Raw genomic sequence first — 72,089 nt, forward strand, 5'->3', positions numbered from 1 at the left:
AAGCAGAGTTATTAAACACGGTTTTCCGAAACTCCTTCACCAAAGAAGACGAAGTAAATATTCCTGAATTCCAATCAACAACACCTGCCAAGATGAGAAACATAGAAGTAGATATCCTCGGTGTAACAAAGCAGCTTAAATCACCTAATAAAGTCCTCCGGTCCAGATTGTATACCAGTCAGATTTCTCTCTGAGTATGCTGATAAATATTTAGCAGTTATATACCACCACTCGCTCACAGAAAGATCCGTACCTTAAGACTGGCAAATTGCTCAAGTCACACCAATACCCAAAAAGGGAAGTAGGAGTAATCCGCTGAATTACAGGCCTTATCACTAACGTCGCTTTGCAGTAGGGTTTTGGAACATACTGTATTCGAACATGATGAAGTACCTCGAAGAGAACTATTTATTGACACACAGTCAGCACGGATTCAGAAAATATCGTTCTTGTGAAACACAACTAGCTCTTTATACTCGTGAAGTAATGAGTGCTATCGACAGAGGATGTCAAATTGATTGCATATTTTTAGATTTTCAGAAGGCTTTCGACACCGTTCCTCACAAGCGTCTTGTAACCAAACTGCGTGATTACGGAATATCGCCTCAGTTGTGTGACTGGATTCGTGATTTCCTGTCAGAAAGGTCACAGTTCGTAGTAATAGACGGAAAGTCATCGATTAAAACAGAAGTAATATCCGGCGTTTCCCAAGGAAGTGTTATAGGCCCTCTATTGTTCCTGATCTATGTTAACGACACAGGGGACAATCTGAGCAGCCGTGTTAGATTGTTTGCAGATCATGCTGTCATTTACCGTCTTGTAAAGTCATCAGATAATCAAAACGACTTGCAAAATGATTTAGTTAAGATATCTGTATGGTGCGAAAAGTGGCAATTGCCCCTGAATAAAGAAAAATGCGAAGTTATTCACATGAGTACTAAAAAAAATCAGCTAAATTTCGATTACGCGATAAGTCACACAAATCTGAAGGCTGTAAATTCAACTAAATACTTTGGGATTACAATTACAAATAAACCAAATTGGAACGATCACATAGATACTATGTTGGGTAGAGCAAACCAAAGACTGTGATTCATTGGAAGAACACTTCGAAGGTGCAACAGGTCTACCAAAGAGACTGCTTACACCACGCTTGTCCGCCCTATTCTGGAGTATTGTTGTGCGGTGTGGGATCCGTATGAAGTGGGACTGACGGATGACGTCGAAAAAGTACAAAGAAGGGCAGCTCGTTTTGTATTATCGCGAAATAGGGGAGATAGTGTCACAGACATGATACGTGAACTGGAGTGGTAACCATTAAAACAAAAGCGTTTTCGTTGCGACGGGATCTTCTCATGAAATTTCAATCACCCGTTTTCTCTTACGATTGCGAAAACATTCTGTTGCCACCCACCTACATAGGGAGAAATGACCATGACGATCAAATAAGAGAAATCGGGGGTCACACAGAAAAATTTAAGTGCTCGTTTTTCCCGCGTGCCGTTCGAGAGTGGAACGGTAGAGAGAGAGCTTGAAGGTGGTTCATTGAACCCTTTGCCAGGCACTTTATTGTGAATAGCAGAGTAATCATGTAGATGTAGAACTGACCTCTCGCTGAAAAATTTAAGTGCTCGTTTTTCCCGCATGGTGTTCGAGTGTGGAACGGTAGAGAGACAGCTTGAAGGTGGTTCATTTAACCCTCTGCCAGGCACTTTACTGTGAATAGCAGAGTGATCACGTAGATGTAGATGTAGAACTGACCTCTCGCTTAATGTCCCACAAACGTTCGATGGGATTCATGTCGGGCGACCTGTGTGGCCAAGCCATTCGCTCCAGTTGTCCTGAACGTTCTTCACGAATCACGAACAATGGCCTGGCGACATGGCGCATTCTCATTGTTTTCTGCAATGGTCTCCAAGTAGCCGAACATAACCATGTCCAATTAGTGATCGGTTCAGTTGGACCAGAGGACCCATTCTATTGCACGTCAACACAGCCCACACCACCATGGAGCCATCACCAGCTTGCACAGGGCCTCTTTTACAACTTGGGCCCATGGCTTTGTGCGGTCAGCGCTACACTCGAATCGTATCATCAGTTCTTACCAACTGAAATTGGGACTCATCTCACCAGTCCTCCGTTTTCAGGTCGTCTAGGATCCAACCGATATCGTCGAGAGCCCAGAAGAGGCACTGCAGGCGATTTTGTGCTGTTAGCAAAGGCACTCAAGTCAGTCGTCTGCTGCCATAGCCAAATTTCGCCGCACTGTACTAACGGATATGTTAGTCCTACTTCCCATATTGATTTCTACGGTTATTTTACGCAGTGCTGCTTGTCTGTTAGCACTACCAAATCTACGCAAATGCCGCTGCCCTAGCTAGTTAAGCGAAGGCCATCGGACGCTGCTCTGTCCATGGTGAGGCGTAATACCCAAAAAGTTAGTATTGTCGGCTCACGCTACACACTGTGAATCACGGAATATTCAATTCCCTAAAGTTTTCCGAAAAGGAAAGCCCCATGCATCTAGCTCCAACTACCATTTCGCAATCAAAGTCCGCTAATTCCCGTTTTGCAGCCATAATCACGTCGGAGGCGTTTTGACATGAATTCTCTGAGCACAATAGATAGTTTTGACAATGCACTGCCCTTTTGTACCTTGTGTACGCGACACTACCGCCATCTGTATATGCACGTATCGCTATCCCATGACTTAAGTCGCTTCAGTGTAAACAAATGATTTTTAGGAGTGTTTTACTTAAATCTAACTATAACACAGTTCAGACACAAATACAATAAGATATACACGAGGTGATAAATGTGTTGGACAGTTGCTCGTAAATAGCTGCGATACCTCTATGACAGCTAACCCATCATTCTTGAAACGTCCCCTTTGAAAAAATATGAGTGACTGTGCTGGAAAAACTCTTACATTATTAGATACAGCAACATCTGAGCAAAACTGAACGTACTCAAACAGTTTTCTCTTTATTTATTCTGATCATCACTAAACTGACACACAATATTTTTTAGCGCAACGCAATCTGACTTTCAATAATCCCTACAAAAGAATGGCCCTGACTAACAATAACCTACAACTTTCATGAATCACTTACCTCACAAAAATCTTCGTTACTCGAGCTACTGCAATACAGCGAGCGCCAATACTGCCAGCTAAATAAAAGATTCTAACTACTGAAGGCACTAACTGCGGATTGGCATACTTAGCAAATGAAAGATTTTGATAGAGAACGAACAATGTATTTACCTTAATAGTGTTCAAAAGTCATAATATATATGTATAATTTGTGACTTCCAGTTTGGCAAATTTCGTTTTTCTGACGAACACGCATTCAGATCGTCCGATCATATTAACATCTCAGAACTCTGGCTTCTCTCTCCCCACATCCACCACTGCTGGCGACTCACCTCCAACTGCACAACGCTACGCGCTGATCACATCCAACAGCCCAACACTACACTAGCGAATATTCCAACAATGAGTCCAACCAGCCACAGACTGCATACAGCGCAGTCAGCGATTTTCATACAAAGCACTGCGTGGCGTTACCAACATAAAAACCTAAACAGCCTACTTACATTCTCTCTGGGAACACCAGTATCAATAATACTATGAGACCTTAGACATCTCAAGTGCAACTCTGAGTGGACTTTTACTCACGCATAGGTAGCGTGACTGAAGGCTGTTCCCCTCTGAGTTGTCCCACAACTCTGATAAACTCTTTTTAGAAAGACTGAGAAAGCCACACATAGATTACAAATCAATGAAAGCTCTGATCTCGACAACGTCTGCTTAGCATTCTTTTCCCTAGAAAAGTTATCACAAACACAATTTTTGTAAGTATTAGTACAAGTTACAATAACAGGTATTATATATTGATCCAAAAATTCTGTCTTTGTTATAACACCTTCATTCCTGGGTCCAGGTAAATGCGTAATAATGTTACAAGGCCTTGTTCTAACACTGGTAGGATATTAAGTTTTCTTCCATTTACATCTACATCTACATTTATACTCCGCAAGCCACTCAACGGTGTGTGGCGGAGGGCACTTTACGTGCCACTGTCATTACCTCCCTTTACTGTTCCACTCGCGTATGGTTCGCGGGAAGAACGACTACCGGAAAGCCTCCGTGCGCAGCTCGAATCTCTCTAATTTTACATTCGTGATCTCCTCGGGAGGTATAGGTAGGGGGAAGCAATATATTCGATACCTCATCTAGAAACGCACCCTCTCGAGACCTGGACAGCAAGCAACACCGCGATGCAGACCGCCTCTCTTGCAGAGTCTGCCACTTGAGTTTGCTAAACATCTCCGTAACGCTATCACGCTTACCAGATAACCCTGTGACGAAAATTTCCGCTCTTCTTTGGATCTTCTCTATCTCCTCTGTCAGCCCGACCTGGTACGGATCGTACAATGATGAGCAATACTCAAGTATAGGCCGAACGAGTGTTTTGTAATCCACCTCCCTTGTTGATGGACTCCATTTTCTAAGCACTCTCCCAATGAATGTCAACGAGGCACCCGCCTAACCAACAATTAATTTTATATTATCATTCCACTTCAAGTCGTTCCGTACGCATACGCCCAGATATTTTACAGAAGTAACTGCTACCAGTTTTTGTTCCGCTATCATATAATCATACAATAAGGGATCCTTCTTTCTATGTATTCGCAATACATTACATTTGTCTATGTTAAGGCTCAGTTGCCACTCCCTGAACCAAGTGCCTATCCGCTGCAGATCTTTCTGTTTTTCTTTGCGTCCTCTTGAATTAATTCGGCCTGCGATACATATTCGTAATTCGCTGCCGCATCTTGGTTCAAATGGTTCAAATGGCTCTGAGCACTATGGGACATCTGAGGTCATCAGTTCCCTAGAACTTAGAACTACTTAAACCTAACCAACCTAAGGACATCACACACATCCATGCCCGAGGCAGGATTCGAACCTGCGACCATAGTGGCAGCGCGGTTCATTTTGTTCCTCAAGCTAATAATACAGAGTGTATTTACTTTTCGTACGTAAGTATACTAGGTAAAAAGCAAATAAGCTTTAATTGCTTTGAGTACGTCTAATACTATTGACATGAATATTGGGTTTAATCTAGGAAAGCAATAGAGTAACATAGAATCACTGTGTTTCAGATTGTAACAGTAGAGCTCGTGTGTCCTCCAAGCAATGACAATGTTTCATGTACAGTGCAACCAACCCTGCCTAACTGAAAGCCAATGACGTCTGAAGCTAACGGACGGAGAGTTAACGGAAAGCTACTGGAAATGGCCCCAACTCAGTCCTGCATATTCAGCTGAAATAGAGCGGGAAAAACATGTGGATAACGAGTGTCAACCGCGAGAGCAATGATGCTGTCCAACATTATGTCGTTTCATCCCCAATATCACAAAACGTCAATAGCCTTCCACCGGCGGCGCCGTTATATTCTGTACGATACCTAACTTTTTTTAACTGCCCATCACTTCCCGCCAGCTTTCGGAATACTGGCGCCAGCTATCCCTCGCGACAGTAATCTTGCCGCCTGCCCTCCCCTCTCCTTTTTGTGGCTACTTCTTTGCCCATAAACAATTTAGTCAGCACGTGTCTGGCTGGTGCACTGAATAAATCACGCGACCGCTGTTTTCTGATTGCTTTCGGTCGCGTTTATTCTTCATTAAGCTGTTTTCTTTATGATGTAAGTTCAGTTCTTTTTTTGTTTGTCACATTTTAATGTCAGTGAACAGAATGATGATTTCGAATGCATTGTTAGGTGCAACCTGGTAAAACATGGAAATATTTCAGAATTTTGCAAGAATTAGAAGAACAAGAGAATGAAATAAAAGCTCAAAATCAGTCAACTCGGAATTTTGATGAAAGCTATTAGGTTTTGAGTGAGGAGGGAATAAGAAATGCTGACCATGATTCTGAAACTGAAGTTGAAGGTAGTGATGGAGACGATGAAGATGAAGCAAGGGCTGAAGTTTTTTCTGTTGCGAAGGATAAAGTTCCTAATTGGTGCAAACCAAGTTTATTGAAATCTTCAAAACTCAAGAAAAAAATATAGTAAAAGTTATACCTAGTCCAAGAAGAAAAGTGGGAGATAGTGTAACTCCAATTGATGTATTTTCGAAACTTTTCGGTGTAAACATGACTAATTAAATTCTAGGACACACCAATTCAAATATGGAAAAATTACAAAATGTTCAAGTGTGTGTGAGTTCTTAAGGGACCAAACTGCTGAGGTCATCGGTCCCTAGACTTACACACTACTTACACTAACTGATGCTAAGGACAGACACACACACCCATGCCCGAGGGAGGACTTGAACCTCCGGCGGGAGGGACCGCGCAATTCGTGACATGGCGTCTCAAACCACGCGGTCACTCCGCATGGCGAAAAATAACACACAGCGTATGGGCACCACGAAACTGCAGTGACCTAACCAGAGCAGAACTATCAGCCATCATCGACACCACTATTCAAGATCGACTTGAAAGATGGGCGAATGTTAAATGTGGAAAAATTCTGGGCAAAGGTTGAGACGGGAACGACATTTCTGAGAAAGGCGATGAGTTCTCGCAGATCTGCTAATTTTGAGAGCCTTCGATCGCATGACGGCACAACAAGGCAGGCAAGAATGACTTAGTATCATAAGATACGTTTTCTTAAAGCATTAGTGAAACTGTTACTATTGATGAAATGTTGCATCCATTTTATGGACGCCTGTCTTGAATGCCAAATATGGTATGAAAATTTAAGCAGTGACAGATGGAGAGCCATTTTACTATAGAAATTTGGATGTATAGGGCGGTAAACAACTTCTAGGCGCATATTCTGTTTCAAACTGGCCAGAAGCGTTTTGTTGAGGACACAGTCAATACAAACAGAAATTTAACTACCGATAATTACAATCTGTTTGCCGCTGGCCTCCTACCTTGTAACTAACAGAATTACACTTTTAGGAACGGTGAGAAGAAACGAAGGCGTCATTCCTCCAGAACTTTTGCCTGATAAGGCGAGAGCTGAAGGCTCTTCAATATTTCGTTACGAGTCACCAAACCAGTTATTTTTATGTCTAAGATGCTCGATATACAGTTATACTCTCGGAAAGTGGAAATCCAGATATTATTCTAGGTTATGACAGGACCAAAGGTGAAGAGGACATGCTGGACAAGTTGTGTGGTACACATAGTGTAACCAGAACAACAAGAAGCTTTATAGATACAGCTTGCAGCGAATACCCGGATGATAAACGTACTGCTGAAAAGAAATGAGAGAACAATTGCAAGTAGAATTTTTTTTTTTAATGTAGGCCCTTGAACAACTGAAGGAACACATGTATTCCCGGAGTAAAATTACCTGTCACCCAAGAGACCTCAGAGCATTTCTACAGCTCCAGTATTCACGACACAGCTTCAGCTTCAACAAGTCTTCAAGCAAAAAGAAAATGGGTGGTACACGCATCCGCTGTGGGAGGACGAACAACGCCTCTGAAACAAGTGCAGTTTGTGCCATCACTTTGTAGGTAAAACTCTCTCTTCAAAAAAATGTTTGCAATAATTGTAACAACAATTTATAACTGTAAACAATTACATTCAGCTGTAATACAAAAAACTACAAATTTTTCTCATTTCAAATTTTTTTGTTCCTTTTTTGTGTATCATAAAATAATTTAACCTTGCGGCAGATGCGCCGAAGATAATTACGCCAGCGGGCGCGTGCGGTACTCATTGCCACCTAACATCAAACACCATTTAACTGACAATTTTTTCAGTTTTCTCGTAGAATTTATTGAAGTCGTTTTGAGGTACAAGTAAGATCCTTATGACCACAGATTTCACTACTATTGCGGGCTTTTATTAATGCAAGGCTTACAAAAATGTATAACGATAACAGCCGGCCGCTGTGGCCGAGTGGTTCTAGGCGCTTCAGTCCGGAACTGCGCTGCTGCTACGGTCGCAGGTTCGAATCCTGCCTCGGGCATGGATGTGTGTGATGTCCTTAGGTTAGTTAGGTTTAAGTAGTTCTAAGTCTAGGGGACTGATGACCTCAGATGTTAAGTCCCATAGTGCTTAGAGCCATTTGAACCATTTTATAACGATAAGAGACGGAAACACTTATTGTCATAATAAAGAACAAGACAGTCAATTAAGAAAAAAACATCGTGAACATACATCAAGAATAACACATTTTGTTCCTCTGGAGAAGTTCTGCAGTCATTACAAGTCACAATGTTGTGGCTGTGTTGCTTGCAAACAAATCTTTTGCAACTGTTGCAACTCACAGTAGTTTTGTCAATTTTGCTTACCACGGCAAGGACAGCTCCTTCCACACCTAACAACATCTTCGTTATTTACGGGGACTGATCGATAGGGTGACAGAAACACTTGGCTGTCCCTTGGAAAAATAAAGAGTTGAACTGGCCTCCATTAAACGCCAGCTTTGTGAGGTACGTTGTTCTTCTGAACCTTTTATCTGGATTATATGCGAAGAAAAACACTTGGGAATTAATTCCGTAAATATCCAGGTACAGGGAAAACAAGGTCAAGGACCACCTTCTTGCTGTCCTCTGAGTGGAGTAGAATGTACACATGTAATCAACAGTATCTACGTCACCTTTGGTTGCATTGTAGTCCAGATTTACAACAGACTTACCTGTAGAAGGGTCTATTTCATCAGTTTCATGCATTGACGACAGAAAAAGCACAGCCTTGTTTCTTTTCGTTTGGCACGAAGCAAGACAGAAGTCATCTTGTGGTCGGCCGGTGCGGCCGAGCGGTTCTAGACAATTCAGTCTGGAACCGTTCGACCGCTACGGTCGCAGGTTCGAATCCTACCTCAGGCATGGATGTGTGTGATGTCCTTAGGTTAGTTAGGTTTAAGTAGTTCTAAGTTCTAGGGGACTGATGACCTCAGATGTTAAGTCCCACAGTGCTCAGGGCCATTGGAACCATTTGAAGTCATCTTGTAATCCCGAAAGACAATTTCCAGTTTCTCGCTACCTTTTAGGCAAAAACTCCGGAGAAATTTCCTTCTTGTTTTTTCCAGTTTCCCTAGAAAGATTAGCCCATTTTCTAGAAGATACTCTCCTGAAGCACGACTACTACAGTAGTTGTCCACAGTTACATTCCTGTGAGCACCCTTGATTGGTTCAGCTAATCTCTTCACAACGTCCGTAGACTGGTTAGATGAAAGATATGGTCCAGGATTCTGTCTGACGCAGTATATTTCAGAGTTAGAAGTGTAAATTTTTTGCTATCACACAATGTGGACAACTTGAAACGGTACTTGGCAGGCTTGTTGGGTATGTACTGCACAAAACCGCAACGTCCACAAAAACGAACAAGCATTTTATCTATGGTTGTGATCTAACCTAGACTGTAGTTCTTTCTGCAGTTGTTCAAAAATGCAGAGTGGAGGTCGCGGATGGCAGCAGTTCTGTCTATTGCAAGTAGCCCTTTTCTTGTTGAAGAATCATCAAACCTCAGTGATCGGAGAAAGAACAGAAAGCTCTTGTAGCTAAATGCTGCCCTGAGTACCATCATTCCTGAGCCATTTGATGCCCACAGCTCTAATACGATTGTGCGTCCCCCTTTTTGTACAGCAATGAAAAACAATGCTCGTGAGAGAGCCATTATTTCAGAAGCAGAAGTATCATTTCAGTCTCTGTCCCCACGTAATTCACAGATAATGTCTTGTTATTTATATACCTACTGGTGTTCGCAGCAATACAGTCAGTTATCTCAGGATGTTAAAATTACCGAACCGTCAGTTTAGTAAGTCAAGGGCTGCAAAATACTAACACGAATTCCTTACAGACGAATGGAAAAACTGATAGAAGCCAACCTCGGAGAAGATCAGTTTGGATTACGTAGAAATGTAGGAACACGTGAGACAATACTGACCCTACGACGTATCTTAGAAGTTACATTAAGGAAAGGCAAACCTACGTTCCTAGCATTTGTATACTTAGAGAACGCTTTTGACAATGTTGACTGGAATACTCCGTTTCAAATTCTGAATGTGGCAGGGGTAAAATACAGGGAGCGAAAGGCTATTTACAATTTGTACAGAAACCAGATGGCAGTTATAAGAGCCGAGGTGCCTGAAAGAGAAGCAGTGGTTGGGAAGGGAGTGAGACAGGGTTGTAGCCTATCCCCGATGTTATTCAATCTGTATATTGAGCAAGTAGTAAAGGAAACAAAAGAAAAATTCGAAGTAGGTATTAAAATCCATGGAGAAGAAATAAAAACTTTGAGGTTCGCCGATGACATTGTAATTCTGTTAGCCGGCCAGGGTGGCAGAGCGGTTCTTGGCACTTCAGTCTGGAACCGCGCGGCCACTAAGGAAGCAGGCTCGAATCCTGCCTCGGGCATGGATGTGTGTGATGTTCTTAGGTTAGTTAGGTTTAAATAGTTCTAAGTCTAGGGGACTGATGACCTCAAATGCTAAGTCCCATAGTGCGTAGAGCCACTTACGTCACAGGGGGCGTGCCGCTCGCAGTGCCGCCTCAGTGTAGTTGTCCACTTCACAGATCAGTCCCGGCTATTATGGAGCGTCTTATTATGCGGCAATAATGAAACTTGCCGCCTGACAATGTCATCGAAGCAAATCGAGCACCATTGTTGTATGCTTGGCGCGGCAACTTAATTACGAATAGAAAACGGAACTGGCGGTACTGTAAGCCGTCACGCGCCGTCTGCAGAGTTACGGTAATACAATCACAAACCCAAATACTCTTTCTATTCCGAACATAAAATTGTTAAAATATTGTATTTAATACATATTATCGAAAATAAGATCAATAACTGAAGCAAAACAACATGTTGTACGTTTTGCAACGTTCGATCTGTTATGTGGGGGAGAGAAAAACCGACTTCGCCACAGACTTATAGTGGTCGATACCAGAGCGACAAACACTTCGTCTTCAGTAGAGTCACTGGAGGCATGTTGGGAACAATTGAATAAATCCAGTTTATTTAGTCCGTTGTAGTTCTACGTATCGGTTGAATTATTTATTCATTGTTTTGAGGAAAACCAGTCTATGGGAGCTACCGAATGGAAACAACAGATTCAGTCGGTTGCGGTTTTACGTATTGGTTTGACAGCTCTTTTTTCGATCTTTTGAGTGAAAAAGGTCTGTGGAGAAACAGTCGACGCACTCCGCATGCATTCACTTCTGAGTGGAAACGAACGATCGTTTTGGTGTCGTTAAATCATTATTGTTCTATGCACTCTGTTAACGCCTGTCGTCACGATTATTGACCTTGACACATATGCTTTTTATTGTGAGCCAGTAAGTAGCTTTTAGTTCTGTTTTTGCTCCACGTTTATGAAAAGGCGTTTTCTTAACACTGAACTTTCTAAGTCCAGACCGAAATGCCGAAACAATGACATGAGGATGGAAGAACTGACATGACTGTATAAAAAGTGACCCATAAGATAAATTTATTGTGATATACAGTATCTGCAAGGATGATTCGTATTATGAAACTATATTAATTAAAGAAACTGAAAGAAAATTGGCGAGTGATGACAAATATAACTCACAAAAACAATTCCAACAAGTGACAGTGTTTGCTTAAAAAGGAAGTGCTTAAGCTACCAAACAAAGAAAACTGTTGTGTGCCTTCTACTCACGTCACCTCAGTATTTACTGAAGTAGAATTTTCGTTGGTTGGAGCAAACCAACGGAAACCAGAGCCTCAATAAATTTAAATAGAAATAGTTGTTAGATTATTTAAACATTAATTTATAATGTCGCTTCAGTTACTAAACTTTAAAAATGGTTTCTGCTCTCGTCACCTCAGCATTTACGATGTAGAATTATGACTGATTGGTGCAAACCAGCTGTAAGAGACAGAGCTTCAATAAATTTAAATAAAATTAGTTCTACGATTATTTATACATTAATTTACAATGTAGCTCCAGTTACTAAACTTTAAAAACAGCCAAATATTTATATTTAATGCGAGAGCTACGAAAATTTCGTTGCTGAGTAAATAAATACGTAAATTTTGAAATACTTCGTGTTTAGCAATACCGTACACTTTTCATTCCTCTCTCCTTGAAGTAAGATCCGTCGTTTGTATCTCTAGAACTTGGCAACCGTAGTCACCGTTTACGTGTAACTGAAAAGGCTGAAAAAGTATGTAACTGAAATCACTCAAACACAGCGTGAATGTAAACTTTAACAGAATGAATGAAACATTAACAGAGTGAATGTAAACATTAACAATAACCGTCAGCGACTTGTGTCGATCAGTTATTGTAATCATTCATATGACTGTCGAAACCGTCAGAGACTTGTCTGTTGGCTGTCTGCCATTAACTTAAAGTGACCAGACTTCCCAGTTTGGCTGGGACAGTTCCGATTTTCGGAATCCGGCCCCCCTTGTCCCCACTGGGTTCTGCTGGGATGCTTGAATGTTCTGGTGTTTAGAAATCAAATCAAATTTCCAGTCTTGTGAGGTCTCGCCTCATAACTTTCTGTTTCTCTAGCATTGTAAAAGTAAGTATAGTTTATTTCAATATCGCATCCCTAATTTAACATACCGTGTTATGTTCTTACATAATCAGGCATCAAATTTTCGTGGTGCAATACTGAAGATTGAAGAACTGCATGTTGCAGTTAAAGAGATTCAAGAAACTCTTCATGATTTAAGAATGAATATGAGAGAGAAACCAAAAACCAGATACGTGCTACACGTTATGAGAAGTACTTTAAACAAACTTGAATCTTAGGGGGATATAAAACGTTAATAAATTCACTGAAAGAGTGTGTGAATATTATGACAGCAGCGTACACTATATTGAACAGTCGACTGGCCACTTAATGCCTTTTCAGACTACAAATGCGTTCCTTCGGACTTACGTACTTACATGGTATGAGGTAAAAAATGCTGCAAATCTCTTACAGATGTGTTACCAAACAGCAGAATTAATGACGTGTTCCAAGAGTGTCTTAATATGCAGCAGTTTGTCACGCTTCAGAGGATACAGAATGAGGAATAGAAAAACTGTTACTGATATGCGTTGGATACAAATGTTCCAGCACTTCACACTCAAACATATCTTCCCAGTACAAATGCAACAGTCGAGCGTGTTTTTCTTTGATGAATAAGATATGGACGTCGGAGAAAACTCAAATGAAAGTTGATTCTTTGAAAGCAATACTGATAATGAGAGTTAATTTCAAATACGGCTGTTAGGAATACTACGATGGTTGCCCAGAAAGTACTGCACCGAATTTTTTTTCTCGTCTGAAAACAATGCTACGACTCCGAAACGTTACGTATGTATTATTTGAAGTGTCCTGAGTGAGCGCGCCAAGTTTCCGTAACTTCCGATAGATAGCGTAGCTGCAGGATAGTATCAAAATGGCGTCTGTAGTTGATGTATGTTACAAGCAACGTGCCGTCGTTGAATTTCTCACTGCAGAGAAAGAAACTGTGGGCAATATTCACAAACGCTTGGAAAAGTCTATGGAGCTTCTGCTGTCGACAGAAGTACAGTTAGTCGCTGGGCACGGAGGGTGAGGTCATCAGAAGGCAGTTCAGCAGAGCTCCACGATTTGCAGCGGTCAGGGAGACCATCCACGGCTGTCACACCTGACATCTTGCAGCGAGGTGGTGATGTCATTCGTGAGGGCAGACTTCCACTTGTCTGGACCATTAAAGGATGTCACTCATGGAAGAGATTTTGAGGACGATGAGGAGGTGGTTCCGCCACCAGGACAAGGATTGGTATCGACAGGGCATACACGCCCTTGTTTCGCTCTGGAGGGAGGCCATAACACGGGATGGAGATTATATGGAAAAGACGGTGTGTAGATAAAACACCATTCTTTCGTGTGTGTAATTCTGATAATGTTCAATATAGAAATGTTGGAGAAAAAACATGCGGTGCATTACTGTCTGGGCAACCCTTTATGCTTCCTTAAACGGAAAGGGTAGGAAACATCTGGTGGATCAAATTCACTCATCCCAGAAGCAAGGGGGCAAGAACAGCCAAATGTTAAAAGTTGTGCATAGTTGTCTAAGCGATTACTTTGTCCTGTTTACTAACTTTTAAGATCTAAGTGTGTTATAATTATACAGTAACTATGTATATGCCTGCATTTTAAATTATCAATCAGTGCCTACTTTTAATTTCGTTGCAAGCTTTAACAGTGTGTCACAATTACAGATCATAATTGCAGTCCAAGTAGTAAGCAGTTATAAAATATGGTCACCTTAATTAAGTGAAAACACTCAAACACAGAGAGTGAGTGAAAACATTCGTACAGCTGACATGAGAGTAGTTTCCTTCGATTGTGTTATTCGTCTGGGGGAAAAAAAAAGTTAATGAGCGAGAAAACAATGGACTAGTGAATCGATTGTTAAAACCAACTTGTTACCCCATCAGTAACTGGAAATTGGTGGAAATGGTTTTTTGGTTTGTACGGAGAGTTAACCAAAGTGGTCCATATACATACAGAGCATTGAATGGAGACCCAAAACGTGATGACAACTGTCCACCCGAGACTAATGCGCAGCAGACGCGGTAAGGACAAGGACGAATGTGGAAACTAGCCGCGTATTTACTATAGTGGGACTATTAATTAATACGCAAGATTCGCAATGTTATACAGATTACATCCAAGTGAATCTGCACAAGATGTGTAACGCGGCCTTATAATGGCCCTTATACAGTTGATCAGAGTTACCCACCAGAAATGATAATGGGAAAGGATTCTGGTAAGTTTGATTGTTTAACAGATAAATGCCATGCTAAAGAATGACATTTACTTTTATTTCCTTTAAATAGGATACAAAGTTGGTAATGAATTTGTACAAGGAACTAACATATACAGGGTGAGCACAAAGTCTTGCCCTGATTATAAAAATTTATAACAGAATAACCGTTTGACATAATAAGATACATTTGATGCCGTTACATAGATTAGTGTTACTAGTTGTTTTTAATACCACTTACGTTAGTAAACCTCAACCTGTGCTCCCTTGGTGGCTCGGAGAATGTCGAGGTGGTATTCCAATTCCCGCCAGGTGTTTCGTAACATGTGTTCTGTCACACTACCCACAGCAGCTTGTATCCTAGCCGTCAGTTCGCCGATGTCCGCAACTGGTGTGACGAAGACTCTGTCTTTGATATAGCCACAGAAAAGAAAGTCAGGGGAGTAATGTCTGGAGAGGGGAGTAATGTCCGCATCTGTGGATTGGAAGGAACGGCGCAACAACCTTGCCACCCCGCTCTCCATATATTAGGTCCCTTGACTTTTTTTCTGGGGCTATATCAAGGACAGAGTTTTCGTCACACCAGTTGCTGACGTCGACGAAGTGAAGGCTAGAATACAAGCTGCTGTGGGTACTGTGACAGAACACATGTTACGAAACACCTGGCGGGAATTGGAATACCGCCTCGACATTCTCCGAGCCACCAAGGGAGCACAGGTTGAGGTTTACTAACGTAAGTGGTATTAAAAACAACTAGTAACACTAATCTATGTAACGGCATCAAATGTATCTTATTATGTCAAACGGTTATTGTGTTATAAATTTTTATAATCAGGACAAGACTTTGTGCTCACTCTGTATATTAACATAAACCAAACATGTACACTACTGGCCATTAAAATTGCTACACCACGACGATGACGTGCTAAAGACGCGAAATTTAACCGACAGGAAGAAGATGCTGTGATATGCTAATGATTAGCTTTTCAGAGCATTCACTCAAGGTTGGCGCCGGTGGCGACACCTACAACGTGCTGACATGAGGAAAGTTTCCAACCAATTTCTCATATACAAACAGCAGCTGACCGGCGTTGCCTGGTGAAACGTTGTTGTGATGCCTCGTGTAAGGAGGAGAAATGCGTACCATCACGTTTCCGATTTTGCTAAAGGTCGGATTGTAGCCTATCGCGATTGCGGTTTATCGTATCGCGACATTGCTGCTCGCGTTGGTCGAGATCCCATGACTGTTAGCAGAATATGGAATCGGTGGGTTCAGGAGGGTAATACGGAACGCCGTGCTGGATCCCAATGGCCTCGTATCACTAGCAGTCGAGATGACAGGCTTCTTATCCGCATGGCTGTAACGGATCGTGCAGCCACGTCTCGATCCATGAGTCAACAGATGGGGACGTTTGCAAGACAACAACCATCTGCACGAACAGTTCGACGACGTTTGCAGCAGCATGGACTATCAGCCCGGAGACCATGGCTGCGGTTACCTTTGACGCTGCATCACAGACAGGAGCGCCTGCGATGGTGTACTCAACGACGAACCTGGGTGGACGAATGGCAAAACGTCATTTTTTCGGATGAATCAGCTTCTGTCTACAGCATCATGATGGTCGCATCCGTGTTTGGCGACATCGCGGAGAACGCACATTGGAAGCGTGTATTCGTCATCGCCATACTGGCGTATCACCCAGCGTGATGGTATGGGGTGCCATTGGTTACACGTCTCGGTCACCTCTCGTTCTCATTGACGGCACTTTGAACAGTGGACGATACATTTCAGATGTTTTCGACCCGTGGCTCTACCCTTCTTTCGATCCCTGCGAAACCCAAGTTTGCAGTAGGATAATGCAAGACCGCATGTTGCAGGTCCCTTACGGGGCTTTCTGGATACAGAAAATGTTCGACTACTGCCCTGGCCAGCACGTTCTCCAGATCTCTCACCAATTGAAAACGTCTGGTCAATGGTGGCCGAGCAACTGGCTCGTCACAATACGCCAGTCACTACTGTTGATGAACTGTGGCATCGTGTTGAGGCTGCATGGGCAGCTGTACCTGTACACGCCATCCAAGCTCTGTTTGACTAAATGCCCAGGCGTATCAAGGCCGTTATTATGGCCAGAGGTGGTTGTTCTGGGTACTGATTTCTCAGTTTCTATTCACCGAAATTGCGTGAAAATGTAATCACATGTCAGTTCTAGTATATTTGTCCAATGAATACCCGTTTATCATCTGCATTTCTTCTTGGTGTAGCAATTTTAATAACCAGCAGTGTAAGTAGTCCTCACTTGATACAGATTTTGGAAAGGACCTAGTACAAACGACACTACATGAAGTATGGTGTGCTTCTGTACTGTGAAAGGGCGGAACGAAGAGAACCGGTGAATGTATAATATCGATAAACAGGTGGGGAATCGGATGCAGTATCACGATATCACCTAAGGAAGCTAGGTGGTCCTATAAATGCCACCACTGAGAAACATCAATTAGAGTTTGGGCTGCCGGAGCTGCGTGTATTACTGATAGTACGGAACAAGGCGGCCTGCTGATGTCGGCTGCTACTCGTCGTCGGCCGCTGCCTGCAGATCGATCGAAGGCTGTCTAGGACGACGGATTAGTGAGACTGGCAATGGAACTACTCTGGAGCAAGGGCGACGAAGTACGCAAGCGAGTATTGCGGCGACCAATAGGCGACTCCGTAAATTCTCTTATGACCAGCGCCCAAAGGACGACCGCTCCGCTTGAGCAAAAACTGCCAATCACGGACGTAAACAAAGCGTTCACCAATCATGGCCTTACAAACGAAATTCGTCTAGACTCTCATTGTTGTACTCCGTCAACCTAGACGCCATTACCACTCCTTCCCTCCAAATCGAGGCGGTGGCAGCTGGCATAACCGTTGAGCAGCCTCTCACAGCCTCCACCAGGACTTTGCGTGTTTTCAGGCGACAGGTGTGTTCTGCCGTAACCACAAGCGCTAGAACTAAGACGAGCAGAAAGCCAGAGAAGGTGGTGAGGAAACGTCGGCCAATGGTGGGCGGAACTGGACCGCGCCGCGCCAAAAGCGACACCTGGAAGGAGTGAATATAAACGCAACTCCTTGCCAGGCCGGCGGCCACTGTGTGGGGAGACGCTGACTAGAGCGGAGCGCTTGGTGCTGGTCCTGTTGCTGCCGTCGCTGTTGTGGCTCAGATGCCGCCCAGAAGAGATGGGAGGCCGAGCCGCCGCCTTGCTGCCGCCGTAATGGAGCGTGTCTTTAGTGAGGCGCTCGGCTTCGGTGGCGGCAAACCACGTCGAGATGTGCAGTGCTTCTGCTGCCAGCAGATTGGCCACGTGGCTAAATACTGCCGGCGAAACCAAGTGGTGTGCATGAAGTGCGCGGAGCCGCACGACACCCGCGACTGCACAAAGCCGCGAGACGTAGCGCCGAAGTGCGCAAACTACGGAGGAAAGCACGTCGCGAGCTTTCGTGGCTGCAGTTACATTGCTAACTGGGGTCACGGAGGCAACAAGAAGAGGAAGAGGAAGAGACGAAGAAACTGTTCCGACCGCGGGCCAGCGGCTGCGGCAGGAACAGACCAGCAGCACCAGGGGGCCCCTCCGCCCCCCGAAAGACGCCTCCATGATGACGCTGTGCCGCACAACAAGCTTCGTGCGGCCACAGAAGACGCGATAGCGGACCTCAAAGCCGCATTCGCGGCAGAGAGGACCGCCCTACGAGACCAGTTGGCAGCGGCTCATCGGGAAATCCAGCGGCTGCGGGCTGAAGTGGTTTCTGCCACCAAAGCCTTGCGACTCACCTCACCTGCCCCATCCCCATCGGGGCGGGAGCCCATAGAAAAAAAATGGACGCAATGGAAACGGACCCAGAACCAGCACCGCCGCCTCCCAAGAAGAAGTTGGCGGTGCGGATCTCCAAGGATTTGGAAGGGTTGCTTGCATTGGCCGCCTCCAAAAAGGTTGAGGCTGCCACCAAGGAAAACGCAGCCCTGGTCTCCAACGAAGAAAAGAAGAAGGCTGTTTCACAACAGACGTCCAAACCTTACCACGAGACGCCGGGAACGATCTCGCCGCCCTCCTCAAGGGGGGGACCTCGTTCGCCGAGCCACAACGCAGTCGGGTGGCGAGAGAAGCCAAGAAGACGCCGATATCCGATCCTATCCCAATCTCAGATCAATCCACACCCTAAATCATCCCAGAAATATCTTTCCAAAACCATCCTACCAACAACCAAAGAGACACTATTCATGATTCCTTCCCAAACCCATCATTCCGAAACCCTATATTATTCGACAGAAGGTATGGGCTCAAGCAGTCCCGGTCCTTTGAAACAAAACGAGGGATACGGATATCCCATCCGACACACCACTCCGCCTCGCCGCCCAGATCGGCCCAGTCTGCAACGGACATTTGTGCTACGCTATCAGGTTGTCGTGATCCGTAGCAAGTGTTCACTAGGCTTTTGTGCATAGCAAGAACTTTACTGTTTTCATATCACCTGTCGCTAGCGAGTAGCGGTTTGATAAAAAAATGTTCTTCAAGTAAATAATAATCATAATGATTATGAAACATTCAACATTCCACAGAACTCCTTCACTTTATGTTTTTTTCCTCCTTTTTTCCTTTCTAGAAATACTTACCCCCAAGCTATGCATAGCAAAATACCAATACCTCTTCCTCTTTCTGAGCTCAACATCTCACTCATTATGGAGGGATGCTGACTCAGTTTTTCAGGATAACAAATGGGAAGTTGCGGTACAGAAAATGGCCCAGAATCACCAGTGTGTGTGTGTGTGTGTGTGTGTGTGTGTGTGTGTGTCTGCGAGTGTGTGGTGAGTCAAGTTCAAATTGGTCTGACCACTGTGCAACTTAACTTCTGAGGTCATCAGTCGCCTAGAACTTAGAACTGGTTAAACCTAATTAACCTAAGGACATCACACACATCCATGCCCGAGGCAGGATCCGAACCTGCGACCGTGGCGGTCGCTCGGTTCCAGACTGTAGCGCCTAGAACCACACGGCCACTCCGGCCGACCGTTGAGTCAAGTGTTATGAAACAACGTGTGTATAGTGATAGTGAGATATGAGTGAACGGTGTGGCATTACATTATTTAATAAGTTATTTGTAAAAAAAACTAGTGTGTACCTGTACCAGAAGTAAATCTAATGATTATGTCTAACTAGAAGTCTGTAAATATATGTGTATATGAATTAGCTTATTTTAAATTGGTCTAAATTTGTAAATACTTTAACACGTCCTGTAACCTTGTAAAAAGAGATCTACGGATGAATGAAGCTGCTGCTACTACTACTACTACTACTACTGTGTTTCGGATGAATGAAGCTGCTACTACTACTACTACTACTACTGTGTTTGCTGTAATCAAAGTTAACTGTTGTCAGTTGCTTTATAGAAATAAAACTACCAATGTCATTTGTTTGAATCGTTGTATAGCATTCCGAGAAGGCTGCATCCCTTAGGCACCCTATTAGCGACGAGTGGGCAAGGTCTCACAAGGTGCCAATGGAATATGGTAAGGTTTCGTGCGGCGCCATTCTGTCGGCTACCCCGTGGAGCTCGGCCCCATTTCGCCGAAGCATCCCAAACGATACTACAGCCGTGATGCTGAGCTGGCGAGTTCTTGCCCAAAAGAAGATGCTTTCGCGAAGAACTGCCCCCAACCATTGTAAAAACAGCGGTCGTACGTCGTTCTGGCCCTTGAGACCCGACGTCAAAAGAAAAAGCTGCCAATGGGTCAGTACTCCGTCCTAAATCCCCAGTGTATCGCACATGGCTGACATAGTGTTTCGTGTAACTGGGATTGTAAAACAGTTAAGATCCTTAGACGCCAGAAAGGCATCTGGCCCAGATGGTATCCCTGTAAGATTTTATGTTGACTATGCTACAAATATAGCACCATTCTTATCCGTCATCTATCAGAGATAATTGTACTGGCGGAAAGTTCCACGGGACTGGAAGAAGGCCCAGGTCATAGTAATCTATGAAAAGGGTAGAAAATCGGATGCACATAATTATCGGCCAATTTCACTGACATAATTTCACTGACATCAATTTGTTGTAGAATCATGGAACATATTTTGTGTTCAGACATAATGACCTATCTAGATTCTGAGGAGCTCATCTGCAGAAACCAGCACGGTTTTAGGAAACAGCGGTCATGCAAGATACAGCTGGCCCTCTTTGTGCATGATATACAACAGGCTCTAGATACCGGCTCCCAGGTTGATGCCATATTTCTCGACTTTCGAAAAGCGCTCGACTCAGTTCCGCACTGTCGCTTGCTCCAAAAAGTGCGCGCTTACGGTCTATCCAATGACAGATGCGGTTGGATAGAATTTTTTCTAACAGACAGAGAGCAATATGTCGTCCTGAACGGGGTGACTTCAACAGCAACAAGCGCAACTTCAGGTGTGCCCCAGGGCAGCGTAATAGGTCCTCTGCTTTTTACGATTTACATAAACGATCTGGTTGATGGTATTGACAGCGGCCTTAGACTGTTTGCCGATGATGCTGTTGTCTACAGGAAAGTAGTATCACACGAAAGTTGTGAACAAATCAATGAGGATTTGCAGAAAATAAATGCGTGGTGTAATGACTGGCAGTTACCTCTCAATATTAGTAAGTGTAACCTACTGCGTATAACAAGGCGAAGACTCCCATTAATGTACGAGTACAAAATAAATGATCAGTCTTTGGAAACGATAACATGAGTGAAGTATTTGGGTGTGACTATTCGAAATGATCTCAAATGGAATGATCAGATTACACAAGCAACGGGTAAGGCGAACTCTAGATTGCGGTTTATTGGTTGAATCCTGAAGCGGAGTATTGTTCGTCCGAATGGGACCCTTACCAGTTGGGTCTGATTCAAGAGATTGAGAAGGTCCAAAGAAGAGCGGCAAGATTCGTGACTGGTACATTTAGCCGTCGCGAGAGCGTTACAAATCTCATAGAAAATATGAAGTGGGATACAGTTGCAGATAGACGACGCGCTAAACGGAAGGGGCTGCTCACTAAATTCCGAAATCCAATCTTCGCTGAGGATGTAGAACATATATTATTACCACCAACTTTCAAATCGCGTAATGATCATCATTCAAAGATAATGGAAATAAGAGCTCGTACTGAGGCGTTCAGACAAGTCGTTTTATCCGCGCGCTATCCGCGAGTGGAACAGAGATGGGGGGGGGGGGGGGATATGACTTTGGCGCGAATTGTGTCCTCCGCCACACGCCGTTTGGTGGCTAGCGGAGTATATATGTAGATGTTGATGTAGACAGGATGTCCTTCCCCACCTCCTGCTATTGCGAGTGGTTGGCCTCCTCACAGCCCAAAAGTTCTCGCTCGTTTCCTAATAATGAAACTGCATCCTACTCTCTATCATGTACTTTCGGTACATAGCATCTCATTACATACTTTGCATGACACAGGAGCAAAAAGACATTAATTTGCATGTGTGCGAACTTAAATTTTATAAACGCAAGATAGGCTTCCCCCCCCCCCCCCCCCATGAACCATGGACCTTGCCGTTGGTGGGGAGGCTTGCGTGCCCCAGCGATACAGATGGCCGTACTGTAGGTGCAACCACAACGGAGGGGTATCTGTTGAGAGGCCAGACAAACATGTGGTTCCTGAAGAGGGGCAGCAGCCTTTTAAGTAGTTGCAGGGGTAACAGTCTGGATGATTGACTGATCTGGCCTTGTAACATTAACCAAAACGGCCTTGCTGTGCTGGTGCTGCGAACGGCTGAAAGCAAGGGGAAACTACAGCCGTAATTTTTCCCGAGGACATGCAGTTTTACTGCATGATTAAATGATGATGGCGTGCTCTTGGGTAAAATATTCCGGAGGTAAAATAGTCCCCCATTCGGATCTCCGGGCGGGGACTACTCAAGAGGACGTCGTTATCAGGAGAAAGAAAACTGGCGTTCTACGGATCGGAGCGTGGAATGTCAGATCCCTTAATCGGGCAGGTAGGTTAGAAAATTTAAAAAGGGAAATGGATAGGTTAAAGTTAGATATAGTGGGAATTAGTGAAGTTCGGTGGCAGGAGGAACAAGACTTTTGGTCAGGTGATTACAGGGTTATAAATACAAAATCATATAGGGGTAATGCAGGAGTAGGTTTAATAATGAATAAAAAAATAGGAGTGCGGGTTAGCTACTACAAACAGCATAGTGAACGCATTATTGTGGCCAAGATGGACACAAAGCCCATGCCTACTACAGTAGTACAAGTTTATATGCCAACTAGCTCTGCAGATGATGAAGAAATTGATGAAATGTATGACGAGATAAAAGAAATTATTCAGGTAGTTAAGGGAGACGAAAATTTAACAGTCATGGGTGACTGGAATTCGTCAGTAGGAAAAGGGAGAGAAGGATACATAGTAGGTGAATATGAATTGGGGGGAAGAAATGAAAGAGGAAGCCGCCTTGTAGAATTTTGCACAGAGCATAACTTAATCATAGCTAACACTTGGTTCAAGAATCATGAAAGAAGGTTGTATACCTGGAAGAATCCTGGAGATACTAAAAGGTATCAGATAGATTACATAATGGTAAGACAGAGATTTAGGAACCAGGTTTTAAATTGTAAGACATTTCCAGGGGCAGATGTGGATTCTGACCTCAATCTATTGGTTATGAACTGCAGATTGAAACTGAAGAAACTGCAAAAAGGCGGGAATTTAAGGAGATGGGACCTGGATAAACTGAAGGAACCAGAGGTTGTACAGAGTTTCAGGGAGAGCATAAGGGAACAATTGACAGGAATGGGGGAAAGAAATACAGTAGAAGAAGAATGGGTAGCTTTGAGGGATGCAGTAGTGAAGGCAGCAGAGGATCAAGTAGGTAAAAAGACGAGGGCTAGTAGAGATCCTTGGGTAACACAAGAAATATTCAATTTAATTGATGAAAGGAGAAAATATGAAAATGCAATAAATGAAGCAGGCAAAAAGGAATACAAACGTCTCAAAAATGAGATCGACAGGAAGTGCAAAATGGATAAGCAGGGATGGCTAGAGGACAAATGTAAGGATGTAGAGGCTTATCTCACTAGGGGTAAGATAGATACTGCCTACAGGAAAATTAAAGAGACCTTTGGAGACAAGAGAACCACTTCTATGAACATCAAGAGCTCAGATGGAAACCCAGTTCTAAGCAAAGAAGGGAAAGCAGAAAGGTGGAAGGAGTATATAGAGGATCTATACAAGGGCGATGTACTTGAGGACAATGGACTTATGGAAATGGAAATGGAAGAGCATGTCGATGAAGATGAAATGGGAGATACGATACTGCGTGAAGAGTTTGACAGAGCACTGAAACACCTGAGTCGAAACAAGGCCCCCGGAGTAGACAACATTCCATTGGAACTACTGACGGCCTTGGGAGAGCCAGTCCTGACAAAACTCTACTATCTGGTGAGCAAGATGTATGAAACAGGCGAAATACCCTCAGACTTCAAGAAGAATATAATAATTCCAATCCCAAAGAAAGCAGGTGTTGACAGATGTGAAAATTACCGAACAATCAGTTTAATAAGCCACAGCTGCAAAATACTAACACGAATTCTTTGCAGACGAATGGAAAAACTGATAGAAGCGGACCTCGGGGAAGATCAGTTTGGATTCCGTAGAAATGTTGGAACACGTGAGGCAATACTAACCTTACGACTTATCTTAGAAGAAAGATTAAGAAAAGGCAAACCTACGTTTCTAGCATTTGTAGACTTAGAGAAAGCTTTTGACAACGTTAACTGGAATACTCTCTTTCAAATTCTGAAGGTGGCAGGGGTAAAATACAGGGAGCGAAAGGCTATTTACAATTTGTACAGAAACCAGATGGCAGTTATAAGAGTCGAGGGGCATGAAAGGGGAGCAGTGGTTGGGAAAGGAGTGAGACAGGGTTGTAGCCTCTCCCCGATGTTATTCAATCTGTATATTGAGCAAGCAGTAAAGGAAACAAAAGAAAAATTCGGAGTAGGTATTAAAATCCATGGAGAAGAAATAAAAACTTTGAGGTTCGCCGATGACATTGTAATTCTGTCAGAGACAGCAAAGGACTTGGAAGAGCAGTTGAATGGAATGGACAGTGTCTTGAAAGGAGGATATAAGATGAACATCAACAAAAGCAAAACGAGGATAATGGAATGTAGTCAAATTAAATCGGATGATGCTGAGGGGATTAGATTAGGAAATGAGACACTTTAAGTAGTAAAGGAGTTTTGCTATTTAGGGAGTAAAATAATTGATGATGGTCGAAGTAGAGAGGATATAAAATGTAGACTGGCAATGGCAAGGAAATCGTTTCTGAAGAAGAGAAATTTGTTAACATCGAGTATAGATTTAAGTGTCAGGAAGTCTTTTGTGAAAGTATTTGTATGGAGTGTAGCCATGTATGGAAGTGAAACATGGACGATAACCAGTTTGGACAAGAAGAGAATAGAAGCTTTCGAAATGTGGTGCTACAGAAGAATGCTGAAGATAAGGTGGGTAGATCACATAACTAATGAGGAGGTATTGAATAGGATTGGGGAGAAGAGAAGTTTGTGGCACAACTTGACTAGAAGAAGGGATCGGTTGGTAGGACATGTTTTGAGGCATCAAGGGATCACAAATTTAGCATTGGAGGGCAGCGTGGAGGGTAAAAATCGTAGAGGGAGACCAAGAGATCAATACACTAAGCAGATTCAGAAGGATGTAGGTTGCAGTAGGTACTGGGAGATGAAGAAGCTTGCACAGGATAGAGTAGCATGGAGAGCTGCATCAAACCAGTCTCAGGACTGAAGACCACAACAACAACAAGATAGGCTTGTTTGATGTCCTTTAATAAGTGTATGATGAGGCCAGAGGATCTGCCGTCTTGCAAGTGGAGATCATACCAGCAGCTACAATGAGACACAAGTATCGAAGGCTGCTGGTTTAAGACAAAGGACAGATTCTTATGGTCTGGAACCTAGGAATGAGAATCTTGGAAATGGAGAAGCTGGTAAACTTTAAAAGTGGTTCCCACTTCTGATACAACTGGATCACTTGGCCTTCTGACAAGGACATTGGTAGCTGAATGCTAAATGTGCACAAACATTGTAAATAACATTATTTATTCGGCCCTGAGCGCCAAGCTGTCTAAATTTCCATGACATTTTAATTGATTAGTAGCCCTACTCTCTCATGCAAAAGACAAAACTGAGCAACAGAATTTTAATTATTGAACTCCAGAACAAACGGTCAGGTGTCAAACTTTGGTAACATATTAAGTAATTTTCTGTCACAGCGTTCAGGACGCTAAACGTTATAGGTCATGGGGATATGTTTTGTGGTGCCCTTAGAGAAGGTTACCGAACTAAGTAGATCTGTTATTGATATTTATTTCACAAATGGAGTGTACCCCTGAGACCACATTTACATGGAACACACATAACAATACTAAACCTATGGTCCCATAAGAGTTAAGAATAGTAACGTACCGATCATTTGTCAGCAAAAGGACGAGTGGGATAAGGGAGCTCTACATGGATGCGCAGCTACTCACACACAAATACTCGAAAGCAAAATTCACCACTTCCCATTAATACCATGCCGTCCGGCGACACGACAGTGGTGTCGTGAGCATAGTATAACGCAGTGGCTGGCGACAGCACTTTAGTATCTTTTACATTCTGTTGGTGTTTTGTTTAGGTAACAGTAAGTTACACACGTCAACAATGTTTTTGTTTTTATAAGTACTTGTGCCCTTTCATCATGGCGGACGAAAGAGACAATGGCCGGCCGATGTGGCCGTGCGGTTCTAGGCGCTTCAGTCTGGAACCGCGTGACCGCAACGGTCGCAGGTTCGAATCCTGCCTCCGGCATGGATGTGTGTGATGTCCTTAGGTTAGTTAGGTTTAAGTAGTTCTAAGTTCTAGGGGGCTGATGACCTTAGAAGTTAAGTCCCATAGTGCTCAGAGCTATTTGAATCATTTTTTTTAAAGAGACAATAACATTATTTACCATGCACGCGCGGACGTCTTGTATGACGTTCCGGACGACTTGGCAGATTGGGAAGAAGACACTGGATATCAAAAAAATGAAAGTGAAGCAGTATCGTGGGAAGGTATTGAAATACGTCCAAGAAGAATTCGGCGAACCCTACAGGTGCTAACTGATTCGGATGAATCAGACGAAGAAGATAGACTATGATTTACTGAGGACCAATACTAAATTTGAAGGATCTCCGGGTCTAAACTTGTTTCCCAAAGATACGCAGAGCGTAGAGGATATCGTAGAATTATATGTTGGGAACGATCTATTTCAATATATTAGCAACGAAACCAACATGTACTACAGTCAAAATTGCAACAGAAGGAAACTGGATTAAAAAAAAAAAATTGTCAACGTTACGGGACCCGAACTCAGAAAGTGGTTTGGGCTTGTTATTCTTATGGGAATTGTAAAAAAAAAAAAAAAAAAAAAAAAAAAAAAAAAAAAAAAAAAAAAAAAAAAAAGAGCATGGCTCGATGATTATTGGTCAACGAATCCGATATTTCGCAAAACGATGTCCCACAACCGATTGAGACAAATATTATCATTTTTACATTTTCTCGACAGCAATAATAAACCGGATAATACCGACCGGCTTGTCGAAGTGCAATTCGTGATTTATTATTTTTCCAAAAAGTTTAAAGAAACGTTTAATCTAAGTCAAAACATCTCAATTGATGAAGGAATGACACCGTGGCGTGGATGATTAAATTTTAAAGTTTAAAATCCGTCGAAAATTGCGAAATACAACATACTCATTCAGTTGCTGTGTGATTCGATTACGAGATACCTTTCCTCATCCGGAATATATTCCGGCGCTGGAAAGCCGTTAGCAAAAACAGTGATGGAACTACTGACACCTTTTCATGGAAGTGGCGTCACCTCTGCATGGATAATCATTATAAAAGTGTGGACCTTGCAGAGAAGTTACTTGAAAGAATTCGAGTTTGTGGAACGGAACGACAGAATAGAGGATTTCCGGAAAATTAAAGCGCGCAAAAGTCAGTGTGTTCGAAGCTTGCCATCAACGGAAAGGTGGCAAGCGGCCGGCGACAAGCCAAGTAATCCGAATTAGCGCTGCTGGCGCCAGGCGAATAAATTTGTACGAGACGTGCGTAACTGATCATTCAAAGCCAGACTCAGAGCGAAACGAACCATGGTAATCGACTGGGCATACGTTGCACTAAGTGCCTCGTGGCCGATCAGACACCGAATTCTGTTCCAGCTGAATTTTTGTAAAGACGATACTAAAATCGTCATTCGCGAAAACACAGCACAGCTCGTAACGACGGAGTTTCAACGTTATAGAGAAACCTAAATCGAAATCAAAACTAACTCTCCTCCAAAAATCATCACTCATATGCTCACGGAGCAGCGACTGCTTGCTGTGACTGGTCTCGTCCACCTCCCGGTAACTTCTCTCCAAAAGCTGAACTTTTTCGCCTTAGCATATAGAGCGCGACCAGACTTTATGGGGGGAATATTGACCAATCTGCGGACTGCTTCATTTAGAAAGAGCAAGCGTTCTCTCCGGTTATAAGACAGGAGAGGAAACGCCCGCTTCTCTAGGCCTGAAATTTTTCCGTTCCGTTGAATGGATGAAATTTTGAAGGGGGACCAACGCTTGGATACGAAACGGCCAACCACGCGGTTCCACGTCTGGGGACACAGTGTTGGGCCGATTTGACGCCACCGGAGCTGGCTTCGAAAACATCGTTCAGCTGCCTTCCCAGACTGCTAATGCAAAGCTAAGCAAAGAGCCTCCATCTGAATCTGTCTACGTCGTTTGTTATTAATTCCACATACACTGAAAATGAACAAGCGGCCATGTTTGAGACAGGTGGTAAAAGGTTGTAATTAAGGTGAGAACAAAGGCACATAAATTCGGATTCCTCCCTGACAAGGAAATGTGTGCATAGAAAATACTGGCAAATGCAATCAGAGAAAAGATTGTCTGGTGAACTTGATAAAGCTAAATCACGGAGATTATGTGAGAGGCGAATTGACTGATGCCTTTCAAGATGTGGCGTGCTGCTGTCGTGAGCATCTCTAGGGAATGATGAACGACAGTAAACACACTAGCAGGTGACAATCTGTCGTACATCCATGCCTCATCACAGAACGTGCAGGTCGAAAGCTTGAGGCGGTGATCTCTGAAAGACCTGACGGCAGAGGACAGTTCTAGTGCAGGCACACATGTTTCGCAGCAGATCGTCCATCGCACATTATTGAACATGGGGATATGCAGCAGACAATCCCTACATTTTTCCCATGTCGATCCAATGACATCTTCAATAACGACTGTCCTGGCCGCGAGATCATCGAGACTGGCTCTCGGGTCATTGGAAACGTCTCGCCTGATTGGATGTTATTGTTACACCAGATCTATGGTCGTGTCCAGTTAAGCCGTCATACAAGCGAACGGCTAGCCGAAACATGCATCATACATTCAGAGCACATTGTTGAAGATGAGGGTTCACAGCAGACGTCCCCAACGTGTTCCCATGTTAATCCAACGACATGATCAGTTACGACTGCGGTGGATACGGGATCTTCGACACTGGGCCTCGGATCAAGGGGAACAAGTCACCTACTTGGATAAATGGCGTTTCTCAGTACACCAGGTTGGTCGACGTGTCTAGACACGCTCTCATCCAATCGAACGACTGCTTGAAACACGCACTGTGCCATGGATGCAGCCTGATGGGATCATTAACATGCTGGTAGCTTCCATGGGGTAGATAGTAATTCAAGGCACCATGTCAGCTGTGGACTATGCCAACATTACTGTGGATCACTTGCATCCCGTCATGCTTCATGTCTTCCCCAACGGCTATGGAGTCTTTCAGTGGCCAGAGGAGCTTGGGGGTGAGCTTACGTTGACGTGTCGACCACCAAATTCATTTGAGCTGAGCCTGACGGCAGACACCTAGGACACTATCGACCGCAGCACCTCACTCACAAATATTGGCCAGAAATTTACGTGCATTCCGTGGTCTCAGATTACACACTGGCACCACGTACGTAAAGCTATGTAGGACTTGTCGAATCAGTGTCAACAAAACGCTATAAAGCACGTCGTCATAAGGATTTGGCGCATCAGTGTATGGTGAGATTTAAAGCACTTGCCGTCTGACGTTTAAGATCCAAAATTGCACAGTTTTTTTGCGAAAAATAGTGTCTGTAGGCAGCTGTCCACAGCGCTGTGCTCTCCATAGGGATAGAAAAACGCTTTAAAATATCTATTCCCTACAAAGAAACAAAAAAGTAGGATATCTTAAATTTTCATATGGGTGCATAATGTCTCCAAGTACGTCAGAAAGCTGTTCTTATGTTTGTTTAGGACCAGAGTTTACGATGACGATAGAAGCTGAAGTAATAATTAAATTTTGTGCCAAGGCCAGGACTTGAACACTGTTCTCCCGCTTACCAGGCAGATATACGACCCACTGCATCACCCTCCCTCTGTGGTGAACGCAGATGCATGGGTTACCCTACTCCCATGCCTTCCAAAACACAAACTTGAATCCACACCACTCTGCATCTTGTTAGTGTTAGTACTGGCGTAATCCAGGCAGCTGTGTTGGCCACAATGTCAGGGTGGCGTAGTGGGTAGCACATCTGCCTAGTAAGTAGGGGACGAGGTTCGAGTCCTGGTTTTGGAACAAATTTTAATTCATAACTTCAGCTTCTATCGAAGATAAAGTTGAGACTAAAATGTCTTCACGAAAATGTAATTCCATCACATTAATAGACCAGAGTTTTGTGGTTTCCTCAGACTAGGCGAAATTTTCGCATCGGGGAAAGATTCATACTTGAGAACTAGCAGGGAGGGTGTTTTGCACTGTGGCAATCCCAACTCAGTACGAGCCGGCAATGCCGGTATCTATAGTTCCTAGTCGTTTACTGCCAACTGGAGCAGCAAAGGTCGGCCGCGCACTGTCAAATGATAACTGAGTTCAATGTAGCCCTGCAGCACTGTTCAAAATATACAGGGTATTAAGGGTTACGTACAGATATTTTCATTGACAACTGAGGATAGTCTACTGAACATTACATCAGTATTTACTTCATTTGAAGGCTAACGATTTCAGCTATTAGGAGTAGTATGTTTTTAGGTTGGTTAGTACATCAAAATACACGTGGCAAGAGCAAGACATTAATAATTATTTTCCCCTGGATAGCAGGTCTAGGGTTGATGTGTGCAGGCGTGGACACAAAATTGTTAATCTACACTGACAGGCGTAGTCATGTTAGTGGTGCAGTTACGACCATGTGGGAAACATCAGGGAGTGAATTGTGTAACATGTTTGTGGGAAAACTGTTAGACACAGAGAAAAAAACAGCTAACACATTGGGATGGGTACATATTAAGATACCAATGATCCTAGTGTCTGGACTTATAACCCTAAAAACCTGTATATTACTAAACGGCTAAAATGATCACCCGGGTCCTAGTTCCAGTTTCAAGTTGCCTGTCTAACATTTTCCAGGGTCAACAAAAGTTTGATTTTCAATATTTCATGCAATTATTGACCAAATACAAAAATTTAGGATGCTCTTTCAATTAGCTCTTTAAGAGGTATAATCTTGCGTTAAAGGTTTAACACAATAACCCAAGTCTTAAAGTTAGAAACTGTGTATATGTCTGAGCCGTGGCGACTGGCGGTAGGTTGTTCTACTTGCATCACTGATATCGATATTCGGCTGTCTTGCTATCTTTGTCTGCTTCCCCTCGGAGTTTTTACGGGTGAACATGTGACGTGAGAGTCTCCGATCGGTGTTCAACGAGCCGACTTGTGTTGAAAACAAGCCGACGTCCCTAACCTTGGTGCACGGGCCTCGCCGTGCTCGCAGCCCATGTCTTTTGTCGCGCCGGATGTATGGTGCCGATCATTGGGCGCTTTGACGTGAAAAATTGTGGTGGGTTCTTCGTCTCACGCTGAACAGCTTCCCAGATCGTAATTTGCAAGCTCCAAGTTACGTATGACCACTACTCTATGTTTAACGAAGAAGATTATTGAAGCTTATTGTGGCATGGGTAGCTGCCGGTGATGGTTCTGAACTTGGTTCCACAGTGGCTATTTAAAGGAGACTGATGTTAGGACGTATTGAACGCTTTGGGACTGGTTGCGGTTGTGTACGCTCCCGGCAGCCGTAGAGTTGATGGTTTAATAATTTGTCACCGAAGGATTTGGTATGTTTATTCAATCTTGACAGTGCCTTAAGGCTACTGGAAGTGATCTCAAAGTTTCCTGCTAATTTGGTGGGAGACGGGTAATGTTACAGTGTTGCTCCATTAGAATTTGGGGGCATGAATGCAATATATTCCAGCGTGGTTGTGATTTGACCTTGTTTTCATTGCAGTCTATTTGTGTTGGCCATTTGTTAAGTCTGCTCGTACCTGACGTCGGTGCGGTTATGGATTCTTGTCAGGACTGCTCATTGTGAGGCCGGTCGGACTATATATAAATATATACCGTCTGCTAGTGAGCCTCTGCTCAAGCTGTGGGGAGTGAACGCTCGTATTGCCTGCCGGCCGTAGCGTTATTGCTTCCGAATACTGCTGTGGGCCTTAACGCTGTTCTCTAAAGTTAAGTGCAATTTGGGATTCTTTATGAGTGATTATGTCCGTTAGTTAAGTCAGGCCACTTTGTTAATATTAGCGTTTCTGTAAGTGATTTTACAGGTAATTACAAGCCATTCTTGACATCTTGGGTTGTCGGGTGTTCTCCCGGATATCAGCGTCGTACTTGCACGATATTTCGGTCACGTAGCTCGTAACCTTCATCAGGTGCGGCCTGAGACTGCTCCTCGAGTGGACCTGGTCCAGTATTTATGCCTACGGCCTTCCCCATCCACCAACGGCTGCAGGCGCTTCCTCTGTGGTCCGCGCCCATTCCCTGCGACCTGCTGGAGCGTTGCTGCTCCGTTTTCCGTCCGCTGCGGTTCTAGGTGTTCCCTCTGCGGTCCGCGCCCACCAAACCCGCTCCTGGGGGTTTCATCTACGGTCTGGGGTACCAAGCGTTCCCCCCTGCGGTCCGCGCCCGCTCACCACGACCTGTTGGAGCGTTGCCGCTCCGTTTTCTCACGCACACACACGCGTAGTCACTGAGATGTGCAGCCGCGAGAAGGACGTACCTGCGCTTGCTAGCGACGCGAAGGGTGTGGCAGATCGCCGTCCGGCCGCGCTTGCGCCGTCGGCGGCCCCATCTGCCCCCCCACTTACGACGACCGATGCTATGGCTATGGATTTGATGGACACACAGCTCCGGAAACCTTGAAGGCAGCGCTGTCTGCTCCGCTCCCCGATTCTGAAGATGAGAGCTCGACCGCCCCTCAGCCACGCGGACGAAGCGGGAAACAGAAGAGGAGGGCAACGGCCGCGACGTCCGCTGTTCGCAGCTCGCCGATCGAGAAGAGGGCCAAGCAAGATTTCGCCCCTGACGCCGATGGTTTTGTCCCGGCCCGGCGAACTGCAAGACGCGTGCAGTCTTCGACGACGCTTCCAACTGCCGTCGCCAACTCATTCGACGCGCTCGCTGACGCGCCAGACCAGCTGCCTCGCGATCCTGCGCCGAAGAAAGACTGCCATCTTCCGCCGGTGGTCCTCCAGTTTCGGCCGCCCTATGGGGAACTGCAGAAGTTGTTGCGCAGCTGGACAACGGCCGTGTACACCGTGAAGCCTGCCGGGCGTGACCCGTACAGGGTCACACTCCGCACTGCTGACGATTATCGCCGGGTCACTCAGGAGGCGTCTGAGCGTGGTATCCCATTCTATACCCACACTTCCGCACCTGACAAGGTCTTGAAGATTGTAATCCGCGACCTCCCGTTCAACATGGAAGCCGATCACCTGCATCGTGAACTCGCTGACCTGGGCTTCTTCTACATCCGGGCAGTTGTGAAGATGAAGTCGCCTAAATCACGCGATGATATGCCGCTCTTCCTGGTCGTCTGCTCCGACACCGTGGAGAACCGCAAGCTCTACCAATTGACGCGGGTCGCCGACGTTCCGGTTCAGACCGAAGATCTTCGCTCCCGGAGAGGCCCTGTGCAGTGCTTTCGCTGCCAGGGGATAAATCACGTCGCGCGCCACTGCTCGATGCCTGACAGATGTGTTGTATGCGCCGGCGCCCACGCAGGACGTGCGTGCCCCCGTCCGCTCATCGAGAAGCCGACATGTGCACTCTGTGGCGGTGCTCACGTGGCCAGTTATCGTGGATGTGAGGTGTGGAAGCGTGCCATCGCCCGCCAACGTGGACACACACCAGCGCCACGTCCGAAGAAGCCGGCGACGAGACGGCCCGGCGTCTCTTTCGCGGCGGCAACGTCAGGGGCGCCCTCCGCCGTCCCGGCTGCGTCGGCTGCTCCTGCCCCTGCCGCATCCGAGGCCGTGCCGACACCTGAGGCTCCTGCGCCTCCACCACAGCTGCTAGTGGCTCTCCCGGGACGTCGGCCGGACCGCGCCCTGCCAACCGCCGGCGCAGGGCTCACCGCCCCATGGGTGCCTAGCGCTGAGCGCCGTCAGTCGAGCAGCCCCAGGCGGACTCTCACAGCGACGTAGCCACGCCTCCCCCTTCCAGCGACGGGGCCGCGCCGGCTGCCTCCGCCGCTGACCTGGTCAACCTCGTCGCGCAGCTCACTGCCCTGGTGACCAGTGCTACGAAGTTGATTGAAGTCCTGTCGCAGGAACTCACCGCTGCAGTGCCGATGGCCTCTCCCGCCCCGCCCGCTGTCAACACTCAGTGGCTGCACCATGGGCAGCGTTAGAGGGCTCACAGTCGCCGCGTGGAATGCCAACGGCGTCCGCACTCGAGCTGGCGAACTTCGCCAATTTCTTCGAGATGAAGCCGTCGACGTCTGCCTTATCAACGCAACCCACCTGAAGCCTGGGGTCGACGTCAGGGCGGAAAACGACTCCAGATATCGCACCGATCGACTGACGGCGGATGGTGGGACAGCCGTTTACGTCCGCAATGGCATTCGTCATCACGTGATACAACTTCCACCACTGGCAACGCTGGAGGCCACTGGTGTCGTCGTTCACACTTCGGCGGGCAACATCACGTTCGTCGCTGCCTATCGACCACTGTCTCGTCCACTGGACCCTGCTGACATCGACGCTCTGCTCTCCTTGAGGGGGCAGGTGTTCGTCGCCGGGGACTTCAATAGTAAACATGTCTCCTGGAACTCCAGGATCACCAATGCCGCTGGCCGCTGCCTGCTCTGGGTAGCGGAACGTCACTGTGCGTTTGTGGTGGGGCCGTACGACCCGACAATCTTCCCTGCCCGTGGCCTCCTGGATATAATCGACATCGCGGTCGTCAAGGGCATCCCTCATAAGATCACCGCCACGACGAGGACTGCACTGTCTTCTGATCATGTCCCAGTGGTTTCTGATATAGACCTGGACGCCCTCCAACAGCCCAGGAGAGGCATCTCACTTGCTGGCATCGACTGGGACAGGTTTCAAGCAGCCGTGACGGACTCACTCGCCGCCGCAACGCTCCCTGCGGAAGCTGGAGCGGACGCAGCACTTCTGCACTTCGCGGCAACCACGATCGACGCTGCCACTATAGCAACGCCGCCCCGACCTCGCACTCCGCCTGACTACACCCGACAGCTGCCGCCGGACATCCTTGCGGCCATCACTGAGAAGAACCGGGTCTACCGGGAGTGGCAGAGGACAAGAACTGCCGACACCAAGCGCCTCCTCAACAGGATGCGTCGGGACATCCGGGCTGCCATTGACAACCATCGCAATCGCGACTGGAATAACAAGGTCGCCACCCTCTGTCTTGACGACGGCACGGCCTGGCAGACGACGAAGCGTTTCCTACGCCACACGCAACGTATCCCTCCACTGCTGGTCCATGGTCAGGCTGTCTGCGAACCAGCTGCGAAGGCTGATGCCCTCGCAGACGTCTTTGAGGCTGCGTTTACGCCGATCGAAGACCCGACCGACGCTGTCCACGACGACCTGGTTGCTGACCGGCTCCCACGCTACTTGGAGGCACGCGACGACGATGACTTCATTGAAGAGACGACGGCGGATGAGGTGTCGTCCATCCCGCGTGCCCTGAACCCCAGGAAAGCTGCGGGTCCAGACGAAGTTTCCAACACCCTACTACAGAAGTTGCCGCCGGTGACTGTCACTCATCTCGCCGACGTCTTTAATGTAATCCTATGGTCCTGCAGTTTTCCTCAGTCCTGGAAGCATGCAGAGATCGTGGCGATTCCGAAGATGGGGAAGGATCTGCGCCAGCCCGCGAACTACAGACCTATTAGTTTACTGCCGACCGTCTCCAAGGTCTTTGAAAGGCTGCAGCGCCATGTTGACGAGGAAGGCCTCCTGCCCGAAGAGCAGTTCGGCTTTCGCAGGGGCCACTCGGCAATTCACCAACTCCTTCGGCTAGTGGAAGATGCGTTCGTCGCCCTCGAGCAGCGCAAGTTCTTCGGCGCGGTGTTCCTGGACGTGTCGCGTGCTTTCGACAGTGTGTGGCACCGCGGCCTCTTATTCAAACTTTTTGAACTTGGGGTCCCGACGTCGTACGTCCGTCTCACCCGTTCCTATCTTGCCGATAGGACCTTCCATGTTCGGGCCGCGCACGGCTTGTCCTCCGTCCGCCGCATCAACGCTGGTGTGCCGCAGGGCTCGGTCTTGGGGCCACTCCTGTACTCGCTGTACACTTCTGATGCGCCGAAGACCGACCGTGTGCGGCTCGCCCTGTACGCGGACGACACGGCTCTATATACGAGGAGCCTCAATGCCGCCGTCCTGCGCCGCCGTCTGCAGCTCGCCGTTGACACCCTGGCAGCCTGGGCCGTCAAGTGGAGTCTACAATTCAGTGGTGTCAAGACGCAGTTCCTGACCGTCACCAGGCGACTCGTTCCTGCAGGTCTGCAACCGCTCACCGTCGGTGGCAGCCCTGTCCCGTGGCGTCCAACGGCGCATTACCTCAGCGTCACCATCGACCGCCGACTCACGTAGGGTCCGCACATCCGCGATGTGAAGAACAAAGTGCGGAACAGGCTCCGCATACTCTACCCGGTGCTGAACCCCGGCTCCCAACTACCACCGCAGCTGGGCATCACTCTCTACAAGGCGCTGCTCCGCCCTGTACTCCCACACGCCGCCGTCGTCTGGGGGAATGCCGCCGACACGAACCTGAAGAAGCTGGAGGCACTGCAGAATCACATCCTTCGGCTGACCTTACACCTGCCTTACGATTTCCCCACCGCTCATCTTCACGACGTCGCGGTAGTACCTCTGCTCCGTGACCTCTTCCAGGCGACCGCCCGCACCTTTTACGAACGTGCAGGCCGGTCACACAACGCCCAAATCCGGACGCTGGGCCGCAAACTGCCGCGCAGCGTCACCACTCGCTGGCCACACCTGCTCGCTGCATAGCTACCACTGCAGGACTGTGCTGAGGAGACTCCCAAGAAGACAATCTACATGTGAAGACCCATTACATCGGCATGCATTCTAGGCAAAGCAATAACTGCTGCGAACTCCATCACACATCGGAGGCCAAGTTATCTCCGTGCAGATCCACGCGAGGCTCCGTTTTTCGTCTGCTGCGGCTCTGGATGCTCCCTCTGCGGTCCGCGCCCACCAGTCCCACTTCTGGGTGTTCCATCTTCGGTCTGGTGCGCCTGGCAGTCCGTCAGGGGCTCGTTTTCCATCTCCATGTCTCTGGTTCTTCTGTTTGTGTAGTGTTGCAGCTGGCCCCATTGCTCCTTTAACAATTCCAGAGCCGGATCCCAGGCTCTGCTTAGCTGGTACCCTGTGTCACGGATCATAAGATCGTCAGCCATTTTAATTTCTATCGATTCTCTCATAACACTGTCCCAAAATCTGGGTGTTTGTGCTAGAATCTTGGTATCCTCATACTTCATGGCATGATCTGGTTCTAGACAGTGTTCAGCAATGGCTGACGTAATCACCTGTCTTACTCTAGTGTGCCTCTGATGTTATTTGCACTTGATCACAGTTCTTGTCGTCTCGCCAATGTAGGACATGCCACCTTGACAAGGTATATTGTAAATCCCTGGTTTTCGTAACCCCAGGTCGTCTTTGACACTCCCCAGCAGTCCCTCGATCTTGTTGAATGGACAGAAAGCACACTTGATATTGTGTTTACCGAGGATCCTACTGATTCTGGCAGAAATAGAGCCAGCATAGGGCAGATATGCCACCTTATTGGCTTCATCTTGGTCTTCTTCAGGAACCTGTGGTATAGTGGCTGGTTGGAGTGCCCTCTCAATTTGTCTGTCCGTGTATCCATTCTTGGAGAAAACTGTTTTGAGACGTTCTATCTCTATAGGTAGATTCTCTTGGTCTGACAGGGCACGTGCTCTGTGGACCAAAGTCTTCAGAACCCCATTCTTCTGTGCAAGGTGGTGACAGCTGCTGACCTGCAGATATAAATCAGTGTGTGTTGGTTTTCAGTACACACTGTGGCCAATTGATCCATCTGCTTTCCTCTGGACTAGTACATCCAGAAATGGCAGCTGGCCATTCTTCTCCAGTTCCATGGTGAACTTGATATTAGGGTGGCATGAGTTAAGATGTTCAAGAAACTCATTGAGCCTGTCCATCCCACGTGGCCAGATCACGAAGGTGTCATCCACATACCTAAAGAAGCATTTGGGTTTAAATGTGGCTGTCTCCAATGCCCTCTCCTCAAAACTCTCCATAAACATGTTGGCAACCGCAGGGGCAGTGGGCTGCCCATAGTTACACATTCAGTTTGCTCGTAATATTGGTTTCTGTACAGGAAATATGTGGATGTCAGTGTATGACTGAACAGGTCCAACAGAGCACCGTCAAATTTCTCTGCAATCAGTTCTAGTGAGTCCTTCAGTGGGACCCTGGTGAACAGCGATACCACATCAAAACTAACCATGATGTCCGAATCTGTGATGTGCAGTTGCTTGAGGCGTTGCAGGAAATCTTCTGAGTTGCGGATGTGGCCATTTCCCCACATATGGAGACAGGAGACCTTTCAAGTACTTGGCTGTTGTGTACATAGGTGCCCCAATATTACTGACAATTGGACGTAGGGGCACGCCCTCCTTGTGTATTTTAGGCAGACCATACAGTCTAGGTGGCACTGGCACTTTTTCCCGTAGTTGTCTGATGATCTTATCGGGCATCCCTGTTTCCTTCAAGAGAGCACTAGTCTTCTTGGCCACCTTGTCCGTGGGGTCACACTCCAGAAATCTGTATGCAGGGTCCTCCAGAAGTTGGCGTACTTTCTCATCATAATCCACCTGCTGCAAGATGACAATGGAGTTCCCTTTGTCTGCTGGCAGTACCACAATGCTGTTGTCTTCCCGGAGTTTCTTGAGTGCAAGCCTCTCCTCGGTTGTGATGTTCGATTTCGGCGGCCTGGCCTTGGTGAGGGCCCTGCAGGTCTCTCGACGGACTTCCTCTGCCACATTAGGTGGAAGTGTGGCTGCAACTTGGTCTACTGCTATGACGAAACCTGAAATTGGTACGTTTCTAGGGGTCGTAGCAAAGTTGAGACCCTTGCTGAGTACCTTTAAGGTTGTATCATCAAACTGTATGGCACTCAGATTCGTCACAGTGCGTGTCTCTTCCATCTGCTGTGCTTTCTTACTCATGCGGTCAACCTTTGCAGATTGGCAAGAAGAGGCATTCCTTCTAGCACACTCAGCTAAAGACCAGGAGGCACGGTCTACCCAATCCCAATCTTCTCTTGTTAAGGAGGCTACCATGTACAGATGAATGTGTAACAGCTCCCTGGCCACAACATCTAACCTGTGGCGCATATCTCGAATTAAAATGGCTGACGATCTTATGAACCGTGACACAGGGTACCAGGTAAGCAGAGCCTGGGATCCGGCTGTGGAATTGTTAAAGGAGCAACGGGGCCAGCTGCAACACTACACAAACAGAATGTAAGTAGGCTGTTTATGTTTTCTCTATGTAAGTAGGCTGTTTTTTTCTTATTGGCAACGTTACGTAGCGCTCAAAGTGAAATCACTGGCTGTGCTGTGTGCAGTCTGTGGCTAGTTTGCATTGTTGTCTGCCATTGTAGTGTTGGGCAGCGGCAGCTGGATGTGAACAGCGCGTAGCGTTGCGCAGTTGGAGGTGAGCCGCCAGCAGTGGTGGATGTGGGGAGAGAGATGGCGGAGGTTTGCAGTTTGTCATGAACTGATATATATATATTATGACTTGTGATGATATTAAGGTAAATACATTGTTTGTTCTCTATTAATATCTTTCATTTGCTAACTATCCCTATCAGTAGTTAGTGCCTTCAGTAGTTTGAATCTTTTATTTAGCTGGCAGTAGTGGCGCTTGCTGTATTGCAGTAGCTTGAGCAGCGAAGATTTTTGTGAGGTAAGTGATTTGTGAAAGGTATAGTTTAATGTTAGTCAGGGCCATTGTTTTGTAGGGAATTTTGAAAGTCAGATTGCGTTGCGCTAAAAATATTGTGTGTCAGGTTAAGCACAGTCCTGTATAATTGTTTTAAGGGGACGTTTCATATGTCGACCCTTAGCCTAGGATACCTCACTGGAATCTTCTGATTTTTTCTTGTAGTTTGTGTAATTAGTGTAGCTATTGTTTATTGCTAGCGCGTAATTGTAGAGAAAATCTCCTTTGTAGTTGCAGTCTTTCATTGTTGTACAGTAAAACAGTTTTGGCATGCATGTAGATTTGCACCAAGTATTTCGCAGCTGCAATTAACTAGATATTATTTTCAGTGCTATTTTAATGTGTTCTCTTATTTTTGATCTTCAAATTGTGCTTTTCTTTGTTATCGTGTGAAATACTGTGACAATAATGACGTGTGAAAAACGTAACACTAGGCTCCAAACTAAACTGAGAAATAATAGTGATGACGAGCGTAGCTTATCAGCGCCGCCGAGTAATGAATTTACTAATGTTCAAAGTAGTAATTTGGTAACTGTGCACAGGGAAATGGAGCGGGCGTCAAACAATGGCGTGGACAGTGAAACAATTAGTGAAGAGGGAAGCATTATCGATCGATCGGTCGGCAATAGCTCGCCTCAGGAAGCCGAAATGACACGACACGATCTCGCAAATACTGTAGATTCAGGTTTTGGATCCTCACCGTTTTCTCAAATAAGTCAAGACACATTTTCTGCTTGTCAAAATGTGAATGTTTCCGGTGTAAATTCACTGCCGAAAAGCACTGAGGAACATGTTTCAGACACCAATGCATTGTTATTACAATTAATACAACAAATGGGACAAACACAGCAAAAGCTTCAAAAGTTAGACACAATGGAACAACACCAGAGACAAACACAGCAACAGTTAGAAGCAATGGAACAAAATCTTCACACCACGCTTGAACAAACACGTGAAGATTTAACTACTGAGTTACATAACATTGAATCGAAATGTCAAAAAGTCTGTAATGACGTAAAAACACAAATTTGTGAGCATTTTCAACCTATTTTTTCGCGGCATGAAAATGCATTACAGAATCACGAAGCAGCCATAAAAGAACTGCAAGCCATTGTTCATGAAAATCATGAGACCTTGTGGGCTAAAATTGACTCAGTTGCATCTACCGATTCGGTTACGCAACTTGCAATAACTCAGGAAAACTTAAAGGACACAGTAGATACGATTTCAACACAAATGGACAATCTGAAACTTGGTTCAGAAAAACATACAGAGGAAATAATTTCACTATCGGATAAAGTAGCCGAACTTTCGGATCAGGTCACTAACTTATCTACAAAGGTACATGATGATCTGAATAACACAACACCTGTAGCCTTCACTGACACAGAAGAGTATGAACAAATAAGAAAATTCAAACAAAATCAAAATCAAATCAATACACAGTACAAAAGAGAAATCCGGGAAGTACAAGATCAGCTGACACAGGTAATACAAGAATTACGTATTTCAGAGGACACTGGCGCTCCAACACGGGAAGAGGGACTTAGAAACACGGAAAAGCCGCAAAATAATAACACAGGGCATTTCGGAAGTTATGAAAGAAATTGGCAATGTGCACCGAATTTTGAGTTTGAACAGCCGACACGACGTGACAATGACCGATATGCGACTCGCCGACATGATGACTTTGACTATAAGCTGTTCATTACTACACGTAAATTCAAAACATTTAAGAATTCTGGCAACGACATTCATCCACAAGCATGGCTCCATCAATTCTCTCATTGTTTTCCTCCCAACTGGTCATTAGAGCACAGATTAGAATTTATGTGTGGCTACTTAGAGAATGAACCAGCTGTAAGAATGCGGTCGGTCATTCACGATTGCCACAGTGAAGGAGAATTTTACCATGCCTTCCTCTCAGCATATTGGTCTCAAGCCACACAAGACCGGGTAAAACATGGTATCATAATGATGAAACATTTCGAACAATCTGAATTTTCCAGTCTTGTCAAATATTTTGAAGACATGTTGCATAAGAATCAATATCTTTCAAACCCATACAGCCCCTCAGAACTCATCCGCATTTGCTTAATCAAATTACCTGAACATTTACGACATATTATTTTGGCAGGACGTTGCAAAGACGACATTGAAGCTTTTCAGGGACTGTTACAAGAATTGGAAATTGACACTGACAATCGCGGAAAGCGGAAACAGGAACATAACAATTACAGGTCACATCCGTCGCAATTCTGCGATGAAAGAAGTAATAACTTGACACGACAAGGCTATTCTCACAACACAAATCGTGACCAAAACAGACACCACCCTTATGACAACCGCTGGCAGAAAAATAGTTACAGAGAAAGATCGCATTTCCGTAGAAATGAATATGACAGAGATAACCATAGAAATAGACAATATGACAACCAGAACTATTATTATCAAGGGAGACAGAATAACTTCAGACGCAACAGTTCAGCGCGGAGTTACGATTCAGGGAGAAATTCTCCACCACATGACCGACAAGGAAGAAACTACGGAATCTACCGACATGACGACAGACGATATGATCGTAACGACAGACCTGAATTGCATCAGAACTGGCGGGATTCAAACAGAGCAGGGCCCTCTCGGCAAGGCGAATTTGTAGAAGTTAGGTCTCCTAATCCCAATAACGACGCGCGCCAACAAAGGGACAGACAATGACTCGCACCGCAGGCAGCCGCGTGCGCCCGCTGGCTCAGGGAAAAATAACAAAGACGCTAGCCTTGAGAAAAGATTTAGCATTCTTTACCGACGTATACCGCATGACAATTGCATTCAAGTTCAAACTCTGTGTACTATGAAGAGTAAAGGTTTACACCAGATTTCACATGTAAAACCATTTATTGAAAGATAATCTGCTTTTTAACTTTGTCTTTGCCATAAAACTTTTCACTTCACATTTCTAGTATGCTTTGTCAGACTTAAGAAACTGTTAACATGCAACAATGTTTGAAGTTAAATATCCAGTCTAGAACCTAGGGAACATTTTTAAACAGAAATTACGAATGCATTGTTACAGTGAACAGACGACACAGTGTTGTATTTGTACATTCTGGCTTGCTAGTTGCACGATTACGTAACGACTATCAGGCTTACATACTTAGAACATTTACCAGTACTGCTAATGAGATTTTAATGCAACATTTTGGTTTATTTGAAAATACATTCTGAATTTAAAGTGCTTTCTGAGAGATACCAGATGACACAGAGGTTAGTTTATGTGACAGCTACACGATTTTTATCACGACGCTACTAATGAGTGACAATTTACAATGTTGCTTTTGCGGTGTATCTGTTTTATATCTGCACAGTTTTCTGAATTCTTCTGGAAAGAAAAACATGTTTTAGTAGTAACTTTTGTGGTATAGCAACAATGAGACAGCCTTTTTCGTGGCACAACATTACGTTACTGTACAGTACTTTCTTCATCACGCCAATAAGCATAATAACTACGACATCTATACGCAAAGCATTTCACTTTTGTTTATCATGTGGTAAGTACATTGACTTCTGCAGAACTTAGCTTTCGGAGGACGATAACTACGACACTTCCACAGAGATTATGTTGCGACAAGACGCACAGTTTAACGCTACAGTACACGCATTTGAGTGATTAATCTTATACTTAAAACACTTATTTTTAAAGATTTTTTTAATTACAAAGAAAGTTTTCCGTGATACATTTCATTCCATTGCGGTAATTTGTAACACCTGGGAGTATAATTACATTAATCCTCAGGGGGGTACACGCCTACTTTGTGTACCATGTGTGTGGCAACCACAAGGAACCCTAGCTAATATGGTATTTGCTTATACAACTTTACACATCGGTACCATATTTCTCTAACACACAAATTACACAGCTATCTGATTATTTAACTGAGAGAGACAAACATTTATTTTACTACATCAGTGACACATGTTTACGCAATTATACAGTTGGATAACTTCACACTTATGAAACTGTATTTTGTCTGTACTTTGTAAACTGTTCATATTTTTTCGGAACCATTGTGATACTATGAGAGCTTTGAATGATGTATTTGGTATGGATTCATGATTTTTAAAGTACTTTTGAGGCAGATGACACTTTTGACATGAGCAGAGAATTTTTTTTAATTATTGGAGGAAGCTACGACGATTTTGAGATTTGACTGAGGTGTTATGATGTTATTTTTACGACGACGATGTGTATTATGCTGCTGAGGTATGTTTATGATTAATAGGCTGAGGCTATATGAGTTATTTGAATATGCTTCATATTTATAATGACGAAATATTGACGAGTGTCGATGGATACGTATATGTGTAATAAGGTAAGGAGTAATGAATAGTGGGTAGGGACTCTTGACTTGTGAAAAAGGATGTTGGAAACCAAGAATCGTACTTTAAGAGTTATGACATGTGTGAATCATGTGTGAATGTATCACAATGCCACTGAACATTTTTTGGGCACTGTTATATTCATAGGATTTTGTTTCTACACATTTGCAAAGTAAATTCTCGACCTGTGAAATTTTGTATATATGACTGTCACTGTAGCGGTAAATATTTCCGTACGAAAGTTAAGTGACCACCTGCACGTAATGCGTCTCGGGCACCCAGCTGTGTCAGACGCCTGGAGAAAAAGCCATTATTGCGAGCCCTTTTCAGCGGCACAGGTAGAAAAAAAAAAGGGGACGTGGGACGTGTCAAACACCTGGAGAACAAGCCATTAGGGTGTGCCTTTCATCGCTAATGCAACACCCTCGTTACTTGAAAACATATGATTACTCGCACTTTGTGCTAATTACTGAAATGCTTATGAATTGATGGGAAATATTCGTACATCTGCACACCTGATTACGACAAGCGTCTTTCTACGAGAGTTGAGAGCTACTAACTTATGAAATGTCACATGACTACTGAATGATATTTTTATACTTTGCTTTTCGTAGTTGCTTATTTCACTTGATATCTGGTTTCCAGCTGTGTTGCAGCATTGCTTTTATAAAATGAAATGCATTTACTAATGTGAACGCTTTCTGTCAACAGATCTATTAAATAATTATTTTATGATCCACATTCTTTAAAAAAGGAGCACTTGGAAAGGAAAGAACAATAAGAAGGGACTAATACCAGTAACTGCATCTATAATTTTCTTTTCAAGTACATGGTAATATTTCTTTTTACAATCAGTTGTTGTGGTGCACCACTTTAATTACTTAGACATTAAGATGTGATTATACATTTCCCTTATCTGCATTGTTGTTTTTACTGTAATATTTTTTCTGCTTGAGCTATGTCATGTTTAGATATAAGTTATTGCATTTGCTGTTGCTGTTTGCCAGGCATAGTGCTACTAAATTTCACATTACATTACTCTGCTAAGCCAATTTTACTACTCATTGATTTTTCATGTTGCTGCACATTGGCTCATATTAGTTGTAATTTTGCATTTTATCTGTAAATTAGATTTACTGCTGCTTGCTTTGCACTCTGCATTTTTTTGGTCATTGCTGTTTGTGTTACATGTTTTGTGCTGCTGCATTGCCTCGTCCCTTAGTTTAGCATCTGAGCTCAGTAGATTTAAGTTAGCTTAAGAGGGGGTAGCCTCTAAGAGAATGAGTTGCGATGAGTTGGAAGAAATGCATTGAGAAAACAGGTTTAGGTAGGATTTTCTTGGAAATAAATGTTGAGGTAAGAAATGTGTGAACATATAAATACAGAAAGCATGCTTAGATAGAATTTTTTTTGGTGGAAACAAAGGATGAAATAAGAGGAAAGATATATGAAGTTTTGGGTTGGACTGCAGTACCAAATGTTACACTGAAAACGAACCCTGTCCTTTCCTATTGGTGTTATCCCACTATGTGTTTGTGTACCCTTGAGTATTTGTTTTCTTCCTGTCTCTGTGTACTGTTTCATAGAATTTTTTTCTCTTCCAATACTAAGCTATATTCACTATGAGGAGGAATACTGTTATCCTCAAATATAAGTTGCATTAATAATATGTTATTTTCTTTGTAAAGTTGTTTACAATTCTGTTCTGTTTCAATGTTCATGTGTGAAATTAATGTTTCGAAAACTATTCTCATTATTTTATGTATGTACTTATGTCACTATTTTTGTAACACTCATGTATATGTTTATTTCTATTCTTTTGTAAAGCCTGTACTACAAATGTTATCTATATTGCTATGTTCTTTAATGATGTATTTTGTACCTTTGTAATTGTATTCTTATGTTATAATATTGTAATTGACACCAGTTCATCAAATTAAGTAACTTGTCAGTTTCATTTCACTGCACACGTTTCTGTTGGTCATAGTATATGGACAATATGTGAGAAGTAGGGACTGTTAGTGTTTGCACATGTGTTGATAATTCAGCAAGGGACTGGATAACGGCATTGCTGGTTCTAAGGACTATTCCAAAAACTTTGTGAGTGCACAAGTGGTGGTTATGGACTTGCTCTATTATCCAGAAGACTCTTCAATGGTGATTGTGCACCTGCACAGTCACAACAGATGGCTGCTGGCCATCTCTTCAAGGACTACAGTGGGTCTACATCTTTGATGATCCATCAATACCATTACTTCTACAAGGACTGCAGTGGGTCTGCACCTCTGGTGGCCCACCAATACCGTAATCTCTACCAGGACTACAGTGGGTCTGCTCTGTGATGACTTACCTACCAATACTCTTCAAAACTTCGAATGACTCTGCTGTGGGTTTGCTCCATTGTGGCCCATTACCTGTCAGCATGTCAAGAGCCAGCACTGTCTTTCCGTTGGAAGGACAACACTACTTCTTCAAGACTGCATGGAAACCCACTACTTCTGTGTGCATTTTCTTTTACTGCTCAGACTTTGAGAAAAACACTGCAATTTTACTGTGATGAATCAGGACTGTCTTTATGGACTGTGAGAAATTTTTAGCTTTTGACCAACATTGTATCAATAAGTGTGTGCATTTGATTTCTTTGTTATTGTAATTATGAAAAAAAATTTTTCAAATCTGTATTGGCCACTGCCCAATCCCATTTGTAAAAATTTTTTGTGGGGAGCATGGGGGCTATGTAAGTAGGCTGTTTATGTTTTCTCTATGTAAGTAGGCTGTTTGTTTTCTTATTGGCAACGTTACGTAGCGCTCAAAGTGAAATCACTGGCTGTGCTGTGTGCAGTCTGTGGCTAGTTTGCATTGTTGTCTGCCATTGTAGTGTTGGGCAGCGGCAGCTGGATGTGAACAGCGCGTAGCGTTGCGCAGTTGGAGGTGAGCCGCCAGCAGTGGTGGATGTGGGGAGAGAGATGGCGGAGGTTTGCAGTTTGTCATGAACTGATATATATATATTATGACTTGTGATGATATTAAGGTAAATACATTGTTTGTTCTCTATTAATATCTTTCATTTGCTAACTATCCCTATCAGTAGTTAGTGCCTTCAGTAGTTTGAATCTTTTATTTAGCTGGCAGTAGTGGCGCTTGCTGTATTGCAGTAGCTTGAGCAGCGAAGATTTTTGTGAGGTAAGTGATTTGTGAAAGGTATAGTTTAATGTTAGTCAGGGCCATTGTTTTGTAGGGAATTTTGAAAGTCAGATTGCGTTGCGCTAAAAATATTGTGTGTCAGGTTAAGCACAGTCCTGTATAATTGTTTTGAGCCTGGGATCCGGCTGTGGAATTGTTAAAGGAGCAACGGGGCCAGCTGCAACACTACACAAACAGAAGAACCAGAGACATGGAGATGGAAAACGAGCCGCTGGCAGACTGCCAGGCGCACCAGACCGAAGATGGAACACCCAGAAGTGGGACTGGTGGGCGCGGACCGCAGAGGGAACATCCAGAGCCGCAGCGGACGAAAAACGGAGCGGCAACGCTCCAACAGGTCGTGGTAAGCGGGCGCGGACCGCAGGGGGAACGCTTGGTACCCCAGACCGTAGATGAAACCCCCAGGAGCGGGTTTGGTGGGCGCGGACCGCAAAGGGAACACCTAGAACCGCAGCGGACGGAAAACGGAGCAGCAACGCTCCAGCAGGTCGCAGAGAATGGGTGCGGACCACAGAGGAAGCGCCTGCAGCCGTTGGTGGAGGGGGAAGGCCATAGGCATAAATACTGGACCAGGTCCACTCGAGGAGCAGTCTCAGGTCGCACCTGATGAAGGTTACGAGCTACGTGACCGAAATATCATGCAAGTACGACGCTGATATCCGGCAGAATACCCGACAACCCAAGATGTCATTAGATCGCCGGGAAAGCCTGAAGAGTTACAAGCCATTCTTATTCAACACTCATGTTAATCATTTGTGTATCTTTAATGAATGTGCAACTTGTTATTTTTCCTGTGTGCCAGTTTTGCGACCTTGGTTGGCCCACTTAGCATTTTTAGTACAAGCATGTTTCACTGTGGACCTTTATATGGGCAGTCCAGTTTTATTAAGCTTTAAGATCTTTGGTTTTTTTATTTTTATTTAATGAAGTTGTGGTATTATGTGGCTGTGCAGCTTTGTGTTACTAGTCTCTTGAGATATCGTTAAACAAGAACGATTGTTTATGATTCATTATTTCACTGTGCCTACTATTTAAGATTTAGGTTGCTGATGCAAAATATGGTTCTTATTTGTGATTATGTATTCAATTTAAAGCGAAGATTTGTGTATCGCATCAGTAAGAGGGCAAATGCCCGAATTGAAGTTTACAATAAAGTTTGTTTTGAGTCAAATTAAAATTGTAAACAATCACAAGCTTGTCCATCACTAGTGATCCCGGGCTTCCTATTTCCTTTAAATAACTGTGATGGGATTGTAAATTTTTGATTTTCTAAAGAATTGAGTAGTACCACGGTTCAATGTCCTGAGGCAGCATAGATACGCAAGACACCCAGCCTACATTCATCCACTATCTCAGAATTAGAGCACTTAGCGCCTTCAAACCTTACACATAATCTCAAAACTTTTCGCAACCTCTTCTCTCTGACAACACCACAAAATAATGAAACAAAAAGGTTATCGTTTTTCAGTTTTAATAGTGTAAGGCTTCAGCACCTGGGATGCCGTTTTGATTTATTATTTCGGTTATTGCACTCTGTATAAGATGCATCTGAAACGTTCGGTGGATAGTTTCAGAAAATAAATGAGAATAACAGAAAGAAAATATCTGTACTGGCCGTTTGTAAAGCTGTTAGAAACTGTCAGCTAACGCTTCTTGGGCGATCCTCGAAGCACCGTGGTCACACATTGTTGGACATCTGCAGCGTCTGCGAGTGTTCGTGAGCAATGGTGTTTACAGTGTCTTTGCTTATCTTCAATCCGTCTGCTCTCATTTCCAAAGACAGTTGCCGACGATTCGCAAGCATCTGCCGCACTCAGCGACGTCATCTGGGACTGCGCGTGTTGATGCGAACGCGGTTCATCCTCGACACCGCCCTTTCTGTCCCTGAAGCGGTTCAACCACACCATCGCACACATACACGTTTTACTCAGTGCTTCAACACTGTAATACTTGCACTAGCAGTCCGTAAGTCTCCGTCACCGTCTTCCCTAGTCTGAATCAGAGCTTCATTTCACATTTTAACGTAATACTCCATTCTGCGCTCCCTCTTTGCTATGCGTGGAGTGCGACGGATGTTTGCATATGACCGGCGACTGTCTTCGAGATTGAGAACAGAAGGGTTGAAGATTGGCAACTGCAGTGTAAGTGCAGTTGTTTGCCGACGTTGCGGGTATCCGAACGACTGCATAGGAATCGTTTCCTTAGAGCTTCCAACAGCTCTACAACCTAAGTCTAAACGGTGTTGTAGCTAGAGTTACGTTCTAACAAAACAACGGTTCGGTAAGTTTGGTGTAGCACATAATTGACGTACGGAAGGAGTGAACCGGGAATCAACGATTTTTCTTTGTTCTTTTTTTTGTTTAGGTGTTTGTTTTGCACATAATTAGATATGCAAATCATACAGTGTTAGTTTCTTGTGTATTTTATGTCCTAGTGAACATAAATTGCATTTTATAAGTAATAATTAGTTGATCGTGCAACTTCTGAGTTTAGCAAAGTAAGTAGTTTAGATGTAAGAACAGTTAACACATAAAAACACTACACACACACACACACACACACATATATATATATATATATATATATATATATATATATATATATACGTACGTCAATTATGTGCTACACCAAACTTACCGAACCGTTGTTTTGTTAGAACGTAACTCTAGCTACAACACCGTTTAGACTTAGGTTGTAGAGTTGTTGGAAACTCTAAGGAAACGATTCCTATGCAGTCGTTCGGATACCCACAACGTCGGCAAACAACTGCACTTATATATATATATATATATATATATATATATATATATATATATTAGTTGGACCACTTTTTTCGCTTTGTGATAGATGCCGCTGTAATAGTCACAAACATGTGGTTCACAATTTTAGACGAACAGTTGGTAACAGGTAGATTTTTTAAATTAAAATACAGAAAATAGGTACGTTTGAACATTTTATTTCGGTTGTCCCAATGTGATACATGTACCTTTGTGAATTTATCTTTTCTGAGAACGCATGCTGTTACACCGTGATTACTGTAAATACCACATTAATGCAATAAATGTTCAAAATGATGTCCGTCAACCTCAGTGCATTTGGCAGTACATGTAACGACATTCCACTCAACAGCGAGTAGCTCGCCTTCCGTAATGTTCGGACATGCGTTGACAATGAGCTGGCTATTCAAATACAGAGATATGTAAAATGGCAGAATAAGGCGCGGCTGTCGGCAACGCCTATATAAGATAACAAGTGTCTGGCCCAGTTGTCAGATCGGTTACTGCTGCTACAATACCAGGTTATCAAGATGTGAGTGAGTTCGAACGTCGTGTTATAGTCGGTGCACGAGCGATAGGACACAGCATCTCCGAGGCAGAGATGAAATGCGGATTTTCCCGTGCGACTATTTCTCGAGTGTACCCTGAATATCAGTAATCAGGTAAAACATCAACTCTCTAACATCACTGCGACCTGAAAGCGCTCCTGCAATAACGGGACTAACGACGACTGAAGAGAATCGTTCAGCCGGCCGCTGTGGCCGAGCGGTTCTAGGCGCTTCAGTCTGGAACCGCTCGACTGCTACGGTAGCAGGTTCGAATCCTGCCTCGGGCATGGATGTGTGTGATGTCCTTAGTTAGGTTTAAGTAGTTCTAAGTTCTAGGGGGCTGATGACCTCAGATGATATGTCCCATAGTGCTCAGAGCCATTTGAGCCATATGTATTTGAATACGCCGCGTGCCTATCCCAGTTTCTTTGGCGATTCAGTGCAATAAGCAGTGACAGAACATACTTTAACTTATTTCTATTTCCTTCTTAGCAAAGTAATATTAAGGAATGAAGCTGCACGAAACAGTAGTCATGCTCCCAAGAGCATATAATCATCATAAATATTAACTTAAGCTCTTGATAAATAGCTAGAGGAGAATAGAAGTGACAACATTTGGGGAGGGGGCGAGAACGGGGTCTGTAGGGTGCTGCACCCTGTAATGTGTAAGGAAGAGTTTCCTCTGAATCTCTTCCAGTGTACGACTGAATCACGGCGCACATTTCACACCGGCCGTTATTCTAGAACTGGTGACACCGAAGAAGGATGAGCGGGAGGGTAGCGGGAAACCTAGACAGCATTAATCTTCGCAGCACGGCGGTGAGATACGCCTGTGCGACGCGGGAGCTGACGGCGCACAGCGAAACACATCCGTGTCGCTTAGCGGGGGCGTCGCGCCGCGTGAAACAGACGAGTGTCGCCGGCGGAGGCCGTCCCTCTCCCTTTTGTCTGCCGCGGGGGGAGGGGGGGGGAGGACCTGCCGCGCTAATTCAATCTCCTCTCGCACCGGCCGCTAATTTTTTCAACTGAAGAAATACGGCGACCACCTATCTTGTTTTGAACTTCGTTCGTGCCAAGGGCACTTCGTCCAGCTCTAGTAGTCTCAATACAAGTACAAATTGAAACAAGTCGGCCAATTAGAGGCTGGCAATTATCTCACAGACTGATTCCATATTATTTTACTTACGCCATCGTTACTGGGAAAGGATGAGAACCACCTTCGTAAATTACACAAACAATTGCAAGAGATCAATCACTAATACACTCAAAGAAAAAGAGGCACCACGAAGGAATTACCCGAATGGGACGGAAATCGGAAGATGTGGTGCATATGTACTGACAAAGAATGTTAGATAAATTAGATACTTATTCAAGAGAAGATCTTCAAAAACTGTGCAAGTCAATAACACGTTCGCCCACTTCCGGCACTTACGCAAGCAATTGTTAGGGTGACATTGGTTGACACAGTAGTTGGTCGTTCTCCTCAGGTCTTTTGTTGTTGTTGTTGTTGTGGTCTTCAGTCCTGAGAGTGGTTTGATGCAGCTCTCCATGCTACTATATCCTGTGCAAGCTTCTTCATCTCCCAATACCTACTGCAACCTACATGCTTCTGAATCTGTTTAGTGTATTCATCTCTTGGTCTACCTCTACGATTTTTACCCTCCACGCTGTACTCCAGTACTAAATTGGCGATCCCTTGATGCCTCAGAACATATCCTACCAACCCATCCCTTCTTCTAGTCAAGTTGTGCCACAAACTCCTCTTCTCCACAATTCTGTTCAATACCTCCTCATTAGTTATGGGATCTACCCATCTAATCTTTAGCATTCTTCTGTAGCACCTCATTTCGAAAGCTTCTATTCTCTTCTTGTCCAAAGTATTTATCGTCCACGTTTGATTTCCATACATCGCTACACTCCATACAAATACTTTCAGAAAAGACTTCCTGATACTTAAATCTATACTCGATGTTAACAAATTTCTCTTCTTCAGAAAGGCTTTCCTTGCCATTGCCAGTCTACATTTTATATCCTCCCTACTTCGACCATCATCAGTTATTTTGCTCCCCAAATAGCAAAACTTCTTTACTACTTTGAGTGTTTCATATCATAATCTAATTCCCTTAGCATCACCCGAGTTCTCGACTACATTCCATTATCCTCGTTTTGTTTTTGTTGGTGTTCCTCAGGTCTGGCGTGCCAAATTCTGTCCAATTGGCGCTTTAGAGTGACAAAATCCCGAGCTGGTTAGAGGGCCCTACCCGTAATGCTCCAAACGTTCAAACGTTCTCAACCGGGGACAGATCCGGCAACATCGACGGTCAAGGCAGGGTTTGGCAAGCACAAAGACAAGCAGTAGAAACTCTCGCTGCGTGCGGGCGGACGCTATCTTTCTTAAATCTATGCCCGGGACGGCTTGCCTTGAGGGGCAACATATTGTTGTTGAAATACCGCTGTGCTTTAAGGATGTCGTGGATGACAAATAAAGGGGTTCGTTCTACTATGAAAGACCACCAGTCCTGACTCTCGGGCCATAAGGCAGACGACGGATTGGTATCGCAATGTTGTCCGGGGCGTCTCCAGATATGTCTTCGGCCTGGAATCTCATTGACTGGAATAGAATTCCAGAATGAGATTTTCACTCTGCAGCGGAGTGCGCGCTGATATGAAACTTCCTGGCAGATTAAAACTGTGTGCCGGATGGAGACTCGAACTCGGGATCTTTGCCTTTCGCGCGCAAGTGCTCTACCATTTGGAAGGTAGGAGACGAGGTACTGGCAGAAGTAAAGCTGTGAGCCGGCCGAAGTGGCCGTGCGGTTAAAGGCGCTGCAGTCTGGAACCGCAAGACCGCTACGGTCGCAGGTTCGAATCCTGCCTCGTGTATGGATGTGTGTGATGTCCTTAGGTTAGTTAGGTTTAACTAGTTCTAAGTTCTAGGGGACTAATGACCTCAGCAGTTGAGTCCCATAGTGCTCAGAGCCATTTGAACCATTTGAAAGCTTTGAGCACGGGGCGTGAGTCGTGCCTGGATAGCTCATATGGTAGAACACTTGTCGGCGAAAGGCAAAGGTCCCGAGTTCGAGTCTCGGTACGGCACACTGTTTTAATGGAATAGAATTGTCGTACGCTTAGCTTCCCAGGTCACCGGAACTTAATCCGGTGATCGTGGGATTTACCTCAAGTCGCAAGTCTACAGTGATCGTCCGACCTCATCAGGGAAGCTAAACGACGACATCCGACTGTAATTTCTCACTATATCTACTAATATGCTGCACAGTGCCATTCATAGCATTGTGAAAAAACGTTCAAATGTGTGTGAAGTCCTAAGGGGCTAAACTGCTGAGGTCGTCGGTCCCTAGACTTATTCACTACTTAAACAACATTAAACTAACTTATGCTAAGAACAATGCACACACCCATGCCCGAGGGAGGACTCGAATCTCCGGCGGGAGGCGCCGCGCAATCCATGGCATGGCGCCTCAAACCGCGCGGCCACTTCGCGCGGCACAGCATTGTCCCTCGAGTAGAGGTAGTGCTGATGAACAGTGGCCGATGTGTAGATCATTTATTGTAAAGAACACTGTCTTTGCTAAGAATTAACCGCTATACTTATTACTGCTTTTATGTCATATGAAACCCCATTCGTTTCTTATTTTGTGCTACTTTTTTTTTTGCTTCAATAATACCCCACGTCATTTCAAGCATGTTTGTCAATTTTTACCTCTCTGCTAGTTTTGTCAGACGTCCCGTGTTTCCTGAGACATCTCGCATTTCCGGCTCTGTCCCATGTTTCAACCTTGTTCGATTATTATTACGAAATCTTTCACGCTACAGCTGGCGAGCACCTGTTATCTATGCATGTACCGCAAGAACGTACGAATATCTCGGCTGTCACATTCTTCTATTTGCTTATTATACATCTCTCTTTCTTTCTACAATTTTGTGTTTAACATTTTCATTAGTTTTCTGACTCGTTTAAATGTCTTGTCAACTCGTGTTAGCAATACTGGAACGTTTTTTTTTTAAACTCCATTCTTGACTGTCATTCTAGTTTAAAACTTCTTTCATTGTTTTGCGTGAACTGCTTAGTGCTGAACATTTTACGCTTGTGAATTATGTCTAAAACTATATGTGAAATATTTGATTTAACCGACAGTGACACAGAAAATTCGTCTAGACGTGGTGGAACAACTTCTAATAAAGCCAATGGCTTTCTAGGTACATTCCGAACTGGAACAATTTCTGGTTAAGGTAAGTGAAAGAAATCTCGTATGAGGCACACTCTCGCCTGTGTGCTGAAGGTTTCTCATGTGCTCATGGAGGCGTTGCTGATGTAAGACAACATGCACTACTAAATCTCACATGGCTGTTGTTAGCAATAAGGCATCAAGTATCATATCCAAATATTTTCTCGAAGACTGAACCATCTGCCTCGGAGACGAATAAGATTATTACTGAAGAACTCGCATCTGGCTTAGTTTACAATAGTATGGAATCTTCACGCAAATTATGACCATATATCTGCAGCGATTCAAAAATCGCACAGAGTTTTAGTTACTGAAGAACGAAAGAACGAAAGAGAAAGCTTTGTATGGGAATTATTGGCCAAGGAATCTGTTAAAAATATTTTAAAGACTATCTAAGGAAAAATCTATAATTTTCTATAGTGAAAGATGTAAGTAATTAGAAAATAGAAATTTTTTCCAATTTGCTTACGATTCTTTGATTATAATACTGAGATTGTAAAGCGTCTACTGGAATTTGTAGCAGTAACGATGAATGTATATACCAATCTTAGAATTTATTAATAGACACGTTGGGAGAAGAATGGATTGCCTTTAAATAAAGTCTCGGCATTCGCCACTTACAACACTAATGTAAAATTCGGCAGAAGTCATTCCCTTTATACACTTCTTTTAACTGAACATTATAGAACAGCCAAAGCTGGTTGCCTTGTCCATATTCTCCACAGTGCTGCATAATACTGTCCTCATAAACTGGAAGTGGATGTAGAAAGTTTGTTAGTAAAAACATGCAGTCACTTCAGTAGACCTGTGAAACGAAGAGTGGACTTACAACTCTAATTTTAAGGGAAAGAGATGCAATGGGAAGAAATAATAAAAAATGTTGCCACAAGATTTTTATCTATATGTCCTGCTGTTGACAGAGTATTAAAGATATGGCCTCTCTAAAATCTCATTTTCTGGAATTCCGCAGTGAATGTCCTCGTCTATTGGAAAAGAAAATCGTATGTGAAGAAGTAGAGAAAGAACCTTTGCATAACGTAATGTTTTCGGTAGAAACAGCAATGAAGAAGATTGAATCAGATTCTCTTTCAATTGCTGAGATCCACTGAAGTGTACCGGGTTGGCGAAAAGATTGAGAAAGGAATAACAGACAACTTTTCCGGAAGTAAGACAAGAGAAATAATGAGTGAATTATGCGTTAACCCAAAAGAATCTATTCGGAACGATTTCCTACAATTCTACACCAACTTTATAGGATATTTTTTGCAGCGTCATGATTTCTCAGAAAGCAAAATACTTTCCAAGATGATGTTTTTAAACTTAAAATCACCAATAAATTACAACCATTTTCCAAAAGCTGCAGAAGTGTTAAGGATCTGTCAACTAAACACGGAATCTTTGTATGAAGAATTTCTAATAATTAAAAGAAGCATGGACATGGCAAAGTCTTTGGATGACAAAAATAAGGGTGCCATTGAGAAATGGAATAAAATCATGGAAGGGTTTTCCAAGAATGAAATCCCTACCGTTTTTCGCGTCTTATAATTCATCTTTAGTATCCCTAGTACCAACTGCTCCATGGCAAATGGCGTTAAAATGTACAGATGGACGAAATAAACGTATCCTGAATCTGATAAAAAGTGAATTAATGACCATTTTCAACAATGGTTGTAACTGCAGCGTTTTTTTAATGTAATTTGTAAAATCAAACAAATGCATTTAAAGCTTCGACATTGTTTATGAAAGTATAATGAAGAAGAATAAACTACAAAAAAAATTTGTTTTTCATTTGTTCCAGATAAAAAAAATGAAATCTCGTTTTCTCTTTGCCCAACTGAACATTTGTCCCTTGCAGGGGTGGGGGGGGGGGGGATGGAAGAAAACTGGCAACAGTAAACAGTACACTGTACATTACAGGATTCCTTGAAGTATTGAAGTTTCAAATGTTAACGGACTTTTGGGTCATCCTGTATATTGTACACCTGTTTGTCCTTTGGCATCTATCAGAAGAAATCCATGGACACCAGTCTCCATAGACCCGTAGATGTGGTAGAATACATGTTACACTTTATTGGTCATACAGTTTCCTTCACTCTGCTGGCAGACTGGGCGTGGCCTAATAATTATCTGTACCTACTCATATTTCTGAAACAATAAAATTTAATCTTTCTACGATTTGGACATCACTAATAGTATCAATGAATCCACCCTGAATTCGGTTATCCGGACTTGGATCAAGTAACTTAAAAGTCAACTTTTGCTGTTCACCTTCTGACCAACACCTATCTTTAAACTTCGGCAGAAACCTTCCCAACAAGTTAACTCTTTTGAATGTAAAACCCCTTGTTCAGGGCCTTGCTTTTCTAAATGCGTCGATGCGATTCTAATTCTCCTCTTGCCGTCCCACAAGGTTGACAGTGTGTTCTCAGACGCTCTCTGAAAAATAATAGGATGTACTCGTGTGGTGCTCTTAGGCTTAAAATGTGGGAACTGATTGGCTGGGCGACCTCCACTTTCTATGCGAAACTCTTCCTACCACTATTGGCCGAAGTAACCGATGAACATTCCGTGTTAACCATATCACTGATACATTTTGTTCTCGCTCTCTCATTTGAATCGTTTCCTAGCATTCTTTCCTAACCATGTACTTTATCTATCAGCTGTGTACTGGGGCACGATGAAAGTTCGAGACATTATATATGGATGAGACAACCTGGCAGTTCATATTTGCTACACCTTCTTGTTTAGATGCAGATCCTTCTCCTGTGCCTGAACTGGTAGCTTAACGTAAGTCCTCACTAACTTTATTTGTTTGAAACTCGGCAATCCTCCTGTCATCTAACTCTGCCTTCTTCTTTAAAGCGTCTTGTTCCTTACCGTTTTCTTTCTCAGGTTTGAAAAGTTTTCTTCCTGTTTCTTCTGAAACTCTAACTTAACTTTTTTAAGCTAGTCAACCAAATCGTTTATGGCTGACTCTAATTTGTGATACATATGCTTGTATGTCTTTACCTTTACTGTCTAGATCACCGAATAATGTGACCTTTAAATTAGACACATCCGTGGTCAATTTTTGAATTTCCTGATGTAATTCGTCTTCTTCAGCCCGAGATTCACGGATATGCTCCTCGCGTTGTTTGCCAAACTAAATTGTTTGTCCGTTACCTCCTGCCTTAGCTTAATATTCCTAATTTGCTGGTTACTATTTTTAATTTCATATACATCGGTTCTAAGTTTCTGGCTATCCTTTTTAATTTCAGACACATTAGTTTCTAGTTTCCTATTATCTTTTCTCAATTCTCAGCTAGTTTTGTCTAATAGTTTCTTTAAATCTGTTAATATTTGGAGACCTCCATTCCTAACTATCTGGATTAAAATATTTTAATAAAGAAACGTATTATTAGTCATCTTACAACCATTTTACCAAATAGCTCACAGCGACACACTTTCGGTATTCAGCTACCAATCCTAACACCACGCATAAGCACTAGTTAGCGTGCAACAAAGTGAAACCTCAAACAACGTAGGCGCATTTCAGGTGTAAATATTCACCATTCTTGCACTACTGGTACCAAATTATCATTAGAAAGAAATAATTAAGACTAATATACCTCCCTGCTCGTAAACTAGAGTCAGAATTGTTATGTGTGATTGAAAGACATTTCTTCGCCTTTTTCGTTATTTATTAACATCAGACCAGCTGTTGGTGACACAACAGGTAGAGACAAGAGAGACAAAATGACAAACATCTTGAGACGAGTGGCACAAGATCTTTCAAGTAGTATGTTATACACAGACTGTTTGGCGTAGTATCTTTAAAGGTCAAAGGCATCACACAGACTCCCCGAATTGGCATGCAACGCCCATATTTATAAGCGCACATTTCCCAACAGAATTTTCGCAAAAACAGAAACTTTTTAATTACTTTAATTTTATAATTGGCACATTAATTTTGCAAAGACATACTTTTTTTAAAAAAAAGCCCGACAATTATAGTCCCAGGAATATAGTATTGATTATTCAAATCTTATTCAGTTTTACGAAGGCATATTCCAGAATGCGAAAGTTTTTATCATCAATAAATTTTGCAAAAACAGACATAATGTCTTATGGGATAACAGCAATCAGTGATTTTATAATGTTACTTAAAATCCGTCTTGATTGCAATTTTTTTTTTTATTATTCATATGACCGGTTTCGGTTCATTCAGAACCATCTTCAGAGCTGATATTTCAGTTACAGGAGTAACCCGTCCAAATCCAGCAACTTTCACATGCTACGTCACATCAGATGTAAACAACACACGGAAATAACACATGACTAATATCGTCATCGGAAAATCGACAGTGCGATGGGAAAGATGGATTACACAAGCATACATTCCGACTAGAGACATCAGATGTGACGTAGCATGTGAAAGTTGCTGGATTTGGACGGGTTACTCCTGTAACTGAAATATCAGATCTGAAGATGGTTCTGAATGAACCGAAACCGGTCATATGAATAATAAAAAAAAAAATTGCAATCAAGACGGATTTTAAGTAACATCAATAAATTTTCAGACAAATTATTTTTGGAAAAAGAAAATTAGAAAATTCTTCTTTCAAAAGCAGAGAAAAAAAGATTTCAGTTACGGTATGTCGAGCTAACACAAATAACTTTCAGTGTATAGAAATTTTAGGCAATATGTACTTTGTAGGTACAAATACTAGTGTAATTGTACGATCCCTCTGGTCTGGGATAGTAGCGTGATGGGCATGTGCTCTCGCACATGCTGTAAGTGTAACGTACCTACTGGAAAAATAGTTGCTAGACTTATCTGTGGAACATTATTGTGTGAATTTTAGTTGTTACGTTGTTATGTGAATTTAACTTGGGTGGTCACGTGAGTGAATCAACCAATTAACTACACTGTAAATTTGCTTCAAGATTATTAGAGGATAGGCCTCAGTTCAGGAAAAGTAATGAAATCTTGGTATACATGTATGACTTTTTAATTCTGGAGGAGAACCTGTTCTGGAAAAATGCTCTTAAAATATACGACTTATAACCATACACGTGTGATGCAAGCTGGACTAGAAGAGGCTCGTTAGGAACTGAATAAATAGCGGGTGAGGCTGGTGAGTTATTAAACATTAGGAATGTATTGTCCTGTCCATTTATTCTTTCGAGTAAGATATTTAACAGAGAATGGATGAATACCTCAACCTATTACGGAGTGTTGGTACTGAAAGATTACTGGTAAAACAAGACACGGAAATAACACATGACTAATATCGTCATCGGAAAATCGACAGTGCGATGGGAAAGATGGATTACACAAGCATACATTCCGACTAGAGACAGAAGTTATTCATAATTCACCAAGGAAACAAGGTCTGAATTCGGTTAGACGGAAACTAGCCTCTATGGTAGCGTATTTCAACGAAAATCACGTGAAGGAAAGATCACGAAATCTGACTATAGCGCACAAGAATTTAAGAACGGTAAACTGAGTATCGAATACTAAAATTACAATCTCACGAACAGTACTGAAATATCACTCCGACTGCCATTTATATCACCCAGATGATCGTCGTTCTCTGTTTGAATTTATATGGGTATCGACACATAAGCGATTCTGTTAAAAATTGTAAAAGTGGAGATCAACCCTGGAAGTCACTGAAGCGACTTACATGAACACCCTTCATCAGTATCGTCGTTTTATTATCGAAGTTGCTGCCACCCTTTGAACCACAAATCACTGATTTCCGATTTCATTTGTCTCAACGCAGGTATTTTGTCGTTTTCGAGCGATTAAATTGTGGGCTCTTTCCTTTTATGACAGTAAATACCAAGATGTTCAACTAAAATGTTGCTTATCACTTGTGCAATTGATACCGTTGCTATGTCAACCAGTGACAAGTTATGACTGCGCTGCCCAGTGATATCTGTACTATACGGATGTCGAACTGTCTGAACGTGTCTTCCAAAGATGTTCTTGTCTACTTACAACATGGCTGCCATGAAATGTCACTAGAACGCAAAATGAAAATGCTTTTCGATTCTGCTCCTACTTCCACATCAGCATATGCACCTCATATTCATACAAAATTCAAAGCTAGAAATACGTGAAGATTTTTTTTTTCACGTAAAAACTGGTGGAAAATTTTTTGCACAGTTACGATATGGCGGACTTTACAGATGACAAGAATCTGCAGACACGTCGAAGTTCCATGCTCTGAGATCAGAGATCTACATCGAGGTCGTATAGAGATCATTGGTGGTCCTGTAGCATGCAGCGACCTCTGACAATCGAAATAATTGCAATCTATTGTTCATTGGTATTTTAAAGTTTGTGTTCACTATGATCACTTTTGGGACAGTTAACGACTATACCCTCCATTGGTAGACCATGTCTTGTTCCTATACCTTCACAAACACCAAAATACGTCGTTAACAGCAAACAGTCAATGTTAAATTCAAGCAGTCGTAATGTTTAATGACCAAAGGTAACCATAGAGTGCCAATTTAGCGTCGTAATAGCCCTTTAGTTCTAAATTAGTGTTATCAGTTCGCTGACGACCTCCTCAGTACATAATTTGCAGATCTATCTTCCTTGGCTTAATATCAAATAAATCACTACATGAACACATTTAAGTTCTCTTCAGCATTCTTCTTCTTGAACATCTCCTTCTGCACTTCATGGTTTAGGCGCTTGTGCCTGTTCCGTTTAACTTTGCAACCATCTCGTTCTGGGTCTTCCTATACGAGGTGTGGCTAGAAAAAAACCGGACTAGTACTGGCGAAACAATAAAACGAATGCAATAAGGCTGAAAGTCGCGTGGCCTGTCACGTGACTCTCGCTCCGCCTACTGCTCGAGTTTCATCTGCCTCCTGCACTCAGTCTGCCCGTGGCGTCTGTTTTAAGTAGTTGACGTTTTGTCTGTGCGTCGGAAAATGTTGAGTGTACAGAAAGAACAGCGTGTTAACATCAAATTTTGTTTCAAACTAGGAAAATCTGCAAGTGAAACGTTTGTAATGTTACAACAAGTGTACGGCGATGATTGTTTATCGCGAACACAAGTGTTTGAGTGGTTTAAACGATTTAAAGATGGCCGCGAAGACACCAGTGATGACACTCGCACTGGCGGACCATTGTCAGCAAAAACTGATGCAAACATTGGGAAAAAATCGGTAAACTTGTTCGACAAGATCGCCGTTTAACAATCAGAGCAGTGTCTGAGTTAACAGGAGTTGACAAGGAAAGTGTTAGGCAGATTCTTCATGAAAGTTTCAACATGAACAATGTGTGTTCAAAAATGGTTCCAAAGTGTCTCACAATTGAACAGAAGGAACGCCGAAGAATGATTTGTTCTGACATCCTGGAAAACATTGAAAGTGATCCCACCTTCTTACAAAATGTTATTACTTGCGATGAATCGTGGTTTTTTACTTACGATCCCGAAACTAAACGCCAATCGATGCATTGGAAAACTCCTGGTTCTCCACGACAAAAAAAAAAGCACGAATGTCAAAATCGAAATTCAAGGCAATGATGATTGTTTTTTTTGACATCAAAGGGATTGTGCACATTGATTGGGTACCAGAGGGACAAACAGTGAATCAGCATTACTACATTAGCGTCCTGGCTACCCTACGTGAGCGAGTACGGAGAAAACGGAACGATTTGTGGAGAAAAAAGTCATGGATCCTTCACCAAGACAATGCCCCAGCTCACAGTGCGTTGTCAGTGAAGACGTTTTTGGCAAAACACAACATTCCCATCTTAGATCATCCACCCTACTCACCTGATTTGGCCCCCTGTGACTTTTTTCTTTTCGCTAAAGTCAAGTCAGCTTTGAAAGGAACTAGATTTGAGACTGTTGAAGCAGTAAAAGAAAAAGCGACGGAAGTAATGTATGGACTTACCGAAAATGATCTGCAGCATTGCTATGAACAGTGGAAAATTCGTATGGAGCGGTGTAGAGACCGAGGAGGAGAGTACATTGAAGGAGATAACATGAAATTGTAAATAATTGTAAATAAATGTTTTTTCCAGCATCAGTCCGGTTTTTTTCTAGCCGCACCTCGTATACCTTCTTCCTTTTCGCTGGTACAGCACGTCCTGATATGGGAGTCTCTGTGCACTATCATTCCATTGGCATTATAAGTATCTAGTTCATTCCTAATATCATTAAACGCGTTTATTGCACAGAGCAACGTACTTGTTATTGCTACATAATGAAACTTTAAGTTATTCAGCATGTTCGCAAAAGCACTCGTGGCTAGATGAGAACGGAACATATTTCGTCACTCACAATATTTTCATTCGTTTTTTGCATTGTTGCAACAGTTAACGTAGCAATTTTGGGGCATATTAGTCCTGTGCACCGTCTAGTTAGGCCACGCAAACTCCTGGTGTAGCAGTGGAAACTGCCGCCGGGTCGCACTTGTCTGCTTCGTCGCTCATGAAACACAGAAACAAACACATACAAACTTTACTTATTTTCAGTTTAAATTTCTTCTAATATGCCTAAGCAGCTTCAAGGTAAAATGGAAATGTTACACTCTAGATATCGTATGGTATGAAACACTGAAGTACAATATATCATTGAAGTAGAAATATACAGGGTGATTCAAAAAGAATACCACAACTTTAGGAATTTAAAACTCTGCAACGACAAAAGGCAGAGCTAAGCACTATCTAGCGAACTAAGGGAGCTATAAAGTTTCATTTAGTTGTACATTTGTTCCCTTGAGGCGCTGTTGACTAGGCGTCAGCGTCAGTTGATGCTAAGATGGCGACCGCTCAACAGAGAGCTTTTTGTGTTATTGAGTACGGCAGAAGTGAATCGACGACAGTTGTTCAGCGTGCATTTCGAACGAAGTATGGTGTTAAACCTCCTGATAGGTGGTGTATTAAACGTTGGTATAAACAGTTTACAGAGAATGGGTGTTTGTGCAAAGGGAAAAGTTCTGGACGGCCGAGAACGAGTGATGAAAATGTAGCACGCATCCAGCAAGCATTTGTTCGCAGCCCAGGAAAATCGACTCGCAGAGCTAGCAGAGAGCTGCAAATTCCACAATCAACTGTATGGAGAGTCCTACGAAAAAGGTTAGTTATGAAACCTTATCGTCTGAAATTGGTTCAAGCACTGTCTGCAGCTGATAAGATTAAAAGAATTCCGCGGGAAACAACTCAGTATGAACGTCACTCGCCTAAGGTGAACGTTTTCTGTGCCATTTCAGCCAATAAAGTTTTTGGTCCCTTTTTCTTCGAAGGTGCTACTGTAACTGGACTACAGTATCTGGAGATGTTAGAGAATTGGCTGTTCCCTCAGCTCGAACAAGAAGCACAACAATTCATATTTCAGCAGGATGGAGCGCCACCACATTGGCACTTATCTGTCCGTAACTACCTGAAAGTCAACTACCCGAGGCGATGGATCGGCCGCCAGGCAGCCCGTGACAGAGCACTTCATCACTGGCCTCCAAGAAGCCCTGATCTTACCCCCTGCGATTTTTTCTTATGGGGGTATGTTAAGGATATGGTGTTTCGGCCACCTCTCCCAGCCACCATTGATGATTTGAAACGAGAAATAACAGCAGCTATCCAAACTGTTACGCCTGATATGCTACAGAGAGTGTGGAACGAGTTGGAGTATCGGGTTGATATTGCTCGAGTGTCTGGAGGGGGCCATATTTAACATCTCTGAACTTGTTTTTGAGTGAAAAAAGAACTTTTTAAATACTCTTTGTAATGATGTATAACAGAAGGTTATATTATGTTTCTTTCATTAAATACACATTTTTAAAGTTGTGGTATTCTTTTTGAATCACGCTGTATTGATAAGACATTACGTATTTAAATACAGTATAAAAAATATAGTGTTATTTGGTTGAGTAGTTCCCCCTTTTTTAAAATTATTTCTTTTAATTTAAAATGAATGATGTGATGATGAACCTTTATTACTATGCGTTAAACATACATGTTGTTCCAATTATGCAGTAAATAGCAGAGAACTGACGAAGTTGCACTGTTTATTTTCTTTATTATTTGATGATTAATTTTGAGTCCAAGCTCATTGTCAACTCATCCAACAAGCTATGCAGTAACACCCACTATGACAGCCACATGACTGTTCATTCTGGTTAAACACATCTTGTAAAACAGTGGAGGGCTGAACTTTATTCACATTACCTTTTTTTGTAATTTAAATTTCTTGTACTATGAATTCATTAAGCGGCTTTAAGTTGAAATGGTAATGTGCCTCATATCGTTGCACGGCTATGGAGTGGTACGCCAAAGAACGATGTGTCATTGGATGGCTTTGTTAGGTGAATGGAATTTAGTCCTGCACTGCTTTACAAGATGTTTAGTTACAATGAACAGTCATGTGGAGGTCGCAATGGATGGAATGAAATGAGCGTTAAGATACAAATGTGTCAATAGGGAACATTTGTTGTGGACGAGCCTTAATTTTTTTTTGTTTGGTTGGTATGACATCTGTCAAAGATATTTAGTATACATCAAGTCATGGAACAAACAACATCATATGTTTCCATCGTGTTAACGATGTCGAATTTTGTTTCCATTTGAAAAAAACTGCTGCAGAGTCGCATCGAATGCTTGTCGAGGCATATGGTGATCATGCTCTATCAGAATCAACATGCAAAAGATGGTTTCAACGGTTCAGAAATAATGATTTTGATGTAAGAAATGAAGAATATGGAAGACCACCAAGAAAGTTCGAAGACGCCGAATTGCAAGCAATATTGGATGAAGATGCAAATGGCAGCAATGATATATGTTGCACGACAAACAATTTATGACCGTTTGAAAGCTATGGGAAAGATTCGAAAGTGTGGAAAATGGGTGCCACATGAATTGAATGAAAGACAGATGGAAAACCGAAAAACCATTTGTCAAATTTTGCTTCAAAGACATGAAAGAAAATCAATTTTGCATCGAACTGTTACTGGCGATGAAAAATGGATTTGTTTTAAGAATCCTAAACGGGAAAAATCATGGGTTAATCCGGGACAACCATCAACATCGACTGCAAAACCAGATCGATTCGACAAGAAGACAATGCTCTGTGTTTGATGGGATCAGAAAGGTGTGGTGTATCATGTGCATCTAAAACCCGGTGAAACTGTGAATACTAATCGCTACAGACAACAAATGACCAATTTGAACTATGCATTGATCGAAAAAAGACCAGAATGGGCCAGAGGTCATGGCAAAGTAATTTTTTAACACGACAATTCACATGCACACAAAGCAAAACTGATTCAGAATACAATCACAACACTTGGCTGGGAGCTGCTACCCCACCCGCCGTATTCACCAGACTTGGTCCCTTCCGACTACCATTTGTTTTCATCAATGGGACACGCATTGGCTGAGGAACACTTAGATTCCTACGAAGAAGTCGAAAATTGGGTGTCTGATTGGTTTGCTTCAAAAGACGGACATTTCTATTGGTGTGCTGTCCACAAATTGCCAGAAAGGTGGTCAATATGTATAGAAAGCAATGGTCAGTACATTGAATAAAATGTTTTTACTTTTCAATTCAAAATTAGTGTTTCATTTTCACAAAAAAAACGCTCATTTCATACCGGTACACCTGGTAGCTTGTTGGATGTTTTGATAATGAGCTTGGGCTCGCAACTAGTGATCAAGTGATAGAGAAAATTAATATAGCAGCTTCGACGGTTCTCTACAATTTATTACGTAACTTGGTAAACCATGCAGTTGCTGACGTCACGCCTTCCAGAATGCTCGAAATTAGTAAATACGTGTTGTATTTGACTATTGTTCAAAAGAAATGCTTTTATTAGTTAAAATACATTCTGAATGAAATCATTAGTTTTATGTGATAACATGTATCGCATAATTCAGATATAAGTCGGTATCGACGGCTTTAATTAACATTGGTCCTACAGTAACAGAAATTACGCCCGGTTACATTTCATATGTGTTCAATCGAATCTGAACCTGTTCCTCTAACTCAAAAAGAAGTAATTAAAATTGTTGCAGTTACTGTCACCAGTAAACGATATATGAAGTGTGTGTATCGTCATGTGACCTTTACGTCCCCTGAAAGTATTGTAAATGTAAGTCCCGCATCATAAAGCCGCCACCCATCAACAGGCAGCTATCCCGTTTCTCAGGACGGATGCTACGTATGCGCTTATTTGTGTGGCGTCTCTTGTTTCTCGGCGCCCTCAAATAAACCGTCTGGCCCAAGGCAGGCTCTTCAGAACTCCGGGAAATAGGGCCCCGTCGTAAATATGAACGTCTGGCGGCATTTTAAAATAGCGTCCTCCCCAAATGAGAACCCATAAAGCGCTGAGACACACCTTCTTTTGTCCCGTATCCCGTCCACGAAGTATCTCGCAGGCGCGGGGATCACCTGCGTTCAGAAATATCCAGATACTCGTTCCATGCATTCTTCTGCCTGACTCATGTAGTACTATCACCGTCAGAGGGTGGTACGGGACTACAAGTCCCACCGCCACACCTCCAAAGTGAATTGCAGTGACGGAGTCACTGCCCTGTGGAAATGTACTGCCTCACCAACACAGTTAGACCGCAAAAGATCGGTGATGCTGTATTGTAACATATCACCCCGGACTACAAGCCCATTAAAAAAAAAAAAAAAAAAAAAGCATGCATTTGCTGTCGAGAAATGAGGCCATAATCCGTCGTTGGACTGAGAAGAGTGGCAAGAATTGGTTTTGCCCATGACACATCTATCTATTTTAACCTTTAAGCATGAACTAACAATATAAGAGATCTAAGAACTATTCTTATACCGTAAGTGTACCATACGCCTTTAAAACATGGACGTCTCTTGAGCTATTCGTAGATATACATAACCTCAGAAATCTCATACGTCGGTCCTGTTTTTTGCATATTGCCTTCTCCTTTGCAAATGCCGGATTAATCTCCGTTTCGTTTAGAAGTGATTCGTTGTTGGCTTCTATACTCGTACACTTCATATAGCGTCTTTTTGTTCGTATTTTGCCCATTAATTTAATTTTTAGCATCTTTCTGTTTCTCCTGTTTGCTCAGTTGCATACTTTTGTGACAAAAATCTCTCTGTGCCACTCAGATCCTTATGCCCATCTGTCTTTTCCTGTCTCACGTTGCCTAGCTAAATGGACACTAGAATGATTGTTGTTCTGCTTTCTGATTTTCTTCATTCCCCGTGTAATTCTTTTTATAATTCAAACTCTATTTTTAGTTGTAGGACCATGAAGGATAAAATGGTTCAAATGGCTCTGAGCACTATGGGACTTAACTGCTGAGGTCATCAGTCCCCTAGAACTTAGAGCTACTTAAACCTAACTAACCTAAGGACATCACACACATCCACGCTCGAGGCAAGATTCGAATCTGCGACCGTAGCGGTCACCGGAAGGGTAATTTTACATCAGTGTCAGCTCTCTCGAGCTTTAATTCCATTCCCCAGAGTGTCCTACACTATCTGCATTCCCTATTTTGTTCTTTGCCTTTCTTCTAATTTAGTACAGTTATTTGCATGTTTCGTATATCGTATCACGACGATCCGCTATGATGTGGAATGTCTCAGCAGAGTCATAAATATTTGCAAAAACAGACATAATGTCTGATGGGATACCGCAATCACTGTTTATACAATGTTACTTATAATCCGTCATGATTGCAAAAAGTGTATTCACATGACCGGTTTCTGTTCCTCTAGAACCATCTTCAGATCTAAAACGACAATGATACTAATTTACTATTTCACTAATGCAAACCTTTTTCATCCTATCCGAACAAGATTGGTAACAGTTTTATAATTAATATAAATGACGTACATTCTGCCAACCAACTAAATGTGGCGCAGCATGTGAAGGTTGCTATATGTGGACGGGTTACTCCTGTAACGGAAAATGCAGGCACGTTCTGGTACATTTGATGTTGTTCGGATAGGATGAGAAAGGTTTGCATTTGTGAAATAGTAAATTAGTATCATTGCCGTTTCAGATATAAAGATGGTTCTAGAGGAACTGAAACCGGTCATGTGAATAAACATTTTTGCAATCAAGACGGATTATAAGTAACAATTCAAAAATATTTATTGTTGTTAATTCTCAGTCCTTAGTTGCTAATAAATAATACGTACTATCAAATGAACAAACATTTCCTATGTTCTGTAAAATTATGTTTATTTAGTCACGAACCGGCTTTTGGCTTCTCAGGCCATCTTCGGATGACAACTGTGACAACTGAATGTCGCAAACACAGATGAACATGAAATGTGACTTACACAGATGCTATTTGAACAAAAGATACAAGAATGACAGAGTGTTTACTTAGGAAGACATTACAATAACTATGAAAGGGGGTAAATGAAGTTTTAATGTGGATGGTTAGTAGTTCTCTTTGAAAGGCCGATTTGGGTAACTAAACAAATGATGAGAAATTAGATGAATTTACAGTTTGAATATAGTATTTATAGCGAAAACAAGGGTGCTGGCATTCTGTACTATGTATTTGTTGATTTCCAGTACTTCCAGTAGGGTTATCTTTCTGCTTTTCTTGACAAAATGTCAAACTTCACATTCTACATCACATGCATGGCTTTCTGATTAAAAAAAAAGATCAGCGAAGGTGGAAACTTTCTTCCCTTATCACCACCTCCTCTCATATTCAGGTAGTCTAATTGCCACTGCTCTGCCTGACTAACGCGTACACACTTTTTCGAACTGTTTCCAAGTGATTTTTATATACACCACTCTGCGCCAAGGGTTGCAGCTTTTCTTTACTACGAATAAAAATATTGATGTATTATTGGTATTTTAAAATGCAGGTCTGTAGTTGCGAGACTTGAACATTTTTGCAAGAATGGCTGAAATGTTTCGAATATATGAAATTTTGCACTAGACTTTGTAACTGCTCACTGAATGCTGTTGACGAGCGTACAAAGTGGCGAAGTTTCATTCATTTTCTTTTTTCGTAGAGTATAATCAATCAGAGTAGATCCATAGCGTTTGCAGGAAGCGATTTGTTTGATGATTTGTAGTTTTAAGGCCGGTTTGGATTGGAACAGATATGAGGTGATGCACCATCGAATGGAAAGCTGCATGTTTGTGGCTGTGTAGATACTGGGACCCTTCAGGCATTATTGTATCAGTAGCGATGTTTTTCTGTAAATGTTAAATACGTGTTTTCTTGTACTGATGTCTATTTAAGATCCAAAAAAAATTTAGAAGAGCCTCGCAGCTCCATTGCAAACTAGATTTTCTTGTGTTTTGAGTTTCAGTGATGAAGTAATGTAACTAACTGTCTAGTGCTACAAGTGCACAAACACAGCACATCATCAACATGTCTGACCCAGTACAGTTCAGTTGCTCTTTCTGTTAGAATTTTTTCTCGAAATTGTCCATAAAATTTCAGGTAGTATTGGACTAAAAGATGAACCCGTAGTTAGGCCATCGGTCTGAGTATAATACTCGTTTTGAAACTGGAAATAATTTCGTTTTACACACGTTTGAGTAGCATCGATTATATCATGCAATTCTCTTGCGCTTTTCTATTACGGCAAAATTTGTATCAGAAAATAGAAAACTGTGATGTGAAAAAAGATACTTATATGCTATCAGACAGGCCACAAAACACTACGAACATGTGCATACTGTATATTGAAGCACATAGTTTTTGTTTTGTGTGCAGTAGTTGTCACTCCAGATCACAAGTTCCTTTCGTTATCTGTTACGTTAACGGTACTTTCAGTGCAACTCAGAACATGGAACAGGCATGATGCTGTGTTGTGAGCTCCATGAGAACCTTCGTGCTCATGCCACAATTACCTTATTGCCTCACTATCGTCATAAACATGAGCACAGATGTAATATGAAAGCTGGCCTAAGTGCAACATAGCCGAGTGTGTAGGAGTTGAATCAAACAATATTTGTTGCAGATCGATTTCTAATACACAATCGTCACTTCCACAACACGACTAACAATATGGCAATTATTACGTTCGCACGTTAGACTGATGTAATTCAACGCAGATTGCTCTAAGCACGTTTACAATGAAGAAGAAGGTGGAGCTACCGCCATTACCTTCAGTTCTCCACTGATTCGTTACCTTCGTCAAGTGATGAAGCACTTTTACTATAGTATGCTCACATAGATATAGGGCCTTTAGAGGGAAGTTTGAAAGAAATAGTACATAAGCACTTTTAGAGTGTGAGGTCTTCACTTGTGAGCAGAGCACATAATCTGTACACATACTGCCGGCCGCGGTGGCCGAGCGGTTCTAGGCGCTACAGTCCCCTGCTACGGTCGCAGGTTCGAGTCCTGCCTCGGGCATGGATGCGTGTGATATCCTTAGGTTACTTAGGTTCTAGGGGACTGATGACCACAGAAGTTGAGTCCGATAGTACTCAGAGCCATTTGAACCTTTTTTTTTTTGTACACGTACTTTCCGCCCGTGTCATCATCTTTAACTTTGTTTTTGGTGCTGCTGATTGTAATCGAACTGTCAAACTGGGTAAATCGATGGTGCCGATTCGTTTGTAGCTTAGGAACACAACGGCACAAAACGGTGAACTAAGTGCTGCGTGACCCCCATGGGCGAACCAATTCCAATTTTGCGTAATTTTTCAGATGAGGATTGCAGTGCAAATCTGCATTAAGTACCGAAGAATATTTTTAATGCTACGGGGTGAGAACCTGTGAGGTTGACTGCTCATTACCTGCA

At 43.3% G+C, this 72,089-nt stretch overlaps 1 protein-coding gene across 1 annotated transcript; it reads left to right on the forward strand.

Moving 5' to 3' along the window:
- Positions 1 to 18,615: 18,615 nt before the first annotated feature.
- LOC124788437 lies at positions 18,616 to 34,240 on the forward strand. Its single transcript, XM_047255708.1, has 3 exons — positions 18,616 to 18,876; positions 33,088 to 33,568; positions 34,017 to 34,240. The coding sequence occupies exons 1-3, from the start codon at positions 18,616 to 18,618 to the stop codon at positions 34,238 to 34,240; spliced, it is 966 nt and encodes a 321-aa protein (XP_047111664.1).
- The last annotated feature ends 37,849 nt before the right edge of the window (positions 34,241 to 72,089 follow it).

This window comes from Schistocerca piceifrons, chromosome 3 (genome assembly GCF_021461385.2).
Source record: "Schistocerca piceifrons isolate TAMUIC-IGC-003096 chromosome 3, iqSchPice1.1, whole genome shotgun sequence".
Classification (NCBI taxonomy): domain Eukaryota; kingdom Metazoa; phylum Arthropoda; class Insecta; order Orthoptera; family Acrididae; genus Schistocerca; species Schistocerca piceifrons.

What these genes read in the sequence shown, in the direction of transcription:
- LOC124788437 (XM_047255708.1), top strand. Translation starts at nt 18,616, where the DNA reads ATGGAAACGGACCCAGAACCAGCACCGCCGCCTCCCAAGAAGAAGTTG. An exon ending in GTTCGCCGAGCCACAACGCA is followed by an intron (nt 18,877 to 33,087) that starts GTCGGGTGGCGA and finishes GAAACCTTGAAG; the next exon opens with GCAGCGCTGTCTGCTCCGCT. An exon ending in TCAGGAGGCGTCTGAGCGTG is followed by an intron (nt 33,569 to 34,016) that starts GTATCCCATTCT and finishes TCACGTGGCCAG; the next exon opens with TTATCGTGGATGTGAGGTGT.